Source organism: Erigeron canadensis, chromosome 4 (genome assembly GCF_010389155.1).
Source record: "Erigeron canadensis isolate Cc75 chromosome 4, C_canadensis_v1, whole genome shotgun sequence".
Classification (NCBI taxonomy): domain Eukaryota; kingdom Viridiplantae; phylum Streptophyta; class Magnoliopsida; order Asterales; family Asteraceae; genus Erigeron; species Erigeron canadensis.
Window position 1 is genome coordinate 25558975 of NC_057764.1, and position 53802 is coordinate 25612776.

At 31.6% G+C, this 53802-nt stretch overlaps 4 protein-coding genes and 1 non-coding gene across 6 annotated transcripts; 4 read left to right on the forward strand and 1 right to left on the reverse strand.

The window, feature by feature from the left end:
• The first annotated feature begins 5275 nt into the window (after positions 1-5275).
• Positions 5276-5361, forward strand: LOC122598728. The gene has a single exon (XR_006323717.1). It is a non-coding gene; the product is annotated as a small nucleolar RNA Z102/R77 (small nucleolar RNA).
• A 1856-nt stretch (positions 5362-7217) lies between these two features.
• On the forward strand, positions 7218-9063 carry LOC122597235 (glutathione S-transferase T3-like). Its single transcript, XM_043769853.1, has 3 exons — positions 7218-7566; positions 8002-8272; positions 8571-9063. Exons 1-3 carry the CDS (start codon positions 7218-7220, stop codon positions 9061-9063), a joined length of 1113 nt encoding a protein of 370 aa, XP_043625788.1.
• Positions 9064-9484: 421 nt separating this feature from the next.
• Positions 9485-16036, reverse strand: LOC122598212 (putative recombination initiation defects 3). The gene is made up of 12 exons (XM_043770814.1): positions 15889-16036; positions 13958-14153; positions 13084-13234; positions 12839-12973; positions 12421-12473; positions 12142-12336; positions 11995-12060; positions 11864-11910; positions 11162-11312; positions 10952-11033; positions 10461-10566; positions 9485-9776 (listed from the first exon to the last, which is right to left on the reverse strand). The coding sequence occupies exons 1-11, from the start codon at positions 15945-15947 to the stop codon at positions 10466-10468; spliced, it is 1236 nt and encodes a 411-aa protein (XP_043626749.1). The 5' UTR covers positions 15948-16036; the 3' UTR covers positions 9485-9776; positions 10461-10465.
• Positions 16037-37784: 21748 nt separating this feature from the next.
• On the forward strand, positions 37785-43141 carry LOC122595512 (signal peptide peptidase-like 4). Of its 2 annotated transcripts, XM_043767880.1 has the most exons (14): positions 37785-38095; positions 39406-39564; positions 39721-39832; positions 39933-40052; positions 40234-40385; positions 40481-40663; positions 40758-40792; positions 41071-41233; positions 41399-41452; positions 41730-41822; positions 41912-42054; positions 42461-42531; positions 42617-42700; positions 42835-43141. In XM_043767880.1, the coding sequence occupies exons 1-14, from the start codon at positions 37967-37969 to the stop codon at positions 42942-42944; spliced, it is 1608 nt and encodes a 535-aa protein (XP_043623815.1). In that variant the 5' UTR covers positions 37785-37966; the 3' UTR covers positions 42945-43141. The 2 variants fall into 2 exon arrangements, with proteins under 2 accessions (XP_043623815.1, XP_043623816.1); XM_043767881.1 differs by lacking the exon at positions 37785-38095 and having other exon boundaries at positions 39499-39564; positions 39689-39832.
• Positions 43142-43982: 841 nt separating this feature from the next.
• On the forward strand, positions 43983-46519 carry LOC122596192 (probable glycerol-3-phosphate acyltransferase 8). Its single transcript, XM_043768723.1, has 2 exons — positions 43983-44676; positions 46016-46519. The coding sequence occupies exons 1-2, from the start codon at positions 44059-44061 to the stop codon at positions 46244-46246; spliced, it is 849 nt and encodes a 282-aa protein (XP_043624658.1). The 5' UTR covers positions 43983-44058; the 3' UTR covers positions 46247-46519.
• The last annotated feature ends 7283 nt before the right edge of the window (positions 46520-53802 follow it).

The window sequence follows — 53802 nt, forward strand, 5'->3', positions numbered from 1 at the left end:
ATGTTCGTCTAAGGGGGCAGGGTTTACCCTATTGATCGTCGTGCCTTCGGACGAATTAGTAGGAGGTTTCCCCATCGGGTATTTGAAATAGGCATTTCTACTTCGAGGGAGCTCTCTAGCGTGGACCCGGTTAAGACAACGTATGCTAGACTTTTCGCTGTCGAATTGCGACACGAAGTTTCCAATAAAACTCACCTTTCTAAAAAAAATTAATTGGTTAGGGATTGGCTCTGAATTTAAAGAGAATTTGGTTTTCGGTATTTTGGCAGAGATGGTACAATTTTTGTTTGATTTCTGTACCGTATTTCATCCCTATCATTATTAAAGTATTATGGAAACTTTTTTTAAGGGTATGGGGAAAACCCCCTACTAATCTGTCTGCCGGCATGACGATTAATATGAGTAAATCTTACTTTTCAGACTTGAACCTGGATATATTCAAGGCAATCCTTCATAAAGGGACTTCCTATGTTCTCTTTAAAGCTTGAACACAAAACATCTTAAATGGGAGAATAGTCTTTTAACTATTGAGCTAATGTTAAGGACAAGTATTATGTAACCTAATTGAAGATTTTATAGTTTGAAGTAATAATATTATTTAATATAAATTTTCGGATATTCTAATATTTATTATTTATGGCATATTAACACCAGCAAATGCAATCTTATCCATTTATGTTAAGCATGAACTTTTAGGAAATTTTAGTTATTGTAATATTTTGTTGTAATGTCATTATCCATAATTAGTAAAACCTAATTAGAAAACCAACATTCATCTAACCTTGATTAATTGATTGCCACAATTAACAAAGATGTATAATTAGAGTTATGATGTCAAAATGTCAAATACACTTAGGTAGTGCATTTTGTCTTTGTGATCATCACCCTTTATGAAAGGTTTTCAAGTTCCATGTAATTGCTTACTTTTATCATGACAAATATATTGTGAGTTATGTTTAAGAATTTTGAGTTTAAACCTTTATTTTTCAATCCTTTAGACCACTTACGTTGAGCAACTCCTCTCAATTATAATTTTGGTTTAATTTTAATAATAAAAATTAAAAAAAAATACTTCTCAAAGAGCATATAATCGCATTAAAAAGTTGAGTTTTGCATAAAATAGTTGTAACCTAAAATTTAACAGTGAACTTTTAATATAAAAAATACGATTCTATTTATACACGCGTTAATTACAACTTTTTGGGCTATGTAAAACTAAAAAGTTATTAGCCAAATTAATTACCAAATAAAAGTAATTGATTCATTAACTTATTAGAACAATAAGGGTTACAAATATAGTAAAAAAACTCGTATCAATTCCAGAAGATTCAAGATACAAGAAAAACACTCACCAAATGAAGACCGAGTTACCGGTTTTCACTCCGTTGTGTTTTTGGTGTAACCCCAAATAAGCCCTAAGGAACGAGGACAACTAAGAGATTGAGAGCGGACAAGTAAGCCAATCCACCCAAGAGAATCGCATCTTTGTGTTCGTGTTAGCAATCCACATAAACGACTTTTTTTTAATGAGCAATAGATATAAAATAGTTGAAAAAAAAGGGAAACAAAGCAAGAAAAACTATGATTTGAGTTTTGAGGTGACTTTTCAAAATTGGTAAAGTTTGATTTGGGTTTCCTTGAAATTGAAGGCATTCTTTTGACTTGTGGGTTGATAAGGTACGAACTTGGATGCTCCTTATTTGTTGTCAAAAAGCATCCACCACATCTCAAAGGATTAAAGTAAAACACCTTCATAAGATTTCAAAACTTTTAATCATTCTATTTTCACTTTTAGAAATTCATTTGGGCATTGATTAAAGGAGAGCTAACATTCAGTTAATAGAGACAAGTCTCAATCATCACTGATTTACTTGATTCACGTTGTGAATAAAGATAGACAATTACATATAACTATTGCGTCCAGTTAGTGACATTAAAAAAGAAAAAGTTAACCTTCACATAATCCTTGGTATATTTCATCCTAACCGTACAAACTATTCGATCGTTTTACGTAGACTTCATCCAAAAGTTTATTAAATTTAAGACTGTATGTGCTTATTAACTTAATAATAATGATATCATTTTAAAAAATACATATTTATAAATAAAATCATTATAGCATTAAAAGATATTTTTAATAAAAAACTATTAAAAATTAAAAAATTACATTATAAAATAAGATTACATTCATACAAAAATTATGAGGTAATTAAAAAAAATTACATTAATAAAAAAAAACAACACTATTACAAAACACATTACATTCATGTCAGTGGTAGTTTGCCATGAAGTTCTACGTTCAAAAAATAAAAAGGTTAATTTGCCATGAAGTTGTAAATCTAGATTAGAGTCTTACAAATTCAATGATGTACTATCAGCTATCACCAGTCGGATAATAAGTCCACACAATGGTATGGGCTCATGATTCTAAGCATCACTAGTCCATCACAACCAATGACGGATCTATGATTAAAAATTAGGAGGGTCCTTGAAGATCGAACTCAATGGTTTATGTGAGATTGAAACTGATGAGTCGGGATTGAGTAATAAATAAAATTTCAATTTGATGATAGTAATTAATAGTCAAGTTTGTAACAAATACTACTTGGCGAACATGTCACTCCAGCTTTGGCTAGTCGGCTTTAAAAATCAGTTATTATGTCATAACTATTGATAAAAAAAAAAAAAGATTTTCTGATATAATCCTATATGCATGGCTATACTGTTTTAACGAATAACCTATTCTTCATACATGACGTACATATATGACACCATGTATATATACACACTACGTACATACATTCCTTGAAGTAGAAACATCAATTATCTAGATCATTCAACGTAGTTTTCACCACTAACAGCTGCTTACAAGTTCCATCACCACACCGTCGCCGCCACGACCATTGCTACATTACGCGGGTACGCACGATGCTAGTGTTTTATAATCTATATTAGTCAACCTAATAAATATAGTAACTTTTAAGATAAACATTTACTTTCTACTACTCGTTATCTTCTCGATATTCAATTTATACCGGGTAATTAACTCTTCAAAACTTAAATATTGGGTGTTTACCGAACAAATAGATAGGTAAACAATACAATAAAGGTTTCTTCATTTTCTTTTGAGCCACCATTATTTCTTCTTTTTAGAGACTCCTCTAGTCTTTCTAAAGAGGATCCTCTAAATTTTATTAACCTTAGTAAATATTTTTTCTTTGCAAAGAGGTTCCTTTGCCCCTATAAACATAAGGTACCACCGCCACTGATCACAATAATGGTGATGACCATTACGAGTCACGGTCACCTTAGGGGCATAAATATTCATATTCATTAAACATAAGTTTCATAATTTAATCTCTATAAATATATATATATATATATATATATGGGGATAGGAATATAAGGTTGTTAAGTACTTAAGCTTAGGTGTGGAACACTCACATATTGTTTTTTTAATCTATAAAATTCATGGGGCCCAAACATTTATCCATAAAATTCACACATAAGCTTAGGTGTCGGACAACTTTATATTCATTTTTCCCATATATATATATATATATATATATATATTCATTAAAGGTAAAATTAAGATGAGTTAAAAATAATAAAAATATGCATTAAAAATAACTTTCATAATTTGAAAATTTAGACTATGTGCAGCCTTATAAAAACTCATCCTTATTCTTCTTGACACGTCAGTTTTTCTCTCTCTTAGAACATTATAAGAATGTCACGCGTCCACGCTCTTTCTAACCCACTATTCACCTATTAATATGATATTTAACTATTTCATTTTTCTTTGACACAAATAAATAAACACAAACACGTTACAAATACTTGAATTTACCGAGTTGACATACTCGGATAAATGAAGTAACATAAAAGTGAAAAACTCCTCGACTTAAAAACATGAACCATAGTATGAAACATGAAAAAAAAAAGTAAATTTCACTTTTCGTCTCTAAAGTTGACAACTTTTGCACTTTTCTTCCCTAACGTTTAAAATTACAATTTTAACCTTAAAGATGACAACATTTTTGAATCAAGGTCCTTCCCCTAGACGACGTTCATTTTTTACCGTTAACGTCTGCACGTGCGAAACACATGAGGGTATTAATGTCATTTTCTTGTTACACCTGAGGGACTAAAAGTGAAAACGTGACACGTTTAGGGACGAAAATTGCAAAAACTCTTATCTTCTTCTTCTTTTTCTCTACTGCTACTGCAAGAACTGTAAATTTTTGAATGAATGAATTAACGAAATAACTATACATATATATATATATATATATACACAAACCCTATAATTTTTTACGATGTGCTTTGATCTTACGTGTATATTGAATTGCAACACCATAAACCCTAAAATAACGCAGCTGGGGTGGGAGAAAGGAGGGACGAACTTCCGTCGTGTTCTTAAACACGTCTGCCCTGTGGTCATTTAGAAAGGCGAATTATGAAATGTTTGGTATGTATCATCGTTTCCAAATACGATATTATTGTTTATATGATTTGTGAAAATTGGTGATGGTCGGACCTGAATGGGTGGTGGCGCTGTGGTGGTCACAGTGGTGGTGGTCGGATGTTTGAGAGGGAAGAAAGGATGTTTATATATATATATATATATATATATTATAAATCAGAGTTTTTTGAAATCAACCTCGATCCTGTTTCTTAAAATCAGTATATCTCTGATCGAATTAATAAGAAAGACTGGGTGGTGTTTGGCAGCAACATCAATAGAAAAGATCTTTTTTGAGATCAATCAAGACATGTATCACAGGAGGAGAAAAACAGCAACAGCAGTAGAAAAAAATGAAGAAAATTTTGCAATTTTCGTCCCTAAACATGTGACCTTTTTTACTTTTAGTCACTCAGGTGTAACAAGCAAATTACATTAATATACTCTTATGTGTTTCGCACATGCGTACGTTAACGGCAAAAAACGAATGCCATCTAGAGGAAAGACCGTGATTGCAAAATGTTGCAAACTTTAAGGTTAAAATTGTAATTTTTAAACGTTAGGGATAAAAAGTGCAAAAGCTGTCAACTTCATGAACAAAAAGTATAATTTACTTAAAAAAAGAATCTACTGCCCATTCTACATATTGGGCCTGAAAGTCCCAACCCAACCCCATTAATCATGTTTAGGGTTTCTATCTATCCATATATATTTTTTGTTTTCATCATTCCAAAATCAACACCACATTTCATTTTTCAAAGTCTAAGCTTTCTCAAGTAACATTATTTTTTGGTTTTATTTATGGAAGAAAAAAGAGATGATGATGGAAATTGTTTTCCCTATTGGTTTGATTGCCGATATGATGGCGAAAATGTATTAGCTCTATCTGATCTTTGTTAGTTTAAGCAATACGCCTTAGTTTTTTTATTCAGAACATGGCAGTTTATTTTCTTCACTTGCCTTTGCCTACCTTGTTCAAATCTAAACTAGATAAGTGAATAATACTGGTTTAAGTGTTTAAAATTTTTTTTTCTTAAATTGCGACTTGCGGCTGTTCAGCCACAGACGGCCTGCCGCTTGCTACGTAAGGTGGAGGTGGAATGCCTTATAAGGAGTGACCTAAGTGCCTAACAAGATGAATTTAGAATGTCAGCTTTTTTTCTACATTTATATTTACATTTGTATTTATGTTTATTAGACGGATGTCCGCGCGATGCGACGGTGATGGTGGTAGCGAGTAGCGACGAAGGTATGGTGACGGCAGCAATGGTGGCGGTGGTGACGGTGGTGGTGGCGTGATGATGAATGTAAATTAATTAATGTAATAGGGGTTAATATGGTTATCTATGTTGTAATTTATTTCATTAAGGTTATTATAGTTAAATAGCTAAAAATGTTTAAATTATTGAATAAAAAAGAGGGTTAATATGGTCATTTCAAAATTTTAATTACTAGTTTGTTTTATAAAGTAGTATAGATATAGATAGATATAAAAACTTTGTACAAATTCACACCAGATGTACTCAATCTTAGCCTAGTAAGGTCACATGACAAAATATAGGGTTTAAGAACTCAAGATATTGAAATCGCATGAACATGAAATTGTGTAATTGGGTTTATGAGATTGATTAAATGAAAGTAATTCACTTTTTGGGGTTTGAAATTACTAAGTGAAAGTAAAGCAAGGCAAGATTCTTAATCAGGGCGGACCTACATTGATCTAAGGGGTTGCCCGGGCTACAGGTCCGCTAAATTCATGTAGTTAAAATTTTTTGAAAAATGATGTATTTTTTATTCGTGCTACGGGTCAAATAAATATGGGATACCAGTCTTGTAACAAATTTTAAACTTTTGAAACATTTTTTTATCAATAAAACTTATAAAGATGTATCTGTATAACTAAATGATAAAGAAAAACTACTAAAAATGCCAAAAATTCTTAACATACATTAAAAATAGCCAAAAATCTGTTAAAAAATGCTAAAAATCATAACAATTTAGTTGTTATCGTTACTTTATGCCTATACAAGTTTAGTGAAAAGAAAAATTGTGCTACAGGTCAATTCCGGTTCCAGGTACGCCACTGATTCTTATTATCAGCATACATTAACAAATAATTATCAAAGAATGATTGAATAAGATGTTCACGCTAACTACAGAAATAGGCCACAAGTTCATACCTCAGGAATTTCTAGCTGTGTCCATTCACTTGAATAGTAATTACATTTTTACTGAATAAGATGCCCAACTCGCATGACTTCTTTCAGGCTCACTTAGACCGAGCGGAGAGGACGGTTTTATCCCCGACCCTCGCCCTCCCTCGCCGACCGTCGCCCCCCACACCACCCCCGTCGACCGACTAACCGTTCGCCCGTCTTCTCCCTCTCGCCTTTTCTTCCTTTGACCTCACGTTGACCGAGGTGTATTTATTGCATACCGGCTAGTTTGACTAAATTAAAAAAAAAAAAAAAAAATTTCCCCTTTTTTTTTAAAACAAATCCTTTCCTTCCATTTCCCTTTTACATTTCACACACACATATACCTTTCTTCTTCCTTTTTTTACTTTCATCTTCTTCATCTTTAACCAAAAATGTTTCCAAACAACAACTTCAACAACAACCCTTTTACCCCGGGTAATCGTAGTCAACGTCCAAATAACCCAAATCAACAACCCGATATGTTAAATGACTTTAATTTACTTAATAACCCACAACTTTTCCAATTGATTCAACATATGTCTACTAATCAACAAATGGGTATGGGTACGGGTATGGGTCCGCTTATGGGTATGGGTCCGGGTATGGGTATGGGTGGTTCGAGCCAACATGAAACTTTTGGTGGGTCGTCTAGCCAACAAAACACTCCCGGTTCATTTTTTGATCGTCAAAGGCTAGTTGAGACTCCACCACTAGATTCTCAAGATGATGATGTTGTTCAAGAGACACAACCACCCCCTCAACCATCAAAACCAAGGCGGCATAGAAAAAAAGTGGCCGGCGAAGACGAACCACGACCAAGAAATGTCATACAAACGTGGTTACCGTCGGAAGAAATGAATCTAGCTACGGCTTGGCTATCGGTGACCAAAGACCCGGAATGTGGTATTTTTCTTTTTACGCATACTATTTTTTTTTATATGTAAATATGCCCATTTTTTTTTTTTAAAAAAATTGTTTCGGTTTTTTTTTTTAAAAAAAAATTTGTTTCGTTTTTTTTTTAATCTGTTTCTTTTTTTTTTATAAAATAAAAAACTGTTTTAGTTTTATTTTTTAAATGTATTTCGGATTTTTTTAAAAAGAAAAACAGTTTTTAATTTTTTTTTTTTAAAAAAAAAACCGACTTTTTTTTCAAAAAAACAAACAGATTTTTTTTTTTTTTTTTTTTAAAAAAAGCCGAGTTTTTTTATTATGTAAAACAGTTTTTTATTTTAAAAAAAACAGTTTTTTTAAAAAAAAAAAAAACGTACGAGTATTTTAATTAAAAGAAAACAGTTTTTTTTATTTGAAATATTATTTGTGTTTTGTTTTTTGTTGTAGCAAATTATCAAAAAAAGGGGGTATTTTGGTCACGAATAACCGAAGCTTTGGCGACATTAGAAGAAAAGTCGATAGATTACCGTGACCCCGAAGTTGTGAGTGCAAAATGGAGGAAGATACGTCCAATCATTCAAAACTTCAACCAAATCTATACTCGAATCGGTCATGCAAGTGGAGAAAACGATTTAGATCGTGTTAGAAAGGCCAACGAAGAGTATGAAGGAACTTATCGCAAGGCTTTTTCGTATTCATCAATTTGGGGCAAAATTCGGTAAATATTTTACTTTTTATTAAGTCTAATCTATATATATATATCGCAAGTCTAATTATGTTTAATATATATATATATATATATATGTATATATATATGTACATTTCATTTTATTATGTTTTATTATGTCTAGTATATATATGTATATATATATATGTACATTTCATTTTATTATGTTTTATTATGTCTAATATATATATGTACATTTCATTTTATTATGTTTAATTATGTCTAATCTATATATGTACATATATTACTTTTTATTATGTGTAATTATGTTTTATATATATTTATATAGGTACAGTTCGAAGTTTTATCTCGTGGACAAAAGCGCTGTGAGGACCAATCTCGGTGAACCCACTGCCAAAAGGTCGAAGACTTCATCATCCACCGACCCAGTGGCTAGTCAAAGGTCGGATGCTAGGGTCAACTTTGACCTTAACTCGTTTGAAGAGTTGGGTGATAATGATAATGAGCCGGGGCTTCAAGAACGGCCCATTGGTAGGGACGCATCAAAGAAAGCGTCGAGAGGGGAAGCCGGGTCGAGCTCGGGAGGCAAGGGGAAAGGAAAGGGTAGGTATATGGAGACGTTTGAAGGAATTGCGAAAAAGTTGGATAAGTTGTTTGATATGAGCTCGAAGAAAATTGAGTTGAAGGAAAAGAAAGTTAAGATCATGGAAGAAGACCGCGATTGGAAGTTGTTGGGTACCGACTATTCCCACCTTGAAGAGCCGGAGCGAAGCATCATGGAACGCAAAAAACAAGCGCTTCGTGAAAAATATTTGTCTTGATTAGTTTTTATATTTAATAACTTTGTTATTTTTATGAACTTTTTTATTTTTCGAACTTTGTTATTTTTCGAACTTTGTTATTTTTATGATTAACTAGTAGTAATTTTAATTATGTTTAATAAATTTGTTTATGTTTAAAATATATATGTATTTACTTTTTATTATAACAAAGTTTACAAAAAAATCAAAAATAAAATTAAATCAATCATTATCACATGCCACCTGGCACAAGTCGCCCACCCCTTAAAAACCCACCCATTTCCACCTTTTTTGAGGGGCAACTCTTTTTATCCCACATGCCACATGGCACAAGTCGCCCCCTCCTTCCCCCGACACCACTCCTCTTAGTCTTATGAGATAGGCAACAAGTTTAAAGATGATAGTAAAAGTTGAGTTTATGACAAAGCAGTGGACATGAAAGTGAAGGAACTTACCCAAATCTTTATACAGGGAAGTTTGTTGCCATAATCCAAGTTACATAGTCGCTCTCTCTCCATATATAGAGGGGATTCATTGCACCGTAAAACTTAAATGAATGTGAACTTACAATTAACTTGAAAAGAAGTCGATGATATAAGTAAATGAGGACTTAAATAATGGAAATTGTTGTGTCAGCTTTAACCTGCCATATATGCTTATTCACAGTTGGGCAGTATCCTTTAATTATAACCTGTTTATATAAGCATTGGTGCATCCCAGTTCTACGGTTTTACCTGCATCAAAAACACAGACATAAACATAACTATGTTTAATGTTGTTTTGTAAGTTTCAAAACGATCACATATTAATGCTTCTAAAGCAACCCATGAAACCCAAAATAATGGACTCCATCAAGGAAATATTGAATGCTAGTTTCTTATGGGATCATGACATGCAATATTTGAGTTAGTAGTAACTAGTAACTTTGTTTCATTTGCAAAACTAGTTGACTATTAGTAAAAGTGTTCACTGTTAATCAAATACTTGTATATTCAAAACTAATGAGGGTGCGAGTAGGCAAACTGAAACTTTGAACTTCACTATGTTCTGTAAATAAATACAGGAAGATTTCTACTATGAAAACAAAAGGAGTAGAATATCCTGATTGTTGATTGATGCACCAACTACACGAGGAAAGTGTCCTCGTGTCATAAAATGCTTCCCTGTTCAATAACTCGAGACCACCTATTTGAAACTTTTTTGAAGTGTACATCTATATTTGTCATTATTGTTTCTGGTGAGTCTTATTGCAATCTTATTTTCCTAGACGTTTAACTTAAATAGCAACTCCCAGAAAGATTTAGAAAAATAATAGCTATATATAGGAGTTATAAAGAATGCTAAAAAGGTAGACTAGACATGTAATAGTTTACATCGTGATTACTGATTAAGAATACTAAGACAGAGCATAGACTTACCATCTTCAGTTTATAATTATAGGATTGCAGTATTTTCGTTTTCTTCTTCTTGCTTTCCTTAGAAGACGTTCGGTTTCTTCCTTTGCTTTCTCGGCCAAGTACCTCCCTACATCATACCAGAATATCCATGTTATCAGAATGCAATGTGTACATCAAAACGGCATAATTAGTTCAAAATTCCCGATTCATCTAAATGCTTTTCAGATTCGCAACTGTAACACATAGATTCTTATTTTGCTACTCTAAAATACTTATGTCCCAACATTTTTATAAATGAATGTAGTGATCATTTTCTTTCCTTTATGTATAGCCATCTTCTTATAAAATTATTCATGTGGGAAATGCCAACTAATATGATACTTAAAAGTCAATAAGGGAATTCATTTCTTTACGAGGAAGTATCGAAGTAATATTCTGGTTTCACCGTGTTATACTGTAACTTATAACTTGATCAAATACAACAGAACAAAATAATTAAGATGTGTAGTTACCAGTTTCATTATCCTCTGGAAAGAATGTGAAACCTCCATCAACGTCTTCATCAGAATCAATGACAACTCTGAATTCTCTGTCCTGCATCATATATACCAGAATCCTTTGACAAACCATTTGTGCAGTATGTACTCAAGACTAAAATACATACACTAAAATATATGTATTAATGAATATGTGTATACATATGTGAATGTAACAGTAAATACCAGTTCAATCTGAGATACTCTGTTGGATCTGTGTTCCTTGCTGTAATCTCTATTTTTAAGAGTACCTGGATCACGTTTTACCATATTCCAGGTGCCCATTTCTACCTTAGGAACCTGAGTTGCCGGCTGGACCTTGGGAGGTACTGCTGGTCTGCATTATTTAGTAAACACTAATAAATCCATTGCACCACTAGACAAATAAATGAATAATAATATTTCTGGTAAGATAACTAGCTAAATGGAAGCTAAAGAATACTGAATACTCACATGTAAAAAGGCAAAAAGAAAAAAAGAAAAGAAATAGCTTAAAAGAAAAGGAAATGGGTCAAACAGGTCAAGGGTTGTCCAAAGTGTATTTTAGGTGTTTTTTGCCAGTGGTGACACATTTTCAGTAGCTATGTACAAAGTTACTATAAAGATATGTTAAATAAGCCGTGTTAGTCGCGTCAGTATATAGATGACACTCTGACAACACGAAAAAATTTGGTGTTATGATATACTTATTTTAGTAACTTGTTAAAATTATTGATAAAGTATTATACAAGACCATATGAAACGGAAAGTGCAACGGTCCAACTTTGTTGTAATTTATTTCTTGGTTACTTTAAAGCATTGTATCTATAGATTTCATTTCTTCTGTTACATTCCACATTGATAACTAGAGTCTAGAGCTGAGATCAGATAAGCAATACAGGGACATACTTTTTTTGTGGGAACATTCCCTGAGGACTGAGACAATGGCTAACAGGCTGCAATGGGACGAGGCATATGTTGTAAGCATCAATATCTTGTCATATTAAACATTGAGTCTTAAGAGTGACACATGACAGTACCCTTGGTGGGAGAGTGATCGGTGTTGTTTTCTTTTGTTCCAGCGCTTTAAGCTTGCATCCCAATGCCTGTACGTAGTCCAATGACCAGTAAAGTCAGTATGTATCAACAAATGGTAATTTATCTATGCATAAAAGACCATTACATACCTGCATTTCGTTAGTAAAGGACTTGGAGAGATCATTACGCAGGTTCGACATGAACACTCCAATCTTTTCTTGTAAAGTAGAGAGCAAAATAGGGATATCTTGTGAGTTCTGGTGGCATGTATCTTGATTAAGTTGATCAGAAATCAACTTCAATTCCCCATGGAGGGTGGCTTTTACATCAACTTGCCCCTTGTGCTAGTAATGAAAATTCACTTGAGTTAGAAAATACAAAGAAACATTTAAGTGCATATATATGGGAAGAATGTAAGGTAGTCTAACAATTATCTGAAGTGAGTCGTCATGTCCAATCAACTTCTGGCGTATACTTTCCACTGAATGTCAACAAAAATAGCAAGAAAGATGTCAGTATGTCATGTGCGACAACCTCATATCTTTTCATAGTAGCTAAGTATAAAATGTAAACATATAAGTTAACTGAATAACTTTCCATTTTTCTTTTAGTCACTGATTTTGGTCTATCGTTCATAGAAATCCTGATATGTATTGGAAAATAAAGACAGAGGTACACTAATTGATATACAGTAACAACTACTAAGCCTTAATTTAGACTGATTCTGAACAATCAGCTTATTAGCTACTCGTATTACTGAAGCTACAACCTAACAGTATATTTGAGGCAAGACATTTCTTTCTCTAAATCTTGCTATCCAGTAAGTTAAAAGATTCATGTACTTACTATCCATTGCTAATTCCTTCGTTCCTTTATTGACTTGCATTATATCTGTCTGAAGAGATTCCAGCATCACCCCAAACCTGCTTAGCGAGCTTTCTATCGTCCCTATCCTGTGCTCAAGTTCTTGATTCATTTGACCTGCACATGATTTATAGACATCAGCAAAACCATGAAGCAAAAAGCACGATACTGAAAGCCATGTATGCTTGCGTCAGATAAGCTTACAGTACACTTCATATAAAACTTACATCTTTGTTCTGGAACACCAGACCCCCATTTACGGATCAGGCCAGTGGAAGATCTTGATAGTTGCATCTGACTTTCTTCTCTTGTGTGATTGACTGGGGGTAAGCATGAAAACCGTTTCACAGAATTCTCTCTTTCTTGAGAAACAACTAACTGTAAAGAGTTCCATTGGAGAAACCAGAATTTACTACCCTCTCATTTGAAACAGAGTTTAGTATGAACGTGCAAAAATCTAGTGTGCTTTCTAAAGAACAATCATAAAGCTTACTAGTATGCTCTTGTATTGTTTGAATAAATAATGAAAAACTATGCACAAGAATTCTCTTAGCACCTGGTTATTATGTTTATACTCTTATAGTCTTATATCCTTATGAAGTATGCATGTTACTTAGTTGAAGCATATGGATGCAATGTATTGTTTGAATGACATATGTTTACTGAAGTGATTAAATGAAATTAATAGTTTTGAATGTAACTTATATATTGAATTTTTTTTGGAAAATAGGTAATGATAGTAATGATCTTAAATTTCAACTTTAAGACAAAAGTTGGATTTGCTTTATAGTATAGATATATTTTGGCTTTAGGCTCATTAAGACCAAAAGCAGAATGAGACATTCACAAGTTATAGATTGTATGAATCAGTTATACTCCTTCCTAAAATTCGGGCCAACACTAAATCCACTAGATGCAACACAGCTTAAATTCATAGATATTTGATCTCAAGCTCAGTGATATGCATTTCTGACAGAGGGCACACAAGACAAAAGATAACTCTAAATGTGGCATCAAGAAAAAATTTTACACAAAAAAACATGTGAATATATGTAATTTCATGTTTGAAAAACATAAATATTTGAGCTATATTCAAATAACCTGTTGGTCGCTGGTCAATGTTTCATCTTGTGAATTCTGTGAGAACTGAGAAAAAGTAGCATTCTGCTGAGATGAAATTCCCTGAGAGAATGATCGCTGAGACCGCTGCTGCTGCTGCTGCTGCTGCTGTGATGGTGGTTGGCTATGCCTAAGAGTCGAAGATATCTCTGGCAGGCTACATGAGATACTTGATCTCCTTCTTATTTCATATCATCACCAAATTAAGCAAAAAGATTTAGCATGGACAAAAGATTTTGACACATAGACAAGAAAATGGTCAATCCTTCACATCATATATGGATAAAAGAATCCTTTCACTATCACACACAGACACAAATGTGATACTTATATATGAGTTCTTTACCAAGATACACACAAATCAATTCCATTACAAACTGCAACCATTTTATACAAGTTGAACTCTAACGTTTCATGAACTGGAGTTTCCACTTTTCAGAAATCTTCAACATTAAGTCCAGTTATTCACCAAAACACTCATATTAAGTATTCTAACAGTCAATATAAGTTCATCTCACAATCAACACAAAAACTTCACACAAACAAACCTAATCAGTTTATTTCTGAAACAAGTAAAATTGTATTGCAAAATCGTTCACAATCCAAACTTACTACAGCCGGCATCTCGGATAAGTAAGTTCGCAATCCATCAAAAATATACAAGGTCAACTGAAGGAATACAATGATTTACATGTAACGTTTTCCTGTTCCTCGAAAAACAGTTTAGCTCATAAAATCATTCGATTCTACTTAAAATCAATTAATCTTCAGAATTGCACGTACATGAAACACTTCAGAAGTTACTATCAGTTCTTCACAACCGACACTGATTTAAGTTTGTTCAAATGAACCTATCCATATCAAGAAAGGGAATTTAGAAAAGCTACCTATTGACCAATCGGAACATTTTCTAGCTGTCCATTAGTTTATTTCCTAAACAAGAACAATCTCATCACAGATTCGTTTGTGTTTCAGACTTAATGCAGCTTTTACTCTGTTAGAGTTATATAGCATTCAAACTGAACATTCATTAAAAAGAAAATATATAAAATCAATATAGAAGGAATAAAATTTACAAGTAACATTTTCCTATTTCTCGCTGAAAAACAGTTTTAGCTCATAAAATCACTCGATATCACTTAAAAGCTCCTAAAATGTAGGTCTTCACATAAACAAACATATTAAACACTCATAAGGTCACTATCAGTTCATCACAATCAAAGCCGAAATTTTGCACAAATGAACCTAATCCATATCAAGCATTCACTCAAACATAATCAGTTTATTTCCTGAACAACTACAATTTCATCGTATAGTAATCCGCATTACAAACACACATACTCCTATCAGAAATTTTATAATTTTTCACTTATATTCAACATCTCACTGATTACACAGACAATAGGCGTAAGGACCACAATATTCTACATCTCAAACTCCTAGTCACCACAAATCATACAGTTTCAGCTCAATCTCACAAAAACAGTTAGTAATCTTCACTAATACACGCAAATTTAACACTTCAAAATTAAGGATCAGTTTATTACAATCGGCTCCGAAACTCCGCACAAACGGAATTCATCATATCATCATCTACATCAAAAACCTAAATACAGCTTGTGACAGTCATCTAATACTTAAATACAAAATTACATCACAAAAACACACAGTTACAGCACCTAATATCACTCAATTCCACTTCAATTTCAATTAATCTCGAATTAGCACAAATTTACCACACACGGTCGATATATATATATATAGCAGTTTCGATTAATTACGCACACAAATCTAGCTCGAATATCATGTTAGATTTGTGTGTGTGTGTGTGTGTGTGTTTTTGTACAATTGTACATACACACACATATATGTATATATACATAATTTAATGGAGATTATGATATGAAATAGACCTTAACTGAGGAGGAAGAACGGAAATCGAGCTGAGATCAGAGGCCTTATTCATCTTCATTTTTCCGATCTGATTGATTTTGAGAGAAAAGTCTGTTGGTTCCGTTACTTTTGAAATTGGGGGGAAGTTATGGTTGAAGATATTTTATTTTTTTTAAAACTGATTTTGATTTAGAAGAAGTGAGAGTCTTTTGATAAATGTGAAGAAGTTTAGATGTATTTGCATAAGTGCCCCCTTGTTTATGAAAGTGCAATTAAAACTAATAATTTTAGATTAATGTCTGTGAGACCCCTGTATGATACCCATATCACATTGCTACAAAATAACTTTTTCAAGATCTTCTTCGAAACTTTCGTTAAAATGACCATATACTTCAGTCTTCACATTTACATGTTTCTAGCGAGCGGGATTGACTCTATTGACGAACCACTAAATTAAATCTACTTTGTTGCATTTGTAATTTAACCGTTTTATATATTGCTAAACTGTATGTATATATATATTTGGGACACATTTTGGGATGTGAAAGTACCATATAGAAACATTATGGCTTGTGAAAATTCCTAATGAACTCTTTCGGTAAGACGAGTTTAAATGCCTGTCACTTAACAACGACTTAATATACAATATGTGTGCATATATAATCATGGCACTCTAAAGTGTATTTTTATATGATTTGATTTGTTTATGTTTAGATACTAAAAGTTGACTGACCCCAAGGATGAAATTTTTAAGGGGCCAAAGTGGGTCCAGCCCTTCCAAAAGTATTTATCTTTAATACTAATTTACTTATATATTCTTTAAAAATAATTTTCATGATACATATTAACCTTTCTAACAAAACTAAATTTTATGTGTCATTGAGTTCCACCCTCCATAATAAGTGTTCAAGTTCCGCCATTGACTGACACTCAGTTAACCGCTTATTTCTAAGTGATATATGAAAGCTAATTACCAAGGTAATACTTTTTTTGGTAGAGTACATGGCTTAATAGTCTAGTAACATTTTTGTGGTGAAATAAGGCTTAAAGACTATAAGGTTATAGATTTTAATCTCACATGGGAGGTTTTCTCATATTTAATGAGTTTCTTCCTAAATTGGTGTATTCAGTGGTGGAGCCAGAGGGCTGGGGGGTGCTTAGCCCCTGCCAACCATCCATCGTTTCCCTTGATAGACTAACCATAGCCGACTGCTACAAAGGTTTTTTATGAACTAAGCCATCCTCAATCTCCAATAATATTTGGTCATGTTAATGAGGAAAATATATACCATATGAATGATGAATTGATAAACAAGAAATTGTATATAAACTTCAGTTTTCACATGGTAATTGTTTTTGCAGCCACCGGTTGTTGAACGAGCAAGATAGAAGGTCTGACAAACGGCATTGGTATTGATGGTGTTGAGAAGGAGGGAAAAGTGTGAAAAAAAGATGGTGATGACAAGGAGAGTGTTTTTTTTTTAGATAGAAGTGAGTGTGTGATTATATTAGCCCATTAAAAATTACTTTGTTCAATTAAATATATAATTTATTAATGAAATCAAAAGATTCTAGACTTTCATGCCTTTTGACAACTCATAGATATTTTGTACCATTTTCCGTTTCTAACACCCTGAATAATTATTAAGTCTTTTTTTAAAGGGTAATGGGTGAACCCTAACCCCAGTATCACAATTAGATACCCATCGACCCACCCCGTATGAGTCATATGATGTCGGTGAAATACCTCAATCCTAATCCTCACATGATCTGGGCACCCCGAAGGATCAAACCCGCGTATTTAAACTTCACATATGGGTCTAGGCTTCATTGGTCACGGGTACCTTAAAGGAATTATTTTTTGTCCCAGCGGAAATCGAACCTGAGACCTTAAGGTCACAAAGTGTTTGTCTTACCACTAGGCTAATTCCTTGTTGGTATTAAGTCTTTTTTTAAACCATATGCTTACTGTATATTTTATTAAACTTGTATTGAGTAATTTTTTTTTAAAATATGATTTTTAATTTAATTAATAAATGCTTTTTCGTAGTTTATGAGTCAACCTGTTGTTAACTTGACTACAATAAACTAAATAAAGTTTCATTTTCTTTCTAATTTATAAAACATGAAATATCTATTTAAAACTTTAAAATCAACAGATCCTTGGTTCAATGTATTATTATTAGTACTTGAATTCAATACAAATATAAATTATATATGAGTGAATCAACTAGTTACTTACCAATGATATCGACTTTTTTAATAAAATGAATTAACTTTCAAGCATAAGTTAGAATAAATAATACATGTGTTTGTTGTACACAATAATTACATGTGAGCCTCCTCAACCTTCGTTAATTACTGCCTCTAGCGTTAGGTATGAAGCCCCCCTCAAGGCCAAATCCTGGCCCCGTCTTTAGGTGTATTGGCATTATTGTCTAGTGGAGATTTGATTAGGTGATACCCTGATGGCACGATGGTATTTCAGTAGTCCGCCAATGATCTAATTTTGCCGTTCAAACAGAAAATACTTTGTGGTAAAAAAAAATATGTGTGCATCATCATTTCTCTCAAAACGAAACAAACATAACAACTTTATGTAATATGATTAATTAGTGTGAGAACTAGTAGTCTAGAACTCTAGATCATCTGTGTTGTTATTTCAAAAGACACGTTTATAATGAAAATAAGTAAAGTAAGTAACTCTCAATGCTGTCTTCCACGGGTTTTGGGTCCCAATACCGTCTTAGACGGTGTATGGGGGAGGTTGAGATGTAGATAGCCTTACCCCTACCAAAGGTAGAGAGGCTGCTTTCATGTTCTACCATAGGTAGAAAAGGCCCTTCAGCCTTGCTGGGCATGAGTATCGAACCCTTGACCTCTATCTTTAGAGGCAAGGGCTCCAACCACTGATCCAACCCAGCTGGTTTGTTACGTTTATAATGAAAATTAAACAAGCATATATTCATATAGACATTTACCAATGGGTGAAACCTAGTGGTACTGCCATCATGTGACCACATAGGCCGACAGATGAAAATTAAATGTTACAAGTTCAAATTTTGTTAAAGGCAAGTAGAGAAACTATATTTTATGATCCCATGTATAAGGATGGTGATTTACCGAGCATTAGTTATATGCGATGTGCGCTTTGGATACCAAGATGGTAGATGGGACCAGAGGGTTCCCATTTATTTAAAAAAAATTTTAGACATCTACTATATTAAGTTGATGAAGATATGTCCGTTAATAAACTAAATAATTTAATCCTTTAAGATGAAATATTCTTAGTTTTTGATATCTCTATTTTCTTTTTACTTCGTGTTTATTTTTACTTCTTGTTTATTTACTGTAACTATATTCCTAGTTTCTCGTTAGATGTTTTCATGATAATATAATTTAAAAAAAAAAATTGAAATGTTCCATATATGTATTATGTATATGGCTTTTCGGTAGCAATAACTTCAGAACATGAACTACTTGGCTTATAATGCCCTAAGCATGCATGTTGTATTGCCTCATCATGTCCTAACTCGTAACTAAAACAAATATGTACTACATTTAACATGTCAGTGAACACGTATTTCTTCCACCAAAACACATCGTGAGGTTTTCCTTGGATACCTTGTGGATCGAAACCTGATTAAAATATCTAATTATCCTGATCTAAGTATCTAACTTAGACTCTCACCTTTAGAGGGTGAGAATAGGTTCACCCGACAGTTGTCGTTAAAAAAAACATAATTGTACACAATGGGTAAAAATTATGTGTTAGGGATGAGATGAATATAGTAATGTAACGTTAATATAACGTTTGGATCTTGTTGAGTCATCCTTCATGTGGAGTATAAAATGGTTTTTTTACCGAAGAAGCATCATAGCATGACTATATAAAAAAACTTCGTTATTTGCAAATCACAATTCGTCATCAATATATATATATATATATATATAAAGGGAATTTACCCAAGGTCTCATGTTCGAGTTTTGAGTTCTAATTTCAAATGAATTTTCCATAAATATAGGGATGGGATCCAGAAAATCTCTGATTAAAATTGCTTTCAACACAATCGAAACTCACTTTACAAAAAAAAAAAATATATATATATATATATACAACTATATAAAGCAAACTGTCATTCTCCTTTAAGTAATTAAGAACCTGAAATGACCATATTACCCTTCTTATTTATTCCCTAACTTAAACATCTTTACCTATATACCTATAATACCCTTAATAAAATAAACTACAACATAGATTCTCCAATCCTTAAATAACCATATTAACCCTTGCCGCCGCACATCATCGCCACAATTGCCGCAACCACACCTTTGTTGTTACCACCATCACCGCTGCATCGCGCGGGCACCCCGTCTCGTAAGGAAAAATACATGTTTTGTGATAACTTATAAGAACTTATATGCTCTTATTGAAAATATTAGCTGCAAACGCGTAAGATTTATAATGAATGTACTTTCTTGTAGAATAGATAACGTTTCCTTGTAAAACGCATTCGTATAAGTTTAAATGTTTGTGATATGGTGATATACATTAATATTCTAATTTATTGAGCAAGAATACAGTGAGTGTTTATTCCGTGATTAGTTTTTTTTTTTAAATAAACAAATGATAATTAATGTAGGCATTATTCATTAGTTTTGTTAATTTACTTGTACGACAATAATTAACATTTGACTTTACGTATGACTTAATTTATTATTATATATTATTTTTATTTTATTTAAAGGTTAATTTCGCTGGAAATTTCGTGTCGTGATTCGACAGCGGAAGGTCTAATATACGTTGTCTTAACCGGATCCGTTCTAAAAAGCTCCCTCGAAGTTGTAATGTTTATTTCAAATACCCGATGGGGGAAAAACCCCTACTAATTCGCCCGAAGGCACGACGATTAATAAGGGTAAACTCTGCCCCCTCAAACTTGAATATGGATATAACAAAGTCAAACCCTCATAAAGGACTTCATTTCTATGTCCACCCCGAAATTTAAACACAAAACCTTATGTAAGGGAGAATAGTCTTTCAACCATTGAGTGAAAGCTCAATTACACAAATGATTTAATAATGGAGTAATATATACCATATATATTCTCAAGGTTGTAAATAACGCTCGACGGTCACTCGACGGTTGACCACCTTTAAGGTTAAATCTCATTTCGCGGAGTTATAACAACGTTATAACGGAGACTATAAAATATAAAGGAATTTATATAAAAAAATATATATATTAGCAATATCCTAACAAAGTTAGTCAAAAAAATGTCTTTTGACCGTTAAGCTCCGTTAAATCCGTTATTTGACCATTAAATTCCGTTATTTGACCATTAAATCCCGTTATAAAGGCCGTTAAGACCGTTAAATCCGTTATAACAGCCGTTAAATCCTCAGACCTTTAAATTTACCCTCCAACCCCCTTAACGTAACGCTGGACCTCCGTTACCGTTATAACGGCCGTTAAGACCGTTATTTACAACACTGTATATTCTACACTTTTGAGAGTAGGAATGAAGATTTGATTGAATATAAATGGTTTAGTGGTAAGGAGACGAGAGTTCCCTTGTTCTAGTTATATTTGGGTTTGGTTACATATACGAGTATTTAATTTCTTTTATTGGAGGGTGAGTGGGTATTTCTTTTCGGATCTTTAAATAATAAAAGTTTCAAATTTAAGGATATAAATTAAAAATCGATTTGAGAAGAAAATTGTCTAACATTGGCCCAATTCAAAAAATGTATGTTAAACTTCTTGATATCTACGTATGTTTAAAGAAAAAAATATCTGTTTACGTAAAATTCACAATAATTGAACTAAACTACAAACAATCTTTTCAAATAATAATTGCCAATAATTATAAATAATTTGATTTGTATTCCCTTGGTCATGATAGTTATTATTCATCAACAAAATATCATAATTATATAAAATACCTTCCATAAAGTAAAAGTATTTATTAAATGTCAAATATACTTTAGCTCATTTAGTATAGAAAATAAGAAGGTCGATTCGAGATCATAAGTTTCGATTTCAAATTTGACATAAAATACGTTTATTCTATTGGGGTTTTATGCAATGGAACTTTTTTAAAAACTAATGATTTTATTTGCTTATTTGTTGCTAATTTGCTATCGTTCGTTCTTGAGTGTTTCTGTGTGTTTTGTTATTCGATAACCTTGAATAACTACCAGGGACAGAACTCCCTTAAAGGTGAAGGTAGACTGTGCTATGAGTTCATTCAACCCATGTTAGGTAAATTTTGTTGAAATACGTTTTTTAATTGGTGATACGGGTCACAAAATTTAAGATTTAGTCAGTATGAATAACTAAAATTAAACGTCTATAGATTTTATAGCAAAAACTCATAACAATGTATTTGAACAATTAAATGGGAAATTAAAACTAACAAAAAGTGTTCAAACTTTTGCAAAATACTAAAATTAACTAAAAATCTTTTTAAAATATTCAAATATCATATAGTAATCTAGTCGTTAACTTTACACGAATATAGCATACATTAACTTTTTTTAACGTTAAACAATATAAACTTAAAAATAAAATGATAAATCAATTTAACAAATTTATTAATTATATGATGATATACCTACCTAATTTGACCTAAAAGTAAGCTTAATCTATAAATTACATGATACTTGTTTTCAACTAATATTCTTTCATTATATTTAACTTTGATCAATATTCTTTCATTATATTTAATTTTGATCTTGTCACATGGATTGATTTTCATTTCAAGTCTATCGTTAGACATACAAATTAGACACAATAATCATTTTTCTTATTGATAAAATGATTTTTTTTAAATGAATCTAGATTTTCTTATTAAAAAAAAAAGTTTGAAATGAATCTAGATAATGATGGATAATCTTTGCTAAACCGTACTAAAAGGCTATTAATCAAAATCGATAAATGCGCCGTCTTATCAGTACGAAACTGTACGGATTAATTAATTTACTGGCCTAGTCGGTTGCCGGGGTAATCATCTCCACGCGCAACGCATTTTTCCAATTCCACGTACATATATAATACTCTCCATGTTTACCCATTTGAAGTGGGTCCTACAAAAGTTATCATTATTTGATCGAATAATAAAATAATAAAATATTCAACGTGTTTACATTCTCATGGTTAATTTCAAAAATCAAAATATCTACGCGCATAGATCCAAGATAAAGGACCAGCCTAACTCAACTTCATCTATATATACGAACATAATACCTGTTCATTACGATAGAATTTTATACATTGGTTACAGAGTGTGCTTTCACGACAACAAAGTTGTGACTTTATTTGGCTGTCATTTTGTTTTAGGAATGACAATATATTATAAGGGTAAATATGATATCTTAGTGTTTTAGTGTGAGAAAGGGCATTTTTGAAACCATAAATATACTGAAAGGAATTTTTTGAAAAAAAAAATGCTTAATGTCTTAATTCAATTCTTTTTATAAGGGGTTAAAGATAAAGAAAGATGGTGTAATGTGTGAGGGACATTTTGGGAACCATAAATATGCTGAAAGGGCCTTTTTAGGAACAAAAAATATGCTTAATATTTTAATTCAATTGGTTAAAAATACTTCTATATTTATATTATATTATAAAAAGAATAGTTTTATTTTGAAAGTTTAATGGGAAAAATATCCAAAATAACCTTAATGATTATATTACACTATTAATCATTTATCTTTTAAAATATCTACATAAACTCTTTACATCAATTAATTTTACATCAATTATCTACACCAGTCGACGACGCCTCTACTACAAACAGTCGTCCCCTACCACCACATTGTCGTCATCACGAACATCGTCGCATCGCGTAGGTAACGTGCTAGTAACAATAAAGTTAAACGTATTAAAAATTAGGAAAACTATAATATATCACAATTTTTTATGAACATTACACAATGGACTAGTCACATATTCACACGATGCGACAGTACAATAAACAGGTGGTGGTGATGGTGGCAGCGATAGCAATATGATTATTAATGTAATCAATGAAAATGAGATAATGTAATATTTTAAGGGTTGAATAATATATGCTGTAAATAATTTCATTAAAAATGTTATCGATAATTAGATATTATAGATAAAGATATTCAAATTAATGAATATAGAAAAATGCTAATTTGGATTTATCAAGTTCTTTTTTGAGATAATAAAATGCTTTATAATAAGATAGTATAAATAAGTTATATGGTTGTAAAGTTGTACATCGCAATAATATATATTTGTTAAACATCCATAAAAAATAATACAAATATCACTTCTCTATTAAAATTTACATAGTATTATGGGTTGTGTCTAAGTTTCGTGTTGTATGCTTTATACTCTTTAGGTGAGAAAGGTACATGCGCGTTGCGGTGGTGATAAAGGTGATGGCGGGGTGGATATGTAGTGCCAGTGACGGTGATGGGGTGATCTACCTGACGAGCTCCACCCACGGATTTAAAAATTCGTCGCAGGTATATCGAATAACCTCTCTAATGAAAGAACATGATATTCTAAGAACACCCATATAGTTTTTATAATTTATCGATGTACGGTTTTTGAGATAAAAGATTTTGAATGAATTAGAGGAATAAAATAATTTATGAAGGAAAAATAAAGAAAATGAGTGATTGATATTAAGGAGAAAGAAAGGGTATTATAGTTATTTTAGATAAACTAGCATGGCACCCGCGTGTTGCAACAGATACCATTAATGGCTGCAAATGAAAGAAAGAGAGGTAGATATTGAGAGAAGATTGTGTTTATGAATGACTACAAATGAAAAAAAAAAGTTATTTTTGTAGATAAGGGTATTTTAAACAATTCCTCTTGAGTAACTATCAGCAAGGTGTATTTTCTTTATTAAGTAACGAGCATGGTACTTACGGGTTGCGGCGGATACCATGAACAGGGTTTCTCATGTCACAATCACTTTGTTTTTTACTCATGATTTTTGGAAAAGTTAGAGAGAGAAAGAGAATGATGGTGGTGTTTGTCATAGCCAGAGGCGGATGTAGGATTTTCATATACAAGGGGCACGATGACAAAGGTGGTAACACGAATGCGATAAGTTATTGGCAGATTCGGTTACGATATTTTTTATGCCCCGAACAAATTTTTTTGAAAATGCCCCTATAAATTTTTGTTAACGAAAAACACACTTAAATTTTTTAGAGATTTACAACCATGTTAAACTAGATGGATCATCCTCACGTTGATTTCCCATTATATAGGTATTGTTTTGAATCAACACTATTTGAATTGAACTCCATGATATTATTTTTCATGAACTCATGAAATAAATACTCATTTTATATTTTTAAAATATGACTACTGAACTTAACTTAAGGTTGTAATTAAAATGCTTATGTTTATTAAATATAAATAAGTGTTTAAATTTTACTTTTCACAAAATGATATAGATAAATTTTAAGTCAGTTTTACCCTTATCAAAGGTAGAGAGGTTGAGATGTAGACAGCCTTACCCCTACCAAAGGTAGAGAGGCTGCTTCCATGTTCTACCATAGGTAGAAAAGGCCCTCCAGCCTTGCTGGGCATAAGGATCGAACCCTTGACCTCTGTCTCCAGAGGCAAGAGCTCCAACCAATGATCCAACCCAGCTGGTTTTAGACACAAAAGGCCCACTTTTAGACACAAACTAAATTAATAATGTAAAATAAATTGATACGGAGTATATACTTTTGCATTTGGTTAAGGAAACGAAGGTATCTCAAATTTCATGTGGGGGCATTTTGGTAAATTATTGAACTTTCATGCTTATTGAGAGAAGAACTGTACGTAATATCAATTGTCGGGCTACGAGTTATAGGGGGCATTTCCCCCCTGTAGTTTACTATTACATCTGCCCCTGGTCATAGTTATAGAATATGGAAGAAAAAGGGTGAGGAATAACTGTTGTGTAAGGGTAAATAAGTAAATTCGTATGTCCTCAAAATTTTAAACTTTCAACACAATCCAATAATTTTTATAAGGGAGTATAGATCTAAAATAGATAGGAGATACATTTTGGAGAAATAAATGTTAAAAATTAAAATGTTAAATAAGAATTATTTACTTTATAATATAGTATATAAATATAGATATATGTTAGTTTCAGTTTCTAAATCCTAAAGCTTGTACAAGGTAATAAAAGAGGTATTGAATGAATTGAGTCAAATATAGATAAACCTATGCTCTCTTGTCCCACTAAATTTGTTCATTTTTAAATTTTAAAGTCAATTTTTATTAACTTTGATCATAAATATTTTTATTTGTATTATATAATAGTTAATGAAAGTTATATTAATAAAACATACATCTAAAACACAATCAATTCATATAACTTTCATCAAATATTATATAACACAAACAAAATTATTTATGATCAAAGTTCATAAAGTTTGACTTTGAAAATTTAAAAGTGGATAAGTTTAATAAAACATAAATAATATTTTTAAAAAATACAAAATCGTTCATAATATACGGACCCAAGACTAGACACTTTATTTTGACCAATTAGATACATAAAAAAAAATAAAATAATAAATGGTCTAATTTATTGAAAACCCAACATTTTACTCTATTGAAAGAAAGCATCTTATTTTTCAATTAATTAAATTTTATAACCTTTACATTTTTAATATTTTATAGAAACAACAAACCTATATTCAATTTTTTTTTATATAATGTTTTTTATAACTCCATAAATCTCATAATAAAAAACTAAAAACTATACAATTTTTAAAAATCTTCATATCTTTTTTATAACACAAAAAAGATCTCACTGAAACATCTTTGTATATTTTGGTTATGTAATTTTTCTTTCTGTAACGCTATTTTTATAAGTTTGATTGTGTTAAAGATATATCAACAAAGTCCAGACCTTAAATTTGTTTATGTTGTTGAATTTTATATTCTATACATAATAATGATGATACATAACAAGGGGTTAGGTATTGTAATTGTAAAACAAGTATTAAAGTTCTTGACCCTTAGATCACAAAGATTCACAAAGCAATTGATGCACAATAATTTTCATGATGCACGATGATTTTCAGTGGAAAGAAACTTATTGTTTTATTTATTTTACTTTAATATTTATTTTATTTTACCTAAATGTTAATATATCATTGAGATATTTATAATAATCTCTTAGAATTAGTACAATATATTATTAGTATATGCGAACCATTAATATTAAATATGTATGATTAATAACTTTTATTGAAGACAATACTATTTGTTAAGTAGGGTTTAGTGCGCCGAAATGTAATAAACTATGCCCAAAAAGTTATAGTGTGCACGAACTAAGTCCGACCTTTATTTTATGTACGAACTTGTAAAAAATGATTATATCATGCAAAATGCATACGTGGCAACTCATATTAGCTACGTGACACCCTATATCAGCTGCCACGTACATGCAAGTTTTTGATTGGGCGACCATGCTTTTTGCATGATCTAAACATTTTTTTACTAAGTTTGTGCTTAAGATAAATGTCAGACTTAGTTCATGCACACTATAATTTTTTGGACATAGTTAGTTACATTTTGACGCACTAGTATAATAAAATCACAACATAATTTTACTTTATGAAGTTCGTGTGTTAACAGTGGACTAAATCTAAATCTAGTTAATAAGATAAAATACCATTATGTCAAATGCCTAATTGCCTTAAGTATTTAACCATATTGCACGTCCGATGCACCCTACCCAAACTACACACTGACACGTACATATAACGACATTGACATGCACCATCCTATTCATATATCAGACACTTGCATAAAGAAATTATTCACGTATGTGTTGAGACGCATCATAACTTTAGCCCATTCATGACCAATAATATATTGACCCCAAAATCAAAGGTTGATGTGTGAAATACCACATCTAATTAATATATATATATATAGGTTTTAAGTAAAATAAAACAAGTATTAAAATAAAACAAATAAAACAATATGTTTTTGTTCACTAAAAATCATTGTACATCATGAAAATCATCGTGCATCAATTGTTTCATGAATCTTTGTGCATCAATTTAACCATGATCTAAAGGTCAAGATCTTATTTTATTTGTTTCATTTTAATACTTGTTTTACAATACCCAACCTCTCTCTCTCTATATATATATATATACACATACTAAATTAAACATACATGTTGTGCGGTACTAAAAACATAAATAAAAAATATATACAATCAGTGGCGGAGCCAGGATTTCGGATAAGGGTATGCCAAATTTTTATTAAACACAAACAAGTACCAAAAATACTTATTATATCAAAATGTGTGACCTTTGAAATAAAGCAGTTCATTTCAGTTACATAGTATGTGCTCTCTAATCATTAAAGTCATCTAAAATTGCGTCTAAACTAAGAGTGTTAACCCTCCGTGTGGTACTCTACAAACCACAAAGTAATGGAAAATATTAGCATTTTGTAGGATAGTTCAGTGTTACATAATTATGATATAATTAGTGATTAATCTCATAAATATCCATAGATCATAATCCATCTATTTTAGTAGACACAATATATATCTATGTCTAAATTACTTCACGACAAATAGATTATAATTTACTAGATTAAATCTATGCAAACGCATGGTGAATAGTTCTTATTAAAATCTTTTAAAAATAATTAATGCACTTTCCAAAATTAAAAATTTATTGAAATTAAATAAAATATTGGATTTTTTTAATGACTAAAAAGTAAAATTAAAATCTTATAAAATTCAGAAGATTGAAAGAAATAAAGTTCACTATATCATTATTAATTCAATCCCAAATAATACGATATAATCAATATATAATTATTACTCTATGTAAATTAAATAAGTACATGACTAAGTTTGAATTTTGAAAGTTTTTTTCATTGTATCCCAAAATAGTAGATTTGACTAAGTATAATCTTTTTTATATATATAATTATATCCCAAAATACAAAAAAAAGGAAAAAATGACACATAAACTAAAAACGTATTTGACACTTAAATACTTAAGTCACATTAGCCCTAAATTATCCACATTAAATATAATTTTGTTTAACTATAGATACATATTAATTATATAAATATTAAATAAGAGAACGCTTTTTCAATACAACATTATGTTTCCTAGGGTTATAACCTTAATCATGGTGATCGATGTCATAAAAAATAGGGTTATTTACTGAAATGGTACTTGATATGTCGTATTTTATACCCATTTCCTACGGTTTATATAGTTAAGTTAGCATGTTTAATGAGTCGTTTTATATACATTTGTTGCGTTTATGGTATCTGTTAGTGTTTCAGGTTAGTAGCAGATACTTGAGCGTATTTTGGAAGAAAACGACATTCTTGGGGTGAAATAAGTGGTTACGGATGATTTCCGGGTCGTTTGGATGAAGTTTGGTAAAAGTCAACGAAAGTCAAATCTGGAGCTAGGAGAGCTGCGCAGCAGCTTAAAAGCTGCGCAGCAGCTACAAAACAGAAAGCTCAAGCTGCGCAGCAGCTTAAAAGCTGCGCAGCAGTTGTAGAACAGTGGACTCAAGCTGCGCAGCAGCTTAGTAAGCTGCGCAGCAGCTTGCCTAGTGAATTTCCAGCGAAGTCAATGAAAGTCAAACGGTCAACCGCGGTCAGAGGGGAGCTGCGCAGCAGCTTATAAGCTGCGCAGCAGCTTATGTCGACACCTGCACAACTATTTTGGGAAACATATAAATAGCTTGTTTTTCACCCCAAAACCCTATGTTATGTTTTCCAGCCGTTTCAAGTACATTTTTAGGAGACTTTTGATCAGATTTCTCATTTTTGAAGATTGATATTACAATTGGATTATCCTCGTTATTTCCGTTCAATCCTTTGTACTAGGTAACGATGAATTCCTTCATTTTGTTTTGTTATTTGTATTTCAATATGAGTGGCTAATCACCTTTTCATTCATCTTGATGGAGTGAGACATTATGTGGGGATTGCACAATATTTATTAATTCAAGTGATTTGATTTAACATTTTGTCGTGAACTTAATCTATTAATTCTTTGTTATTCAATTATTGATTGCGGATAATTTGTGCTTGTTTCTTAGTGACGACTAGGATTTGGGTACAAGTTATTTTGATTGTTTTGCTAGAAGCAATTGGTTCTATGACGGGTACGGTAGGGGGCAGTGAATATTTGATAAGAATTGACGGATTGACGGTTGGGTACAATCGATTAGGCAAAATTGTTATCTGAAATGATCAAAACAATTGTTTAACTAGGGAAATTATAAAAAGGCGTCGTGGGGTACCGGTCTTAATAACGAACCTAGTTTATATAAGAGAGTCGAATAAGTAGTTAACTTAACGGGTACGGAGTTAACGATTAATTTGAGTCTCGGTCATTAAATCACTAAATTGAATTTGAACTTCATCAAATGTGCAATCCTAACATTCTGTTGAGCGAAATCAAGATGGGTGACTTTTAAATTTTTGTTATAAACTATAAACTCTTTTTCGATTAATCCTGTGGGATTACTAATTTCCAACTGACTATTTGCATCGTGGCAATTCGGCCACGAAAACCCCCCATTTTACTTGAATCATTGAACGTCTTTACAAATGCTTGTTTAAGTCCTTGCGAACGATCTCGGCTTACCAGTTATTCACTATACTGCATACGATCAGGTACACTGCCTGTGAGTGTGTAGTAATCAGAATTAATCGGTAAATCGTGTTATAAATTTAAAGCTAGATTTCGCACATCAGTACTTGGACTATCCACAATATTACTGGTTTCATACCTATAACTTTAAAATTACTCTCATCATACCTCAACTCATCAATTTTTCACTCGGACGATACCTGACTTGACGGGCGTCAGTTTGGCCGTTAAGTTGGGGTATGACTACCGTAAATTTTAAAGTTTTAGGTATGAAACCAGTAATATGGTGGATAGTCCAGATATCACTTATGTAATTATTATTATTATTATTATTATTATTATTATGGTTGTTGTTGTTGTTGTTTTTTAATTACACAAAGTATATTGATATTTTTTTTTGTAAATATTTATATTTATTTTATAAAAGAATATTTTATTTTTATAAAAAAATTATTGTAAATATTTAATTTTTTATTAAAAACTATTGATATTTCAAAAACTATTATTTATAAAATTTATTTTTTAATAAAATAATATTTTCTTTTATAAAAGATCATTTTTAGTACAAAGTTTTTATTTTTATAAAAAGATATTTTTCAATTTTCTTTTTTAAAAGGGTGAACCAGAAAGAATATCATAATTTCTTGTATTGCATTAGTTACTGTACAACTACTATGTAAGGATTGAATCAGCTCAAAACAGATTTAATCAACTCCATGTGGTGGTATCCATTCAAGACTTCACGTTCATTGATTAATGATTTCTATAAAATTAATGTACTGCTTCCAATTTACTTATTTTTTTTAAATAAATAAATATGAAATAAATAAAATCATCATGGATCTATAATGTGATTGATTAATAGTTTTTAATAAAAAAAACTAAATATTTACAATATTTTTTATAAAAATAAAGTATTCTTTTATAAAATAAAAGTAAATATTTACAAAAAGTATCAATGCACTTTTTAAAATTATTTATTCCTAAATAATACTTTGTGTAATTAAAACAACAACAACAATAGCTATAATAATAATAACAATAATAATAATAACAACAACAACAACAACAACAACAACAACAACAACAACAACAACAATAATAATAGTGAAAACATCACTTCCATTATAAATTAATAGGATTTACAAGAAATTATAGTAATAATAATAATAATAATAATAATAATAATAATAATAATAATAATAGTTAATTACATAAATGACACCTGGACTATCCACTATATTACTGGTTTTATACCTAAAACTTTAAAATTTACCGTAGTCATACCCCAACTTAACGGCCAAACTGACGCCCGTCAGGTCAGGTATCGTCGGTGTGGAGAGTTGATAAGTTGGGGTATGATGAGAGTAATTTTAAAGTTATAGGTATGAAATCAGTAATATGATGGATAGTCCAGGTACCATTTCAGTAAATAACCCTAAAAAATAAAGAAAATTAAAAGATAAGAGTAATTTGAATATGAATATAAAACAACTGTAAACAAATAATAAAAATAATCTATAATGATCTCTATATATATAATAGTAATAACAATATACCCAATTCAGCGAAGAAAGAAATCTTTTAAAAGACTATTATAATAATAATAATAATAATAATAATAATAATAATAATAAAATCTTTGTATTTATGGATGACAAATACAAATAACAAAAATAGTGATACAAAGTCTATTAATATAACACTAGCTAATCAACTCGGGTTCAACCCGGGCATTTTAACTAAAATTTTAAAAGCAAAAAAAATCTTAAAAAGTGTATATAATTTTTGTTATTGATGTATTATAACTCGGCTTGGAGATATTAAATTGATTAAAACAATAATTTATATATATTACTCCGTAGTACCTATTCCATTAATAAAACAAAAAAAGACATTTCAAAATATTATATTAAAAAGAATTTACTATATTTCTAATAAAAGAATAAATTTGTAGACATCATAAATAAAACAAAACATTTTGAAAATATTTAATAGGTTATTTATCTTTAAAAAGATTATTAATTAAATATGATATCATAAATATAATAAAAATATTTTGAAGAAATTTGTAGACATGACATATCATAATTGTTTTTCTAAAAATATTTTAAAAAACAATCCTACTTTATTATATATAAAGATGTCTATGTTATTAAAGATTTGCATAACTTATTATATATTAAATTAAAATTTTAATAATTTCTAAAATTATATGAGCATCCTAAAGACCTAAACTCAAGATTTGCACAACTTTCATATTTTAATAAATTCTAACGGAATGTGAGCAGAAACTTTTTTTATTAATTAATTATGATTAGGATTGATTATTATTAGAGATAATATATAAATATTAAATGGCATGACAACTTAAAATTAGAAAATTAATGAAATAATGACAAATCATAAAAAATTTTACATGACATTCTCCCATAAATATCAACTAAGCAAAAATCTATCATCTCTTAGTTATATAAAAAGATTACTCCCAATTGTAATTTGTATTTTACAATTAACCTTATCAAATTGGGTTAAAAGAAATATATGGTGGGCCAAAACTTCTTACCACACAAAACTACACATAAAATAGTATATATATGGTTCGTTGCTTATTGGGGGTGGGCCTTGGCCAACCTCACCCCCAATATACCTCCGCCACTGTATACAATAACCGATAGTTACATTATTATTCATAATTTACGATTGATTACGACTGATTTAAATAATAACATTATAGTTTATAAATATATAATATACGTTATGACTAATGAAACATATATATTTATAAATCATAAAAATCTTTTTTTGATATATATTTATGAAATATAATATAATAAATATTTTTTGGAAAAATAAACATAAAATAATAAACAATCTCATCTGAATTTTTTTTTAATTATCATTGAATTAATAAAAATAACATATTATAATGTATATAAACATCTTTGTATATATATAGAAAATAGAAAAATAAATACTAATATTTAAGATTAAGATTGATGATTACGATTATAATTATGATTAAAATCATGCATGGCAAAATAAGTATAACAATTCAATAGAAAAAATGACAACTCATTAAAAATATAATGCGACAAAAATCTAAAAATGTGACCTAGGAAAAAACATATTCTCTCTTAACTATATAGAAAAATAATAATAAAAAAATAATAACAATAATAATAAAAATAAATATTTAAAAATTAAGAAAAACATATATAACAATAAAAATATATAAATAAAAATATAATATAAATACATAAATAAAACAAAAATTGAAGAGAAAGTGATATATAGTTAAGTAAAATATGGCATGACAATTATATTGATTAGTATTTACTTATTGTTAAGTTTTTTATTGATTAGGATTAAGATGTGATGAGTTGAAAAATAATTAATAGGAAAATCAAATGAGAAAAAAACATAAAAAGTTGACACATGAAAAAAAATATAGTATAATAATTTGTCAAAATATAAGTTAGCCACGTAAGCTCTAACATATCCTTTATTAGATAAATAAGATAGTTGGTCGCTAAATATATAACCACTAACTAACTTATACGCTGTTAAAAAAAATTCGATCAAAAATATGACAGATACGCCTTATTCATTAAGTAATTATCAATAATAATAATATTAATTAACATAACTTTATGATGAAATTATGTATTGATATTGGGCCTTGGCCTAGTTATGGATGATTAACACAATTTTTTGTCTACTGCCCACTATTATTGATATTTATACATATACATATATATCCACCATTGGAGCCGACTTGTCATCGTACATTGTTTCAATGTTTAGTTTTTATTTTTATTTATTATTAATTAATAATGATTAGGAATACTTAAAATTAAGAAATTAGTAATGAAAATTACATCTAATGAAAAATCTTACATGAAATTCTCTCTTAATTGTCAACTAAGCAAAAAACTATCATCTCTTAGTTATATAAAGCAAATGGTAAGATTCATGTGAAAACTATTCATATATAAACAAAGGTAATTATATGTATAATTTGATAATTCATATGTGAACAAATATGTTAACATATATCATTCACCTACAAACATCAAGTTATAATATAGAAGTTCTTATGATTCTTTCAAATCAAATGGTTCTCACATGAACATTTCCATACACACACACACACACATATATATTGAAAAAGTGAATATAAGACTGTCCGATACATAAGCTTAGATGTGGAACCCTTCACACGCTAATTAATAATATTTGTTGAGTTTTAAATAAATCACATGGCCCCCATGAATATTATGGATTAAAAAAATAATATGTGAGTGTTTCACACCTAAGCTTAGGTACCTAACGGCCTTATATTCCCGTCCCTATATATATATATATTATATATATATAGGGGTTAAATTTTGTAAAACAGGTATTAAAGTAAAACAAATAGAACAAGATCTTGACCATTAAATCATGGTTAAATTGATGCACGAAGATTCATGATACAATTGATGCATGATGATTTTCATTATGCACGTTGATTTTCAGTTAAGAGATCCTATTATTTTATTTATTTTATTTTAATATTTGTTTTATTATATATATATATATATTATAAGATGGAAATATAAGACATTATGAGTTCTAGCGAGTGGCGAATCTAGTAGTTCGTATTATAGTATGCAATATCTACTTTAATACGTGTCTACGGTGTATTCTCTCTAATTTACACTATCTTTTTCTCAAACACCGAAAAATTAAGACTAGTATTTTCTTTGGAGAGTGTGCAAGTGCATTGTGCGCGCATACCCATATTTCTCTACAAATCTGACCCTGACATTCAAGTTTGGGCGTGGAATATTCAAATACTAATATTTTGAGTCTATAAAAGCATGGAAGCCTAATTATTTATTCATTAACAAAATCCATTAAAATTTAATATGTGAGAGGTTCCACACCTAAACATAAGTGTCAGATAACTTTATATCCACTTTATATATATATATTGTAATTCAAATCCGGTCTTTCGTGTTTATGATTCTTGGATTTTGAAGTTAGTTTGATGGTAGATGGTGTTATTTGAGGTACTTTCCAAGATCAATTCCTGGTTTAATTAACAACAAGTTTGTTGCAGGATTAACCATTAGGTTATTGGAGAAGTAACTAATATGTAAAATTTTGCTGGTAAGATATTAAGATCTTTTGATCGTGTTCAACAATAACAATTCGATCTATCATTGGAAGCATAAGATTTATTTGGGATCACAATATTAGTCGGGGTTTTATTTAGATCAATCCTTGACTTGAAAATGTATGACAAAGTTATGAACACTTATTAATTGCTAGCTATAGCTATTATATGATGTGTAAGAGTAAATATTTTTTACTTTTGTATAAAATAATGTTACTTTGTTTAAAACAATTTACATTCCCTTTTATAAGTTAAGTCATAGTCACATGAAACAGGTACGATGCAGGGTTTCTCGTTCGGTACACCTTGTACCAAAACGCGGTACGAAATCGTCCCGGACGAAGGCGAAATGTGATCCGAAATGGTAATATAAGCGTACCTGATTTGACGTATCAAGGCTGAAATTTGCGTTCCTTTTAGCTTCGGTTCGCCGTACCGTTTAATAGAAATCGACGTTCCGGCAAAGAGAAATCGTTTTTGATTTTTTTCTGGTGGGGGAGAAACTAGAAAGTGACAGAAGTAGAAAAGTAGCGACTGTAGTGCTGTACTCTTTTTTTTATTCAAAGTGGGAAAAGATATTTGTTGGTTTGATAAGGGAGTCGGCTTATATTGGGCCATAAAATACAATTTTCATATAGGCGGGACTCTGGAGTCTTTTATAGTTAGGTTTGTAAAAGTTATCTATATATATATTCACGTAACTCTGCTGCATAAAATATAATTCCTTCACAAATCCTTATTAAAGCATTCCGTTAATTAACAATTTTTAACAATGGCTTTTGGTTATTTATATGGGTTGCTATGGATTTTAGTATGAAAGTCTTTATTATATATGTTAGTTATTTATATATGTTGTACCAAGTTTACATACCGAAAAGGGTACGTCGTTTCGTGTACCGAATTGGCGTTCCGAATGAACCTACCCCCTCTTGTACCGGATTTTGGAAGCCTACGAACCGCGTATCCGTTTTTGTTCCGTTTACCGTATCGTACCGCGTTCCATGTGACTATGAGTTAAGTAAACTAATAATAACTATTTGTATTAATTATTTTAATAGAAAACACCCATGTGGATTTGTCTAAAATATCATTCTCACAAAATAAAACTCTCTGTTTTTCATTTGCAGTCATTCATACACACGTAACCCCCCTCTCTCTCATTTGCACTTTGTTAATGGTATCCGCTGTAATGTGCATATACCATGCTAGTTGATTTAATCCAATTGTCGAGATTTGTTACTAGTAAAGTTAGAAATAGTTTTAATGAAAATAACCTTAGAGGATTTTTTTTCTTGAAAGATGAATTTTGTTTGAAACTTCGTGTTGTGATTCGACAGTGGGAGGTCCAACATACATTATCTTAACCGGGTTCGTGCTAGGGAGCTCTCTCGAAATAGAAATGTCTATTTCAAATACCCGATGAGGGAAAACCCCATACTAATCCGTTCGTAAACACGATGATTAATAGGGATAAACTCTGCCCCCTAGCTTTGAACATGAGTATACCCAAGTCATGCCCTTATATAAGACTTTTCTATGTCCACCTCAAGGCTTGAACACAAGACCTCTTGAATAGTAAGATGTCCTTACAACCATTAAGCTAATGCTCTAGAACAACCTTAGAGGATATATTGCATGTGTATGTGTATATTACGTTGAGGTTAAATAAAGTTTAAATTGCAAAATAACTTTTAGTTACCTTCTTAACTAGCTTTTCTAATGGAAAATGAATTTTCCTGATTTACAAATATAAAAATTCTCTTAAATTATGGAACTAAGATTAGAAAATAAATTATTTGAAATCCACCTATCATATGTATATGATTTTAAAAAAATTTAAGACTATATGATTTTAAGAGATTAATAATTTTCTTTTCCTAATTCCTATGATTCCCATAACACAAATACAAACAAAAAGCGTGTGATTGTCACGCGGATCGTTACCACGCGTGGACAAAGAAGTACTCCCAAAAAAAGTAGCTCCCCACTAAACAAAGTCCACCCACCCGAAGCAAACACAACTAAGTAAAAAATCCCAAATACACACACAGTCACACACACACACATTTTCTATACGTATACATCTATACATACACACACATCTCTCTGTATCTATCTATATCTATATAGACATATATTTCACATTTTAGTGCCATGTTCGTCTCCACCACCACCACCATCTTCTAACCACAAATCACATAAACAAAATGAATAAGTAAGAGAAAACCCTAATTTTGACTTTTTATTACTTACCAAATACTATTATCTGTATCTATATAATATGGAAAGAAACAGAGGTGTGGTAGCGGCAGTTGTACTCTCCTTAATTTGCACTGTTTTCGCCGGAGATATTGTTCATCAAGATGATATTGCTCCTAAACGACCTGGCTGTGATAATAATTTTGTTCTGGTATTTACTTCAATTTTTATCACTATTTATATATATTTTACTAGTATTTGTTTATATTATTATTTTATTTTATGTTTTGCTTATGTGTCTTTTATTTTATTTTATTATATTGTTAGTATTATTATTGCTATTACTATTAATTTATGCAACTTGATTTTGGAATTTGATTTTCTTTTTTTTTTGTCAGTTTGCTAGATAGGATTTGTGATTTAAGGAATCAATCATATATTCATATTATTTCCTTTTTGATGTGATTTTTTTTGATGTGTTGGAGTTTAGTTGAATAATGATTTTTTTAATTATTATTATTATAATTTAAATGCAAATTAGTATATTAACTAGTAAGTAGCTTTTCATGGTAGAAAGTAGAGGTTAGGTTGATTTTAGGTGAAGTGTTATGTAAGAATATTTCGAGAAAATAGATATAGATTCTGTATGTATATCTTTAGGTGTTTTTCTATATGTGAATTATGAACCGAATTCTCTATTAGCTGGAACTTGGAAGGTGTCTGATTACTCGTTTTTTCTGTATGATTGACGGTTCAGAGGTTTACATTTTATGACGTTGTATATCTCGAGGCTTAAGTGCATTTGGAGGCCTTAAGTGAAATGTCGGTATAGAGAGTGCATAGGGAATATGTGCGGTCTCCACTTCAAAGAAGATCCAAGTGGTCAAGACTAAAGAATATTCTTCAGTTTTTCTGGTCTTAACATAATTACTAGAAATTAGACAATGTAGTCCGGTCAAGCATCCATGTTGAATGCTTTGTGTGCAGTCCAGTAGGCACTATGTATGCATTATTAGGTGCCACAACGTGGCTTAACACCGTGTGAATTCATGCAGCGTGGGACAGTTTGTTGTAGGTATCGAAGTAATTGAACTTAACACAAGATAGCTCCATTCCTTGATCTAGTTGTACGATACATAGTTAGAAAGCACATTCTGTAAACGTAGTGATTGTGGATCTTGAAGCAAAGTTCACTTCGTGAGCTATCCCTTGCCTTGAAATGTTACAAAGAATATACAGTGTTTCTGACTGTCCACATATGCTATATATGAATTCTGGGGTGAATTGCTTCTCCGTTATTTATGCAAATCAATCTTAAAACCCATATCTTTTTCTAATACAGTTTTTTTTTTTTTTTCTGAAAAACAGAAGTATATAACACAATTAACTTGATTAGCTGTTTTTCTTCCCCCCCCCCCCCCCCCCCCCCCCTTTTTTTTTAATCTGGACTAGAATCGGTTTGTATTATAAAGTCTCTTTTTATATTTTGCCTTTTGTTCTTTGTTGATTGTTGCCTAACAGGTAAAAGTTCCTACTTGGATTGGTGATAATGAAGAAGAAGAGTTTGTAGGTGTTGGTGCCCGATTTGGTCCTACATTGGAATCAAAGGAAAAGGATGCTAATAAAAGCAGAGTTGCCCTTGCAGACCCTCCCGATTGTTGTAGTACGCCTAAGAATAAGGTTCACTATTCTTCTTAATCTGCGCGTGTCTGTCTCCGTCTTTGTCTATCTATGCTCCGATACATGCGAGTGTTAGGTGTGAAGATGGTTATTAAAAGCTTTTTTAGTTTTCTACTTATATCAGAACTCAGCATTCGGAGGTCTTGTTGTCTGTAGCTTACCGGTGAAGTTATCCTGGTGCACCGAGGTAACTGCAGTTTTACGGCCAAGGCACGTGTTGCTGAAGCTGCAGGCGCTTCAGCAATCCTTATTATTAACAACCAAACAGGTACCGCTTTATACATGCCCTTTCCCTCTTTTTTCGCTGTATGTTCAAGGTTTATATGTAGATCTTTGCATGTAGAAGCTAACGTGATATCCTTCTACAGAACTCTTCAAGATGGTGTGCGAAGCAGATGAGTCTAGTGTGTATATTCACATCCCTGCTGTGATGCTTCCACAAGATGCTGGTGCGAGCTTGATAGAGGATCTCCAAAACAAATTAGATGGTACGTGTAATAATTTTGCATGCTTATAAATTGGCAGGCCCTTGTTTTTTGCCTGATATTTTGCGTGTATTGTTGGTAAGGTTGCACAGGACTTTTGCTAGAGGGTGATTGAGTGTGTCTAGTATAACCTGATTGTTGAATTCTTTTCCATTATTATTCAAGATGCACGTTTTTTTCTCAGTTTATGTGCAGCTATACTCTCCAAAACGCCCACTGGTTGACGTTGCAGAGGTGTTCTTGTGGCTTATGGCCGTTGGCACCATATTATGTGCATCCTACTGGTCTGCCTGGAGTGCTCGTGAAGCAGCTATTGAACAGGACAAAATATTAAAGGTTATCCTAAGCTTATGATTTGAAAGGTTTATCCTTTTTTCAGAACAAATGCTGACAATAGCTCTACCGAGGCTTAATAGTAATGTTCTGTCCAGGATGCTTCTGATGAATACTTGAATACAGAATCTTCTCGATCAAGTGGCGTGGTGGACATTAACACAACTTCTGCAGTTCTTTTTGTTGTGATCGCATCCTGTTTCTTGGTCATGCTGTACAAGTTGATGTCATACTGGTTTATTGAGGTTCTTGTTGTTCTCTTTGCCATTGGTGGTGCCGAGGTGCGTTTCCTCTCACACAACAAAGTGTTTAACATGTGATTGCTTTGATTACCCTGCTGTTGAACAATCAGCTTTGACTCTCTTTATATTTCAGGGTCTGCAAACTTGTTTGGTAGCTTTGTTGTCATGGTATGGAAGCTTCTTTTTTTTTTATGACTCGTGTATTTAGGATTTTAACTTTCTTGAGATACAAAACTATCAAATTTACATGGATCATAATGGCAGTATGGTATGATATTGATGCTTGCTTCTGTAATACTACCATTGGAAATATTATCTCCAGATAATGTTTTTTGATCACTATAGTTCTTTCTGCGTCAGTTACATGAAGTTTCGAAACCAGTAATTGCTTCTTGTCAGAATGTTTGTATAAGTCTCTAGTATGAGCTAACTATCAAATGTTGCAGTTTCAGATGCTTTGAACATGCCGCGGAGACTTTCTTCAAGGTTCCATTCTTTGGAGCTGTTTCCTATCTTACTCTGGCTGTTTCTCCATTCTGCATTGCATTTGCTGTTGTATGGGCAGTTTATCGCCGAATATCCTTTGCATGGATAGGTCAAGATATACTTGTAAGATCATTATTTTATCTTGAAACATAGATGATACAGAAGGTTTTAAAAATAGCTATCTGATTCGCGTATTACATTATTTTGTCTGAAAGAAATAGTATTAGGCTTCTATATAAGTTGGACGGAATTACTTCATTAAATCTGTTTTTTCTGCTGTTAAATCAGGGTATTGCGCTGATAATCACAGTAATCCAGATAATTCGAGTGCCCAACCTTAAGGTACATATCCAAATATATCGTCAGCTGTGTGTTTCTTCGATGTGGTTCCTGTGGTAAAATGCCGAATGGTCCTACCATTTACATACTATAACTATGTTTCTTTTGGTATTAGTTTAAACATAGTTTTTTCTTCAAAATGCCCAGGATACCCATAGGTTGGTTTGGTCCCTAATATAAGAATGTACCTTGAAATGAGATGAGATTTTTTTTTGGGTAAAAAATGAGATGAGATTTTGCCTGATGCACTTTAATTATCGTTGTTTCGTGATCAAATTAGGTGGGAACGGTTCTCCTCAGCTGTGCATTCTTGTATGACATTTTCTGGGTGTTTGTTTCCAAATGGTGGTTCCATGAAAGTGTGATGATAATGGTGAGGTTCTATGGCTGCTGCCCATCATTACAAACTCAATCTGTTTCCACTATCACCACATCATGATTTGTTTGTTCTTCTGAATATAGGTAGCTCGTGGTGATAAGAGTGGAGAGGATGGCATCCCGATGCTACTGAAAATCCCACGAATGTTTGATCCTTGGGGTGGCTATAGCATCATTGGATTTGGTGACATTATATTACCAGGGTTATTAGTAGCATTCTCTCTAAGGTTTGAATAATTAGTTCTTTTTGTTGGACTTCAATTCATTTAATGTTAATTGGTTCCTTTTGTTGGACCTCAATTCATTAAAAAGGTAGAGTCAAACAATAAATTTGCTTCGGGTTTGTTGTTAAGCTAAGTGATTTGACCCATTGGTGTGCGAATCAACACATTTCTAGGTCATTTTGGCTGATATTGCCTTTAGTGACTACAATTTTGTTACAGAATCATGGCTTTCTCCAGCAGATGAAACTGCTTTGACTTGATAAAGTCTGAGTACTTGAATATGTATCGAATACTTAAATTACCCTTGCACGAAGAGATCAATAGTGCAAATTTTAATTTGAAGTTAAAGGATAAATTTGCTATTTTTAAGATGGGTTAATAGTTATAACATCACTGTTTTTGCTTTTAGGTATGATTGGTTGTCAAACAAAAGACTTCGGGCCGGATACTTCTTATGGGCAATGATTGCTTATGGGTTAGGTACTGTGATCTGTAAAATTTATGTGCATGCTCTTTTGTTTCGTTTCTTGGTTCTGCTGTTTTGATAGCGGTGCTTTCTATGCAGGTCTGCTAATTACATATGTAGCTCTGAACCTGATGGATGGACATGGTCAACCTGCTTTGCTGTACATTGTTCCTTTCACAGTTGGTAATATTTTAACTCAAAATTTCTTCGCATCACAAAAATCAATTATCAACTACGACGATTCAAATAATCGACTCAAACTTGCAACTCTGAAAGAGAAACTTTGTCATGATGCTTTAAATTGTTCGAGTTTACAGGCACATTATTGGTGTTGGGGAAGAAACGAGGTGATTTGAGACATCTGTGGTCGAGAGGAGAACCAGACCGGCTTTGCCCACACGTCCAGCTTCAACCTTCGGAACAATAAAGTACTGTAAAGGATGATGTCTATAGTATGCAAATAAGTTGGTCCTTTTTAGAGAATATGCGATATCTTGAACAAAGATAGATTGAGAAACAGTATACTTAGTTTAGAAGACTTTGGTCTGCTTATTATTGTGATTAGTTCCTCTTTTCTTATATTCATACGCCAGCTCAATGTGTTTCCACAGCTGTCTGATTTAACCCGTGTTTACTATAGTGAATACTGATACTGTAACTCCTTTAAGACTTCCCTATCATGTCTAATGATTAGAAATTTCATTTGAGGGCGTGGACGTTCAAACAAAGCTTTTACTCATGTGCTGTGAGTTGTGACATTGTGCTTCCCAAGTTTAATATGAAATCAAGAGATCACAAGCCCAATGGTTTCATACTCTCATCTTATGTACAAGTTAGTGGGGGATCCGCACCAGCCATTGTAAATCTTACTGCTTAAAGATGTGGCATGCATTTTACAATTACAATGGCCAATTGGAGTTAAAAAGAAGAGGTGGCTGGTCTTTCAACTCTCCATGGTGGAGATAACTCCTAAAAGTTCTTAAAAAAATCGCCAATAGACCCAATACCATTGAATAGTTATTCGCCATAGAGACACTATGCAAGTGTCATGTTACTATTGATTCAATAAGTCAACGTCTAATGATTATCACCTACAAACACAAGTTATGAATTCTAGAATGATATGTAAACTACCTTATTCTTACATTAGATTGGGATGTTATTTTCTGTTTAACTTATGGTTAAAAAAAACCCTCCGGTGTTGAAAAAGATAAAAATCGAATCTTTAACCAGTTAACCTCCATAGTCAAAGATGTTAACAACTTGATCTAAAATTATATATTGTACGCAAATCTTTTGGTCAGTAACCCGTCCCCTATGATAACCGGACTATTTATTTACGGAGCAGCAGCCAAATATGTGTATACAAAATGACGCACACTAAAACTATAGAATCTTTTAGTTCCAACAAACTTGTAAGTTTCTTACATATTTTATGACTTTTTATATGTCACAAAAACTCACACTTGAAGCATGAACCTTATCTCCCTCTCTTTATATACACAACAACAGTTACTTATTTTTTTAGTGATAGAAAAAAAATGTTGCCCAAAAACTTCCCTCCAATATCACAATGCAATCTATCCACCATAAACCACCGTTCTATCGCCGCGGACCTTGACGGAACCTTACTAAAAGCCACACTCTCATTCCCATACTACATCCTTCTCGCAATCGAAGCCGGCAGCCTTTTTCGAGGCCTACTCGTTCTCTTATCTATTCCAATCATCGCCATAATCTCAGCTTTCATTTCTGAAGACCTTGCAGGCAGAACGTTAATATTTTTAACGTTCTCCGGCATCAAAGTTGACGACATCGAAGATGCCTCGCGCTCTGTTCTGCCGCGTTTTTACGCGGCAGATGTGAGGCGAGACAGCTTTCAAATTTTTGATAGTTGTGAGAAGAAAGTAATTGTGACTGCAAATCCTGTTGTGATGGTGGAGACTTTTGTGAAAGAGTGTTTGGGTGGAGATAAGGTTTTGGGGACTGAACTTGAAATCGATTTTCGGACTAATAGAGCTACTGGTTTTGTTGCAGGACCTGGTTTTATGATCGGTCAAGTTAAGAAGTTTGCGGTTGTTGAGGAATTTGGTGATGATTTACCGGATATTGGAATTGGTGATCGGAAAACTGATCATGATTTTATGTCCATTTGCAAGGTCAGTTTTCGTTTTCAATTTATCTTTACATTTTGTTGTTAACCTGACTTAAATTTGGATCACACATTCTCAAAGGTTTTTTGAAGCCTCAAACGAAATCAATTTCGGGGCCTAATTCATTACCATGTAACCTAAGTAAAAAAAATAAAAAAGTAGCTCGACTTTTATTATTCAACTACTAGTTATAAAAAAGATGCAGATGTTCGTAATGAAAATTATATAATGATACTTTTTCCAAAATCCAAACATTAAGTCTAATATACATAATATTGAGGCTGTTGAAAGTTAGACTTTTGGGGGCCTAAAACTAATGCCTAGTCTCATATTACTGTTGAGCCTGCACACATTTTAGATTTCGGAATTGTATATATATATATATCCAATACCCGAACCAATGAGCAATATGCGAAGTAGTCTAGAAAATGATCATGAGAATATCGGTTGGGCAGGGCTGTGTAAATTAAAGCTAAAGGCTTGCTTTTATAGTCTTGTGTACAAAGATTTGCTGCTTTGAGCATTTTGTAAAGATTTCATCATACAATGATATACATAAAGTCCATGATAGTAACAATATATAATGGGCAAGCAAACTTTTCTTGTCTTTCTTTCATATTTTTGTATATATTTCCAAATAAAAAACCCAAGCTGTTTCACGTGAAGAGACGGAAGAACGAAGGAGGTTTTCCCTGTTCAAACAGAATCCAACCACACCGGAATGGATGGTACAAAGTCCTCCAGCTTTTCCAGGATGGTAAATTATTTTTAACTGAGATGTAGCGGCCCAATCGGGTTTTTTAGCCCTTGGCCTGTTCCAGTCTCCGGCCAGCCTTAATATATTTACTTAATATAGGTTTTAAACTTTTGAGTCGTGACCTCTTGTGAGAAAACACGACTCCTCGTCACTAGACCACTTAGTGATGGTATTGTGGTTATTCGTAGATAGCCCTTGACTTGATTGGATTTTGACCACAATGAACATATTTTGAGGACTAAATGAGAAATGATTAGAGGTTTCTAGGTGGTTTATTAAGATGAAACACTTCGAATGGATTCCTGTTTATCTTTCTTTTATCTGCTTGATAAAGTTATTGTGGTTGTACTTGCCGATATCTCCTCAAACTGATTAAATATGCAAAATTTTGTGCTGAAAGTGTTAAGCTGTTTCTTTGAGTTTGACTCAAACTGTTTGAGCCAATTGGCCTTTAAGAGCTTGTGTTTTTCTAAAGGAATTGCAAAATGAAATATTAGCATGTTTCATTGATGATACTAAAACTCTAAAAGTATCACTTGATACCTACTCTATTTACATAACCTTCAAGTCGCATTGACCTGTTTCTAGGAGGGTTACATGGTACCAAGAGACCAAAATGCAAGAGTAGTATCTCCGGACGGTCTAAAAACACAACTGATTTTCCACGATGGCTACTTAGCGCAACACCCGAGCTCTAGAAACACCTGCACTAAACTGCTATTCAAATTCATCATAGCTCCTGCCCGCGGTTACTTCAATTTTTCATTACTTAAGGGAATTGTCAAATGCAGCAATAGTCGAATGTGGTCGTGGTTGTAGCAAGCAGAGGAGGAAGACTTGATTGTAGAAATCTTTATTATACAGTGAAAATAGAAAGTGCATATCTGATTACATTCAAAATGTTCGATATACGAGTGGTATACTACACGTGGGTATAAAAGTTTTTGGGTTCACCATTTGCAAAAAAATACCTATTGCCACCTCTGATAGTATCTTTTAGCTCACTTTATTGAATATATGTAGTATCTCTTTGATTGAATGATCATAGACTCGCTTAAGTCCTATTTTAACATCAAAAAAGTTTGAGGGCTACACATTTGTACCTCGGTTCGACTCCACTTGAATTCCAATTTTGCGAGTGTGGCAAGATTGGACTTTACACATTCGAGACTACGTAGACATCTAAGACTTATATCTTGCAGGCTATATATATGACGTAAAAAGACTAGTATATCATCAAATAATCAAGATCGCTCGAAAGGTGGAAACATCTTGAAACAATGAAAATCAGAATTATGGTTCTGATATCACACCATTTATCTTAGATGTAATATGTCAGAATTCAATCTTTATATTACTACCATCTTTACTAGTGATATATCTGAATTAACCAAATACAGTATGTCTTAAGGATATGAATATTGCCTCACTCACTGTTGTCATCCATCCAGATTATACACAACTTGCAATTTACGATTTCGTTATCATCAGGTATCAGACCTTTCACCGAGGTTTGAACCCCCTTTACCAAAGTTGTCATTAGCAAGTCCATTGATATCCCTTCTCTTAAGGGTATTTTGGGAATAATAAAAAAAATGCTTAATGTCTTAATCTCTTTGCTATATAAGGGATTATAGATATAATTAAAAGAGGGGGTTGGGGATACACTTGGCACCCCTAATCCCCCTCCTTTAGTCTAATATTTCTTCCTTATTAATTCTCTCTTTTTTTAATATTTGTTTAATAAAAAATGACCGACCTTTAATAAAAAAAATTCCTATAAGCCAACAGATGTTAACCATCATCTACGACTCCGTGTTGTGAACAACTCGAAGAAAATCAAAACGTTCAAGATAGTCTTCGTTGATGATAATATAACTAAAGAGAGGGTTGGGGGTACACTTGACACCCCTAATCATCCTCCTTTAGCCTAATACTCCCTTCTTATTAATTCTTTAATTTTTTAATATTTATTTAATAAAAAATTGCCGACCTTTAATAAAAAAAAATATCTTATAAGCCAACACATGTTAATCATCATCTACGACTCCGTGTTGTGAACAACTCGAAGAAAATGAAAACGTTCGAGATGCTCTTTGTTGATGAATTGTTATGTATTTTTCAAATTATATACTCTACACTTTTTGTTTCTCTTTTTATTTAACTAAAGTTAGGAAAAAAAAAAAAGATTAAATTACACTTTTCGTCCTTAAAATTGACATGTTTTTCACTTTTGATCCCTAAACTTTAAAAATTACAATTTTGACCCTAAAGTTGGCCAACTTTTTCAATAATCGTCCTTTGGTCTTACAGCGTTAAAAAATGGCCGTTAACGTACGCACGTGAGGGCACTAATGTCATTTCACCTTACACCAAGGGCGAAAAGTGAAAAAATAGCTACCTGAGAGAAGAAAAGTGAAAAAATAGCTACTTGAGGGACAAAAAATGAAAGTTATACAAATAAATTTATTCTTCCATTTTTTTTTCCTTTCCGATCATCTTTTCTAATGGAATTTTCCGACTAGACATTTATTTCTTCTTTACCCCCAAGCCTCTCCAATCACCACCACCTAATAACCACCAACAACAGTCGTCGCTACCAGCCACCGCCGTCTGTAACCAACACCAACCACCGCCGTCTATAACCACCATGAGCCACTGCCACCCACAACCACCTTCGACCACCCCCGCCTATAATTAACACCAGCCACTGCCACTACAATCAACACCAGCCACCGCCACTTACAATCACCACCAAACACCGCCGTTTACAGTCACCTCCAACCACCACCGTCTACATTCACCACCAACCGCCGCAGACTAGAATCACCACCAACCAATCGCCGCCACCTAGAATCACCACCATCTACCGTCTCCCTTTCAATTAAAATCAAAACTTAGAAAAGAAAAAAAAAGATGACTGACATGTTTGTACTATAATTTGTTTGATTAGTTGTGTTTTGAATGTCATGAATTTGAGTAAATGATTTTGTTTGTGGTTTAGATTTGGATTAAAAGTCGAGTTTTTAATAGGTATCATCGGAAAATAAATGTTTAGTCGGAAAATTCCATTGGTAAAAATGATCGGAGAAGATGACCGGAAAAGAAAGAATGGAAGAATAAATTTATTTGTATGATTTTCATTTTTCGTCCCTCAAGTAGCTATTTTTTCACTTTTCGTCCCTCAAATAGCTATTTTTTCACTTTCCGTCCCTCAAGTAGCTATTTTTTCACTTTTCGTCCCTCGGTGTAAGGTGAAATGACATTAGTGCCCTCACGTGTCTAGCACGTGTCTACGTTAACGGCCATTTTTTAACGTAGTAAGGAAAAGGGACGATTATTGAAAAAATTGGCCAACTTTAAGGTCAAAATTGTAATTTTTAAAGTTTAGGGATCAAAAGTGAAAAACGTGCCAACTTTAGGGACAAAAAGTGTAATTTACTCAAAAAAAAAAAGGTAAACTGGAATCAACATTTATATGGATTTAATTTTCATATTTTTCTTCTTTATCTTTCGTATTAATTAAGTTGTGATATTGGTCATACACTTTTTGTTTCTCTTTTTATTTAACTAAAGGGGGGGGGGGGGGGGGGGGGGGGGGGGGGGTAAACTGGAATCAATATTTATATGAAGTTAATTTTCGTTTGTTTCTTCTTTGGCTTTCGTATTCATTAAGTTGTGATATTGATCATACACTTTTTGTTTCACAATTATTATAAAATTTATATATCTTGTGACTATCCGTCCAATAGACGGGTCTGGGCACTAGTTTATAGTATATATATGGTAAAGGTAATGGTAATGGTAAATTGGTAATGATAATTAGGCAAAAATAAAATGCTAAAATAAACTATTGTAAGTGAAGTGACATTCACAATTTGCGTTGGCAAAAAGAGAAAAGCATCTTGATTGAGAATAAAGGATTCCCCCATACAGAAAGTTACTTTTTTCTGAAGAGCGATTGTGAATTCGAGATGGATTATATAAAATTGAAGAAATAAATACAAAATAGGGATTTAATTAGATAATTACCCGCGTAATACGCAGGGAACATATATAATTAATGACATGTTATGTCACACCCCCACCTTAGGCGGAATCGTAGAATATGACGAAAAGACATAACATAGCACATGGAATTTATAATAGAGTTTTACTAAATAAAATCCAAAGAAATGTAATTCCCACAGCGGAACAAGTCTTAGGCAACATGCCCAGATAAATAGCAAATGATGTAGTAGATAGCAAATAGAATTCAATGTTCAAATGCAACTAGGAGTCTATAAAGGATCTCTTTATTAGTCTTCCTAAAGTCCTTATGCTCAGTCTCCTTAAGCATTGTTATTACCTGAAAATGAATGCTCGAAAATGTCAACATAATGTTGGTGAGTTCGTAGGTTTAAAGTAATACAAATGAATTTGATGTGCATGATATATGTAGTTTGGACAATAGTGTAAATATAAACATGTAGTAGCATGTATGCATACCAAATACTGATCAATGTCATCATAGTTTTCCAACAACACAACCTCATCACTCCTGCCAACAATTCAATCACGCATTGCCTACCAACAACTCAATCACACATTGTATACCAACAAACTACCAGCTGGAGTATAAAGTTGGTTAATTGTTATCATTGTTATCCATTACTATAAATTGTCTTCAATAGATATCGACATACATCTATTGCTGTAAATTGTCTTCAATAGATATCAACAGACATCTCTAGCATCATTCAAATCAACACAAGCAAAACTAACATACACATTTCATAATTACACGTATTTGTCCAAATAAAACAAACAAGTTTTAGCACAGCTAGTAAATGAAATGAAAAATGTTTTGAGCATTATTTTCCCCCAAAGAAATAAAATAAAAAGGGGCCACGAAACTCACATCAACAAGCAAGTAGTTGTGCAAAGTCCAGAAAGGTCACTAGAATTTACACAACATATATATGAACAAGTTACAATTATGGACATGGTCAATAACCGTCCATTGTAACCCGTATTTGATGAAATACACATATGGCTACTTTCCAAATATTCAAAACCGGATTTCTCATGTATTATTAAGTTACAAGTCACATAACTTAATATACTTTATTTGTTTTAATGATGTATCTTTGGTTTCTACAAGTTCATACTCACTGAAATTTTTGGTAACTTTATCTATTTTCAATCTGGATCAAACAAACTAACCAAGACCTTTAATTTTTACCACTGTAACTTTTATGTGTTAGATACTCACGTGAATTTTTACAGAATTTATTTTGTACGTTAACTATTTTTAAAAATTCAATAACTATAGACTTGTCAGAAAAGTCACTGTTTGCGCACTAAAAAGTTTTATAAAAGTTAAAGACTTTTAAAGCTTCAAAAAAGTTCATTCTTTATGCTATCAACTCTTAACATCTTAAAAATGTTCCTGGAAAAGCATAAACTTCCAGTTCTTAAAATTGACCAAGATATGACTATTTGAAGTCAACTCAAATCTGTTCGGAAAACTCAGATTTGCGTAGTTTTCTTACAAAATTCTTTTGACAAACTTAAACTTCATATTTTGTCACGAAACCAATTCCACCATAAACTTCACTTCCAGAACTTAATTTTAGACACCAAAAACGTGGCTTAACCACCTTCCATGACCAAGATACGACCTTTCAAAGTTAACAAACTGAATCTGTCTAAATTCTGAAATAATTCCACCTACTCTTTTAAAGACTACTACAACTAAATATTTATATAAATTTTCAAATCTTTCCAACACCTATATAAATCTGTTATGATTTACATGTCTTAATAATTAGATTTCTTTTGTTATATAAATTGCTACACCACAAATAATATGTAAACATTTAAGATTAATGTGATCTATACTTCAAGCTTTTGATTTAACCTAAAAAAAATCTTTTATTAGTTCTTATAAATTTTGCCATAATATATATATCCATCAAATAGGTTACTTATAAAATAAAAGATCAATAAGTATAAAGACTACAAATGCGAAAAAAAGATAGGTAATTTTACCCCAAGATTGATGATCACTCCTTAGATACCTTCACAATATAAAATATAATCTATTAGAATTTTACCATAAATTTTTATATGATAAGATCCTATGAAAACAGATTGAAAATTATATTAACTTACAAAAAAAAATCCTTGAGATGAATGCTAATTGTGTGTAAAGAAAAATTGGTTTTGTGGTGGTCTTTTCTTTTGGTTCTACGGCCTAGCAAAGCAAGAAGTGATTGATTTAGAGTTTTTACTTAGATAACTAATAAGGCTTATATAAATCACATACTTATAGAGATAGTGTTTGAGTTCGTTTCTACTTACATTATTATTAGCATTAGTCAAGAATTTTAATAAGATTAGAGATCCCCTTCGGCCGACATTTCAATAGCAATCTCTACCTGTTATATACTATTTATATTTAGTATTTGTGTCATAAGTAATTATATATATATACTAAAAACTAAAGTTGGAATGTGACGGGGAGTTACTGTAGCTAAAAGTACTCCCCCTTTAGCATAAGGTACAAGCCTTTAAAGCATCCAACATAATTAACGGACTTAACGACGGTTAGGTAATAGACTTAACGACTGTTAGGTGACGGACTTAACGACCCTTATTTTCTTTTTTTTACTACATAACTTTTACTTTTTAAACTTTCCACCAAATTTTTTTTTTTTTTTTACATTTCCCCTTTTACCTTTCGTCACATAGCTCTTGCTTTTTAAACTTTCAACATACAAACTTTGTTTTTAGGTATAAAGTTTATTAACTTTTGTACTTTTTTCATATAACTTTGTTTTTAAACTTTGCTCTGAAAGTTGTCTTTTATTTTCTTTTACGATATAACTTTTGATTTCTAAATTTTATTACCAAAGTTTCATTTTCTTTACTTTGAACCACAACTTTTATTTTCTTAACTTTTGTCACGTAAATTTTGTTTTTCGGCTTAATGCTTTTGTAACTTTTATCACCAGAGATATGTTTTTCTCCCGCGGCAACGCCCAGGTAGAAATACTAGTTTAACTATTTCGTAAGGTTGTTTGGTGAATTTATTATTATCATTAGCATATAATACATTAGGATTAGGATGGGATGGTCATCCCTTTTTGCTTATGGCCGACTTACTAGTCAAGAGGGTTATCCTCCATATTTTGATATAAATTGTTGCATTTTTTTTATAATATGCTAATCTTATTAGTCTTAGATAATTTTTTTATATTATATTTTAGTATTATTATTATTATTAATTCCCCACATATAACTATTGTAAATGATCATAGCCTTTATCACACTACTAAGTAGTGTGTAGAGATTTATACATGTCTAGAAATGAATATGACATACTATATGTCTAGATATCAACGGTTGAATTATAACCGTCTAAGATTTGGAAAGTAGAGTGACTAAATCCTAAACTATTATAATTCCAGTAATAGGAGTCACATATTGGAATGATCACATCATCTCTATGCTTGTTAGACTATGTAGGCACATTGACTTGTCAAGAAATTTGAAATTAAAATTCGATACTATAATAAATTACCAGTTTGGTGACGGATGTCACATGTTAAATTTTTATAATATCAATATTTGATAAATATTAAACCAGATAAATTAAAAAACATGAAGTTACATTAGTGGTCATTTAGATTCTGGTTAACAGTGACCAGACAGTTGAAAATGGATATATAATCTATTAGAGGTCTCGCTAAGTAAGGTTTTCGTTTCTTTGGATGTCTTTCATTCATCCGGATATGTCTGCATTGTGACTGTACTTGTGCTTTAACGTTTTGCTTAAATAATTTAGTTATACACTAAAATTCCTAAGCAATTTAATTATTAAGGTATATATCGCATGTTGTGTTGATCTCAAGTTTAAATTATGCATAATATCATCGCAATTTTCATAGAATTGTTTTTTTGATATATAATTGTGATAGCTTATTATAGGCTCCATATATGTTTTCTAGCTCTTTATTAAGAAGGCCAGTTTGATAACCCGTCCAGTTTTCAAAACATTGATTTAATAAAAATGTTATTACATTTAATAAAAAACATTTTTTATTAAAAAATCCTTATAACCAAATTTTATTCGGGAAAAATCTTATGCAAAAATATAATTCAATAAAAACGTATTACATTTTAAAAAATTAAAATATAAAATTAATATTAAAGATAAAAGATGATGTAAAATATAAAAATACTAGTTTTCATATTACGTTTAATAAAAAACATTTTTTATTAATGTTTACAAACTTAAATAAAGAAATAATAATTATTTAAATTTATTAAATAAAATTAAATCAATAAAAGTTAAATAAAGTATATGACATCATTATTTAATGTAATGA

What these genes read in the sequence shown, in the direction of transcription:
- LOC122597235 (XM_043769853.1), top strand. Translation starts at nt 7,218, where the DNA reads ATGGGTATGGGTACGGGTATGGGTCCGCTTATGGGTATGGGTCCGGGT. An exon ending in GACCAAAGACCCGGAATGTG is followed by an intron (nt 7,567 to 8,001) that starts GTATTTTTCTTT and finishes TTTTTGTTGTAG; the next exon opens with CAAATTATCAAAAAAAGGGG. An exon ending in TCAATTTGGGGCAAAATTCG is followed by an intron (nt 8,273 to 8,570) that starts GTAAATATTTTA and finishes ATATTTATATAG; the next exon opens with GTACAGTTCGAAGTTTTATC.
- LOC122598212 (XM_043770814.1), bottom strand. Translation starts at nt 15,947, where the DNA reads ATGAAGATGAATAAGGCCTCTGATCTCAGCTCGATTTCCGTTCTTCCT. An exon ending in CATTGACCAGCGACCAACAG is followed by an intron (nt 13,235 to 13,957) that starts GTTATTTGAATA and finishes AACTCTTTACAG; the next exon opens with TTAGTTGTTTCTCAAGAAAG. An exon ending in GAAGGAATTAGCAATGGATA is followed by an intron (nt 12,474 to 12,838) that starts GTAAGTACATGA and finishes GTTGACATTCAG; the next exon opens with TGGAAAGTATACGCCAGAAG.
- LOC122595512 (XM_043767880.1), top strand. Translation starts at nt 37,967, where the DNA reads ATGGAAAGAAACAGAGGTGTGGTAGCGGCAGTTGTACTCTCCTTAATT. An exon ending in AACAGGACAAAATATTAAAG is followed by an intron (nt 40,386 to 40,480) that starts GTTATCCTAAGC and finishes TGTTCTGTCCAG; the next exon opens with GATGCTTCTGATGAATACTT. An exon ending in CATTGTTCCTTTCACAGTTG is followed by an intron (nt 42,701 to 42,834) that starts GTAATATTTTAA and finishes TCGAGTTTACAG; the next exon opens with GCACATTATTGGTGTTGGGG.
- LOC122596192 (XM_043768723.1), top strand. Translation starts at nt 44,059, where the DNA reads ATGTTGCCCAAAAACTTCCCTCCAATATCACAATGCAATCTATCCACC. An exon ending in ATTTTATGTCCATTTGCAAG is followed by an intron (nt 44,677 to 46,015) that starts GTCAGTTTTCGT and finishes ACCTGTTTCTAG; the next exon opens with GAGGGTTACATGGTACCAAG.